This window comes from Borostomias antarcticus, assembly GCF_949987555.1.
Source record: "Borostomias antarcticus genome assembly, chromosome: 25".
NCBI lineage: Eukaryota > Metazoa > Chordata > Actinopteri > Stomiiformes > Stomiidae > Borostomias > Borostomias antarcticus.
The window spans coordinates 9732646-9803901 of record NC_140258.1 but is presented as its reverse complement, the minus strand read 5'-3'; the positions used below and the strand labels follow the sequence as shown (position 1 = coordinate 9803901).

General features: G+C 46.3%; 4 protein-coding genes across 8 annotated transcripts in view; all 4 read left to right on the top strand.

Annotated features, from left to right (window-relative positions):
• Positions 1 to 5207, top strand: part of fbxw4 (F-box and WD repeat domain containing 4) — a 22651-nt gene extending 17444 nt beyond the window's left edge. The window contains exons 7-9 of the mRNA XM_084458667.1: positions 3129 to 3269; positions 4730 to 4871; positions 5070 to 5207. Coding sequence (XP_084314793.1) covers positions 3129 to 3269; positions 4730 to 4871; positions 5070 to 5201 — 415 coding nt within the window. The 3' untranslated portion in view covers positions 5202 to 5207. The remainder of the gene's footprint in view (positions 1 to 3128; positions 3270 to 4729; positions 4872 to 5069) is intronic.
• A 16077-nt stretch (positions 5208 to 21284) lies between these two features.
• chchd1 (coiled-coil-helix-coiled-coil-helix domain containing 1) lies at positions 21285 to 23289 on the top strand. The gene is made up of 3 exons (XM_084458552.1): positions 21285 to 21568; positions 21810 to 21928; positions 22709 to 23289. Exons 1-3 carry the CDS (start codon positions 21430 to 21432, stop codon positions 22820 to 22822), a joined length of 372 nt encoding a protein of 123 aa, XP_084314678.1. The 5' UTR covers positions 21285 to 21429; the 3' UTR covers positions 22823 to 23289.
• A 2584-nt stretch (positions 23290 to 25873) lies between these two features.
• Positions 25874 to 39898, top strand: LOC311325974 (neurotrypsin; the record flags this gene model as incomplete). Its single annotated transcript, XM_084458790.1, has 14 exons — positions 25874 to 25939; positions 27485 to 27524; positions 31402 to 31644; positions 33114 to 33249; positions 33488 to 33666; positions 35075 to 35222; positions 35987 to 36165; positions 36244 to 36385; positions 36650 to 36864; positions 37327 to 37468; positions 37677 to 37955; positions 38500 to 38622; positions 38888 to 39168; positions 39579 to 39898. 14 exons carry the CDS (start codon positions 25874 to 25876, stop codon positions 39896 to 39898), a joined length of 2493 nt encoding a protein of 830 aa, XP_084314916.1.
• Positions 39899 to 44580: 4682 nt separating this feature from the next.
• Positions 44581 to 71256, top strand: part of zswim8 (zinc finger, SWIM-type containing 8) — a 37418-nt gene continuing 10742 nt past the window's right edge. For all 5 annotated transcript variants that reach the window (XM_084458580.1, XM_084458578.1, XM_084458579.1 and 2 more), the window contains exons 1-19: positions 44581 to 46196; positions 54825 to 54978; positions 56287 to 56381; positions 58874 to 59046; positions 62184 to 62291; positions 63015 to 63096; positions 63539 to 63659; positions 63882 to 64083; positions 64159 to 64334; positions 65006 to 66320; positions 66522 to 66653; positions 66779 to 66958; positions 67286 to 67469; positions 68258 to 68356; positions 68657 to 68781; positions 69011 to 69314; positions 69659 to 69811; positions 70066 to 70288; positions 70500 to 70789. In XM_084458580.1, coding sequence (XP_084314706.1) covers positions 46019 to 46196; positions 54825 to 54978; positions 56287 to 56381; positions 58874 to 59046; positions 62184 to 62291; positions 63015 to 63096; positions 63539 to 63659; positions 63882 to 64083; positions 64159 to 64334; positions 65006 to 66320; positions 66522 to 66653; positions 66779 to 66958; positions 67286 to 67469; positions 68258 to 68356; positions 68657 to 68781; positions 69011 to 69314; positions 69659 to 69811; positions 70066 to 70288; positions 70500 to 70789 — 4294 coding nt within the window. In that variant the 5' untranslated portion in view covers positions 44581 to 46018. The remainder of the gene's footprint in view (positions 46197 to 54824; positions 54979 to 56286; positions 56382 to 58873; positions 59047 to 62183; positions 62292 to 63014; positions 63097 to 63538; positions 63660 to 63881; positions 64084 to 64158; positions 64335 to 65005; positions 66321 to 66521; positions 66654 to 66778; positions 66959 to 67285; positions 67470 to 68257; positions 68357 to 68656; positions 68782 to 69010; positions 69315 to 69658; positions 69812 to 70065; positions 70289 to 70499; positions 70790 to 71256) is intronic.

Sequence of the window (71256 nt, the reverse complement as noted above, 5' to 3'; positions counted from 1 at the left end):
TACAAATTGCCGCCGTATTGTTTTGTCTTATCGAGAGAACGCGTGTGACATTTAAAGGTGGGCATTGTTGGGGACACCCCTCACATTCCATGGCCGCAGTCCTGCGCCCCTGCGGATAGATCTTGGGGCTTCGGGGGCTAAATTGGGTGGACGTGCAGCGGGGTTGCAGCGTGGCTCCCTTCTGTTTGTTTTAGCGGCTGAAAACCCCAGCAGGGTTCTTTCTCTACCTGTCTGACTGCCTTTCACAGGAGAGCTGGTTTCCCAGTGCCTGGTTTAGACTTCAGACTTAACCTTACAAGAGCTACACCCCCCCCCCACCCCCCCCCCGCCTGCTTTTCTATAGCCCCCCCCCCCCCCCCCCCCCCTCCGACACCAAGGAAGAAAATGCCCTCGGCTTCTTTTTTTGAGGAGCCCGTCAATTCATTAATGGTCCCTTTTCACAGAGTGTGTGTGTGTGTGTGTGTGTGTGTGTGCGTGTGTGTGTGTGTGTGTGTGTGTGTGTGTGTGTGTGTGCACGTGCACGTGTGCGTGCGCGTCTGTGTGTGAGCGTGCATGTGTGTGTGTGTGTGTGTGTGTGTGTGTGTGTGGCCTTAAAGCCAACCTCACTCCTGCAGTGAGACCAGACAGGCTTAAATCAGGACTTACACCCTGTGTGTCACACAGTCAGCAGCGTCTCATAACAATCAGTAAGTCTCTCCCCCCTAGGGCAGACTGTCTGCCCTCCCTCCCAAACAGCAGAGCTTGGGTCCCTGTCAACTCAGCACTGACAATTCCTAAGCTGGGAAGTTCTGATTATTTTTAATTTTTTTTATCCATTAGTCTTGCATTTAATTGATTTCCAATTCCTTGCCATGATAGAAGAATAAGTACAGTAAGTCACACATTTTGACTGAACTGGACTCATTTGTGTGAGAACAGTGTCTCTGAAGGGGCCAGGAAAAGGCCCTCTCTTGTCCCTGACTCCTCTGTTTCTTCTCCTGGCTATACTGCCCGTGTGATGTCTTTTGCAGATTGACCACGTCCCAAGTGTCCCTTTCTTGTCTTTCACTGACCTTCGAACTCCGATGTGTGTAAATGTTAGACAAACAGAGAGATCACCCTCAACGGCATGCCGTGACAGTAAAGCCGCCCCAGAAATGCATTAGCTAACCTGTAATAGGCCGTATCTGTTTTATGACTCTTGGAATCTATGAACCGATTTCAATGACTTACTTCCCTCAGATTTCAATATCTGCTTCTCCGCAACTGTGTTTTTTCTGGTCATATCAGTAGTCCTAGAATCATAGAGGTTTGAAAACAAGATATTCTTAAAATTGCATTCTTCCTGTAAATAACTGATATTCGCCAGTTCTCTTCAATTTGTAAGAAGTGTATCATATATTCCAGGCATCTTTGACGAGTACACTCTGGATTGTAACAGGAATGACTCGTCCCTGCAATCTCACACACCCAACTCCATGAAGGTTGACACTCAGGCATTATGAGGACATGTTTGGTACTCAGGTATGTGACAACGGTGTGGACCCAGACACGCGTTGGTTAGATCACACTGCAGCAGTGCGCTCACAAGCACATACAGTCATTCTGACAGATTACACGCTCTATGCTTCCATCCTGTAATCTTGTGCGGCCTCATAAAAGGTGGTGACCTAACAATTTAAGAATCCCTGCTGTCTTTTGCCACTCGCCGTCCCATGGCTACAGTGCTATTACTGGCTTTAAGATCCCCGCACAGATGTCGAGAGCGCTTTTATGGATTTGGCTTTTGCTCGTCTCTCACTGGTGCTTTTGGACGTTTTCTGAGGGCCAGTGAAAGACTTCACAGTCATCTTTTTTTACTGCTTTGTTTGTGAGACGAGAGAGTTTGCGGCAGAGTTATGAATTGATTGTGTCCTTTAGGTGTTGCGCCAAGGAGCTGTGATCTCGACAAGACATCCCTATTGAGTACTGAATGAGTCGGCCATGTCCTTTCGGGTCGACCGAGGCTCTCTTTGTCTGGCGTGCATTAAGCTTTTGGTTTTAGCCGTGAGCAAAAAATGAGAGGCTGCTACCCCACACAGACACGCAGACCTGGACAGAGAGCTTCATCATGGACTCCCCATTGGCCAAGGCTTAGTCATGAGACCCTGGCGCTGAGAAAGCTCTCATCCAATAAGACGCCCCGTGGGGAAAGCCCTCGTCCAATAAGATTGCCCCCTGGGGTTAGGCTGTGGGGATTACTAGTCCAGCCCTGTTTTTTTTTCGATTGGGGGGGGGGGGGGCACGAGTCGAAAGGGGTGGGGTGTTTGGTTGCCAAGGCCGGTGGCCTCCTTTAAATGGTTGCTAAGGGGCAGGTATCAAAGGTCTGCAAGTTGCACACAGTCATGGTCATGGAGGGTATTAAACCGCAACAAAGAGACAGTTATTCTGCAATAATCCGCCCTGCTGAGTGCAGGTTATTCTCCAATAATCAGAGCCCAGGGAACGGAGCTCTGTGATCACAAGAGCATGGTGCTGCTCACTCACACACACTCAAGAACACACACACACACACACACCTTCCCACATCCATAAGCACACACATTTTCACATGCCATCTTGCAGTAGCACACACGTTTTCACCGAGACGCGCACACGCTTCCATACCTAATGGTGTTGTACCACGGGGGTCTCTGTAATCTGTCTCGGAGCCTACTCTCAGATACAGAGCCGTTTACTTTGATCTGCTCTAGGTGGTCCGAGGAAGCCAGTACCACATGGGAAAAGAGAGATTGATAGAGACCCTATGGGTATCAATAGACTCACAATGACACAGACACTCTCTCATACACTCACGCACCTTAGATGTGAAAAGGAGGGGATCGACTCTCACAAAGATCTTTGAAACAGGTGAAGATATTGCTTTAGATGTGAAAGACACACCGTACATCAATGAGTGTATAGGCTCATTGATTATGGATGGTTGCTGAAGGGTGTAAATGAACACTTCACATCCTCGTCTGCAGCACTAAGGACTTCCTGTATTGGATAGGTTAGTAGCCGGGGGGGGGTGAGTGGTAGTTAAAAAACAGAATGTACATGCTCCTTTTCCAAGGTTATGGGCTTCCCCTCCCTTTAACTATCTATCTCTCTCTCTCTCCATCTCTCAGGTGTGAGTGTGTGTGCTGTTTGGGCTCTGATTTCCGGCGGGGTGCAGGTGTGTTGGACATGGTGTACGAATCACCTTTCCAGCTTCTCACCTGTGGCTATGACACATACATCCGCTCCTGGGACCTCCGCCTCAGCCCCAGGTATGCCAGCCAGACGTCTGTCTGTCTGTCTGTCTGTCTGTCTGTCTGTCTGTCTGTCTGTCTGTCTGTCTGAATATATATGGTCATCTGTCGGTCCATCTGTATGGTTGTCAGTCTGTCACTGCAAGTCTGTCTGTCTGTATGATTGTCTGTACGGCTGTCTGTCAGTCTGCTTCAGGTATCCACTGTAGTCATCCTAGCATTCCTTAAAAAGCAGACAGGATCATGGTCTCTCTCACACACACACACACACACACACACACACACACATATGACATACACTTTCTCATCTTCCTGAGAGAGTACTGGTGGGACATTGACACAGACCCACCCAAATCTCTGCAACAGCTAGACATGGTCCAGAGAGGAGAGAGGGGTAAGGGGGCTTCCATTTAGTTTGTGCTGGGGTGGGGTAGGGGATTATATTTGGTGTGGTCGGAGCAGGGGGGGGTCACTCAAGTAACACAAATAAGATCTGATTGGCAGATAGCTCTGGGGAGTTAGCAGAGGATGGGGGTGGGATGGGGGTCCCTCTTTAGACATCAATAATTTACACAGTTGGTGCACCCAGAAGGCTCCCCGGGACCGTGAGGAAGGACCGGTCATCTGGAAGTTGGGCTTCCGCTGACAGACAAACAAAAAAATCAGTTGAGGCCACTTGGGTGTTACTGGCCGGTGTAAATAAATGAGAAAAAGGGTGAACATAATATTTATATCTAAATGTCTTTCAACTATTTTTAACGTGTTTCACGTGGTTTCATAAAACAAGTGGGGTTTAGCCATTTTCAACACCAACGGTGGCATCCATTTGAGTGTGGTATTATCTGAGCTATATGTAGTTACATCTGGTGTTTTCCTATACTTGAGGACAAAGTGACAGTGAGTGACCTTGCCCGTATTAGATTTCTAAAATTAGGAGAACAGTGTGTGTGTGTGTGTGTGTGTGTGTGTGTGTGTGTGTGTGTGTGTGTGTGTGTGTGTGTGTGTGTGCGTGTGCGTGTGTGTGTTACTCCACTCCAGACATCTCTGCTGCCCTGCTGTCTGCTCCCATTCCCCCTCCATCACTTATTGATGAGTCCTCTAATGGAGGATCGATCTCTATTGGCAGAATCCCGAAAATACTTCCCCTCAACCACCACCTCCTACTCACCACAACTCTACCCTACCCCTTCATATGAACAACAGATGAAGTTTCAACATGCTTATGAAACAAATACACACACACTTCCTCCAAGCACACACATAATTAAAATTCACCTCAAACACACACACACATATGCATGCCAGACCTTGGTCAAAAAAAAATATTTGAAATACACGCACACACACACATCCTGTCTTAAGCAAAAGGCCATTTAGTCAGTGCTGTCACTACAGAATCATTCAGCAGTGGAGGTATGATGAGTAAAATAAAACTACAGAATATACTTGATCCGATGTAATTTCCTTATCACCAACAGGAAGTGTGTCATGGAGTGGGAGGAGCCTCACGACAGTGCACTCTACTGCATCCAGACTGACGGGAATCACATGATCGCCAGTGGCTCCTCCTACTACGGTGTCATCCGGCTCTGGGACAAACGGCAGACCCACTGCTTACAGGTGTGTGAGTGCGCGCGCATGTGTGTGTTCAGTGTATGTGTGTATTCAGTGTATGTGTGTATTCGCTCATAGTGTACAACGTGTGTTTTCTCCTACATTCTGCGCGTGTGCATTGTACCTCTGTGTGTGCAGCCGCGTGCCTGCGTGCGTGTGTATTAATGCAAACAAATGAACTATGACCTCTTTCCCCTGATCCAGACATTCCAGCTGACTTCAGCTGTGAGCAGCCCAGTGTACTGCCTGCGGTTCAGCACCTCTCACCTGTACGCGGCCCTCGCCACGGCCCTCCACGCTCTGGACTTCAGACAGGGGCCCCAGCCCTGCAGATGACACAGCTCCCATTAACCACAATAAAGCAATTTGTGTATTGATAAGCAATTTCTTCCTTTATTGAAATCTGAGTTCAGTTCAAAACATAATATAGGCTAGTTTTAGAATTAGTGTCATTGTAACTTTAACCTTTTGTTTTTTGTTGCATATTATCTTACGTTGTGTATATTTTTTGTCCTTTGTTAGGGCACTCTCGAAAACAAGATGGTACATCTCAAGGGTTTTATTCTGACAAAAAAATACATTTTTCACACAAAAAATTCACTTGTTCAGCACACACTTAAATATATCATTTGTAGTTTGAATGATATATCAAATACGGGGTTCTCAAGTATAGATAAAATAGTACTAGATTAAAACTGGGTTTATCTGGAGTGCTACGATGGTACTTCTACTGATTAGAGATTGAATTCTCAAACACGGTCAGAAGGGGTGGGAGATGTTCGTATACAAACACTATCCCTCCCAGTTTCCAGTTTGACCTACCCCCTGCAAAACACTGTGAAGTTACCCATAACCCCATACTTACCCTTATATGTGTCTTTGCTGGGGCAACACAGCTCATGGACTTGGGAGCATGCTTCAACCTGCTGTTAAAGGACTTATCCATTGGCCTTGAGGCTAACACACACACTCTTAAACACACACTCATATACTATCTCTCTCACACACACACACACACACACACATACATAGGGCCTAAAGCCATGGATGACTACTGAGGAACACACAGGACGCAGGTTCCACCTCACACTCTGAGTGGCTGAGGATCTGCTCTGATGCTTTGAAGGGATCAAGCCACATTAGCCCGTTTGACAATAACCTCAACATCTCTGTGGAAACGTCATGTTTGGGTTTACATCCATCTGACCCCTCCACCTGAGATCAGACAGATCCAGGGATTGAAGTGTGTGACCTGCAAATCCATCTTTTACAATGTAAGGATCCGTTTGACGGACATAGATAAAATATATACACGCACATCTGGCATATCAAAGTTATTGAACTATATACAAACCCCTGATACCGTACACCTGGTACTCTCTCTGTTGTAGCCGAGAGGAGAGATGTCATGTTATTAGTGCAGGCAGGTGTTTGTGTGCGTGTGTGTGTGTTTGCTTGTGCGTGTGTGTGTGTGTGTGTTTGTGTGTGTGTGTTTTGCGCTTGCAGGGGGATTCTCCACTCTGAACTCTGCGAGAGACCCTCCTTGTTGGCCATTAATGGTATATATTAGATCATAATGCAACATGGGGCCGTCCATTAGCTAATATAAGTCAAGGGGAGATAATAGGAATAGCCAGGCTGCATACAGACATTGCACAATCATGCAGGAGATGTGGCCCCTAGGGACCCTAGATGGCTGAATTAATCATAGGGGTTCAGGGAGGGGAACCAGTCAAGCTCAGATGCATGCCAGTCCAGTGTTTTGTTGTGGGCTGGGTGTGGATCTATGAGCTGTGGTACTGTAGGGTTAAGTGGTTGACATTGATGGTAGTTGATGATGATTATAGTGAGAAGCAAGCCTTGTGGATACTGTGGAACAAGGTGTGAATTGAGTGGTTGGAACCGACAGTTGATGATAAGAATGACGGCAACGAGGATGTCGCAGACCTAAAGTGTCTCCAAACCACAGAACTCTGTACCCAAGATGCAGTGCTGCCATCTGAGGCACGGTCACAAGGTCGGTCACAGTCATCCCTCGCCTTTCTGCAACCACACACACACACCTACCCCCTTCTCGGGAAAAGGTTGAAATGAAGACCTCCTGGTGGGACAGGGGTGGTGTGGAGGAGGGGGGGTTGGGAGGCGGGGGGTTGGGAGGCGGGGTCGCAGGAAGGGTATTTGTGGTACACCTCATCACACCTAAAGAATCCACACACATCGCACACACCCAGGCAGGAAGGGAATTTCTGGTATCCTTCTTTTACACCTGAGAGAGTATTTAAGTACATACACTACACAAACACCACTCTCATTCTCTCACACACACACAGACACAGTAGTTTGATCATTTATTCTCTGGCTGTTGTGACTCCAGGTGAGTGATGTTCTACTTGCCTGTACGTGCCCTTCGCCCTCTGTAGTGTCGGTTTGGGCTTTAGGAGGGAATCAGAGGGAAATTGGGGCCGGTAGTGTGCATGTGTGTGTGCGCGCGCATGCATGTGTGTTTGTGAGGGCACCTGTACAAACCTACCCTAGTCATACAGGTGATGGGAGCTTAGCTGAGAGACAAAAGATTGCACCGCACCCTCATCCTCACTGTCATTGTTTTGAATGTCTTTGTGACATCATCCATGCATACCAAACTACCTAGAAGTCATCATCATACAAGCATACACAAATAGGGGAAAACTTATCAATATCAAAATCAATGACGTGACAGCACCAACTTTGCCTAGTCCACTAAATTTGATCTTGAGATCCTCCATTGTAAGTTTGTAGACCCAGTCTTTGAGGACATATGGATTGAGCCCTATGAGGCAGTCCAACAAGAAGGAATGTGATGGTTGAAAGCCCAATAATAGAACTGAAATTCTGTTATAGCACAACATCACTTGATTGACTGCAGCCAGTGCAGAGAGGTTTATTGTGAGGGGCCAGCATCACCTTTTCAGTTAGCTTTGAAACCTGATTATTGTCTTGGCTCCATATTCCTGTGAGCTTCTGTCGAGTGTTGGGGCAAGAGGGACAGTATTCACACTGAACACAAACTGACGTTGGTTGGAGTTGGACATTGCTGGCACTTGTGCTGTTTGTTGCTTTGCTTTCCAAATGAAGTCTCCAGGCTAAGTGTGAGGAGAGCCCAACTGATATACATCCAGATGGAACACACAGTGTATATTTACAGTAGGAGAGCAAAACTTACGAAGAGCATTGTGGTGCGTCTGTGGGTTAGTGGCAGACCGCTCTTTAGACATAAATCACTCTCTTTCACTGCTCAAACTGAACTAGACCAGATAAACAGGCAGTGTAGCTACTCGGCACCTGTCTCACGTGGAAATAATCTGCCATTCTGTGACTTTGTTCTCACATCCACAATGGCTAACCTGTAATTTACCCACAGCACTTAGCAGGACTAGCACAGTAACATGAGAACATGTGAAGAATCACACAGTGTTTTCTCTGGCCAAGTTCATTGGGTTTGAATGGAATAGAGGCCTTCCCTTTTCACTGGAGGTGAGCCTTGATTCCTTGAGCATGGAGGGATGGGGCTTGGGGTTGTGGGTATAACTCTGTGGTGAGTATCGGATATCAGAGCAGCAATGTTTGGCATCAATGCACCTTACAACGTGGAGTTAAATTGGTTTCACAGTTGGAAGGATTGTGTGGAAAATGTGTGAGTTCTTTTGGGGGCAACTACCTTTTTTACTTAGCTGCTACATGGCTCCAGAAATGTGTCAAAAGATGTAGCAGCTCCTGTATCCAGTTTTGACACCTTTCTGACCCTGACCGAGAATTGTATTCCAATGGTGCCATCTAGAGGCGAGGAGGAGAATTGCAAACACCCTAGCGCTACAGAGCCGGGGAGAGCAATGCGTCCGCTCTAATGTTCTTATAATGGACAAAGATGTTCATGATGGTGGACAACGGTATGAAGATCAAAACCTCAGAATAACAGTTCAGGCAGAGTTATGAGTGCTTCTTTATGTGTATCAACTTGTGGTGTGTCTAGAAGTAGACCAACTTTAAGCTCTAGTCAAAACAATAGATAGAGAAGTTGGACCACCTATTTCACAGACAAAAGATACATAGACAATGTTACATTAATTGAGTTACTGGTTCATCTAAACACAACATAGCATTATCTTGACATCAAGACTATGTATATATCAGCCATTTTCGAATGTGATTTTCAGACGGGGATAATTTACTGTTTTATCTACTCCTAGAGGCCTTGTGTCCAAGCCATCTCACCTGTGTTGTGAGCTTGTAGACGCCAGCTAGATAGATAGGTATGAATAACACTCATATATCTCATTGACTCTGCTCATTTGACCTAGCTTAGAGTACCATATTTGGCCCTTCCTTCCTAGCTGAGAGGGTAGCTAATCAGTATTACCTTGTTATGATAAACATGTATAAGAATGTATGCTCTGAATGTTTGTGACTCCTTGCTGTATCTCTGCTTGAGTGCACATAGTCGCCAGTGTTTGCAAATATCCTATTACATGTCTTAGCTAAAGACGGACAGTTCATTGTGGGTTCAAACTTTATTGATTAATCTCACTCTAGGATACATGATTACAAAATGTAGATGTGTGCAGTGGTAAATTCCACAACAGTCTTGGCGATGAGACATTATGGAATGTTAAACTTGATTTTTCTGATTCCAGTTTCACCCTCTGGTCAAATCTGCAGAAGCGTAGGCAGCCTACCGCTGGAGCCTGATGGACCTGCAGTCCGGGTACTGTCATCAGAGTCGGCAGTTGAGGTGACAGGCGCCCTAATGGAAACTGAGTCAGACTTTTTGACATAGCATTCAAAGTAGTACCCACAGAACAAGGCGAGAGCACAATTAACTGGCTTGATTGTTTGGGCCACACATGGGTCACGCGAATCCAGCAGTGTCATCTCCAGCCTTACTTTAGAGCACTTGAACTCTTCTGAGAGACTGGAGATGGGCAGTTCCAGCAAGCCTCTTCCATAGAGCGCTATACTACTGAGGCATCTGGGGACCCCCAGCCACTTTCTGGCAATTGTGCTGATAATTCTCTCCAGCTTCTCGACCTTTGAGACTGGTGCCTCATAGATGGTCATAGGCCACATCAGCCGGGGTAGGAGGCCAAACTGGAGGCACCAGAGCTTCAACCTACCAGGGAGCAAGGACTTGTCAATTGTCTCCAGACCACTGATGGTATCCTGCCTGAGCTGGTCCACTTGGTCTGTGTCCTTGAGGGTTGAAATTCCTAAATTCTATATGCAGGCAAAGTAGTTTAGACCTGTCTGTACTGTATTTATTTGTTGTCTCCTCATAAGTAGGACACTGGGCAGATACTCCAGTAAAGGAGGCCTGTCTGGCCTGTCTACATCCCTGTGAAAGACATGGCAGTGAAATATGGTACAGACGCAGCACAGCAAAGCTCTAACTATGGTAGAACTAAGTGTTCCTGAGAAAGGAAATTTTAGTGAGGTCAATTTAAAAAGTTGAAGGTGTGACTAGGTCTCGGTTGCCCCCTCCCCGTTCTACCAGGCCTACAAACCCCACCAGGTGGTGCTGCTGCTGTTACCAGCAGAACCCCACCACTCCTGCTAGCCTACCCCCCCCCCTGCCTGCACTGTGGGGCAGCTGGACTTTGGGTGAGGCGCTGCTCCTGCCCACTCCCAGCTGACACCTGCTACAGCTGTGGCGAGATTGGACATTGGTCACGGAGCTGCCCCAACCAACCCCAACCTGCAGCTGGTGGAGGCCAATGCGGGAATGAGTGGGGCGGAGCTCCAGAACACAAGTGACTGTTGCTCAGTACCCAAGAGGGCACGGCGGGACGCTAGGCCAAGACTGACAGGACGCAGGGGCAATTGACAACCCAGCTGACAACAAGACTACAGTACTAAGGACTTGGACCACCTATTTCCCAGACAAAACATATATACTCTATTGTAGACAATGTTAAATGAATTGAGTTGGTGCAACTTAATACAACATAGCATTATCTTGACATCAAGGCCATGTATATTTCAGCCTCAAGTGTGTGTGTGTGTGTGTGTGTGTGTGTGTGTGTGTGTGTGTGTGTGTGTGTGTGTGTGTGTGTGTGTGTGTGTGTGCCTGTCTGTGTGCGCATGCGCACTCCTCAGTCAGTCACTGCCCCCCCATTTCACACACACACACACACACACACACACACACACACACACACACACACACACACACACACACAATCCCCGGACTCCGCCTGCACCTGTCACTCAACTCAGGTCCCTGGTGTTCAGAGAGCACAGACCTGTCACAACTGAGGAGGGGGGGGGTGGGGGGGTTGGGACCCTTAATCCTATTGTTTCCTCTACAGGATTACTCTCTGTGGTCCCTCTCACCCTGTGGCTGCGCGCTGGAGAAAGGCCAGATTAAAGGGATTAGCGTGTATCCTCCTGACTTGTCAAGCCGGGATGTAAGGAACCATTGACTTCTGGGTCCTGAATAAGAGAGAGAGAGAGAAAGAGGGAGAGAGAGGCAGAGTGCCTAAAGAAGAGGTCATGAAAGGCAGTGAACAAGAAAAATTCCTGAAAGAACAATATGATTTGTTTGCCTTTGTTTCCCCTTTAACTGGGCTGAAAGGTTCAAAGGGCTGCGCCTGAGGAGAGGACACCGCCAAGAGCAGGGAGAGAAGGTGGGAGGGAGGGAGGTAGAGCAGGGAGAGAAGGTGGGAGGGAGGGAGGTAGAGCAAGAGAAGGTGGGAGGGAGGGAGGGAGGGAGGGAGGGAGGGAGAGCAAGAGAAGGTGGGAGGGAGGGAGGGAGGGAGGGAGAGAGGGAGGGAGGGAGGTAGAGCAAGAGAAGGTGGGAGGGAAGGAGGTACAGCAAGAGAAGGTGGGAGGGAGGGAGGTAGAGCAAGAGAAGGTGGGAGGGAGGGAGGTAGAGCAAGAGAAGGTGGAAGAGAACAGGAGTGATGGAGAGAGAGAGAGATTTTGGTGATTGTTTATGGCTAATTACTGCATTGTTGTTCTATATATGCTTTGGCAATGTAAGATGCACCTACCTGTATCAGGCCAATAAAGCACTTTGAATTGAACTGAGAGAGAGAGAGAGAGAGAGAGAGAGAGAGAGAGAGAGAGAGAGAGAGAGAGAAAGATGGAAATGTGTGTGGGTGGGCAACTACATTAAAGTGTTCTAAACTGAAATCTGGTGCATTGTAAGTGTCGCTATGGAGAAACAGACTGGGAGGGATGTGAACTACATTAACCGTTAGAATGGGACATGTGACAATATGTCATTGCGTGTGGACATTTAGCATATTTGGACTATGGACATGGCGTGCAGACCTATATATTTTAGACAATTAATATTGATTATATGGACATATGGGCATTTTCATTCTATGTGGGGATATGACTGCAATGGTGGGGTTATATGGACTGCCTGCACTAGACACACCTTCAAACCAAGCTGCAGTTCCTGCTGCACTATTAACCTAACCTAAGTTGTATTGGGGATGCCGGCCAAACCAGAATTCCATGAGTGAACCCATACACTAACTAGTGGGTGACCATATTAGTCTGTGTTCCTGTGTCTCCACCAGTCTCCCTATGGAACCAGTCTCCCTGGCAAGCCACGTAGCCCTCGTTCTCTACCAAACTCGCCGCGCACCAGTATGCAGCACAAAGAACGTGCCCATAGTGCCCCCACAAAGGGGACGTCGACGCATGCGCTGGAGTCAGACCGGAGCCTGTGATCCGAGTGTGAGTGTGCAGAGTCTGAACGGACAATTGGGTGAGATCCCACCAGACAATTGAGTAGGCACATTGCTTTTTTTTTGTGCGTGGCTGGCCAGCCGCGCAGCTAGTATAGCATTTTTCAGGTTATCACTCCCTCCCTCCCAGGTTATCACTCCCTCCCTCCCAGGTTATGACTTCCTCCCTCCCAGGTTATCACTCCCTCCCTCCCAGGTTATGACTTCCTCCCTCCCAGGTTATCACTCCCTCCCTCCCAGGTTATGACTTCCTCCCTCCCAGGTTATCACTCCCTCCCTCCCAGGTTATCACTCCCTCCCTCCCAGGTTATGACTCCCTCCCTCCCTACTCCAGACAGTGTTGGCCTGCATCTATCTCTCTGTTGGCACCACAAGAGGCAGTAGTTCCAGCACACCAAAATCAAGGACACCAAAATCAACCTGCCAATCTCCACTGCACAAGTAGAGTAGTGGTCAGAGCATTGGACTCCTGGGAGACCAGGGTTCAAGACCCGGTGGGGATGACTTTATGAGACTATACCACAAACCTCCACATGTTCATCCTTTCACTCCAACCTTTACCCCTTGCCTTATAGGTCAGATCCTATCCCAACCCCAACCCTTATTCTAACCCCAACCCTTATTCTCACCCCAACCCACACTAGGGACTGGAAGAAGGACACCAAAACCAACCCACTGATCTCCACTGCACAAGTAGAGTAGTGGTCAGAGCATTGGACCCCCACCTGGGAGACCGGGGTTCAATACCCGGTGAGGATGACTTTATGGGACTGTACCCCAAACCTCCACATGTTCATCCTTTCACTCCAACCTTTTTATCCCTTACTGTACCTAAATTCCACAAGTAGAGCAGTGGTCAGAACATTGGACTCCCACGCGGGACATTCTCAGAGATTACTGTCTATGCTGAGAGAAACGTTTTATAGTACCAGTCCCACCCCCAGGCCCAGTATAGTTTCTCACCCAAATTTGGTTTAGATACCCCCCCCCCCTCCCCCATTCGTATTGATTTGGTAATTGTTTATTTCCATTCTTTTATTGGTTTGTAAAGCAAGACATCATCTTCAGACGCCACAAAGAATTGTGTATTGTTTCTAGACATGCTTTTCGTTCTCTTGTGAACTCCAATTAAAATAGTCAGAGTGATGTCTGTATTCAACAATTGCCTACAAGAAGATAACAAGTAGGCTAGCCAGCAGTTTATTTGAGTGACTAATACTTCAGACATCATAGATTGCATTTACATTGCTTTGATGAGACAGTTTGATGGACTCAATGAGCTATTTCTGTCAATGATTTCAGGTATGTGAGGCAGGATATACAGTAGGTTGTTTTGTATTTGCCATTTTTATTAGTGTGCTGCATTGTTATTTCTGTTCATGTTAGATCTCTATCTCTCCTTTATGTATTCTTTATAGGCTACTTTCTGTTGTAAGTCAGTCATGCCTGATCTGATGAGAGGTTGCATTGACATTGCTTTGATGAGACAGTTTGTGACATGGACTCAAGGAGCCATTTCTGTCAATGATTTCAGATCAAGAATTCGATAATAAAAGTAAGTACATCTCAGTAGGCCCTACTGGCACCTTGAAGGCCATGATGACGTTGATCCCAAGATGGACCCAGACCTGAACTGTATTAACAACATCCACCACCAGATGGCACCACAGACCTCCATAGTAAAATAGAATATCCATACATAGTAATACCCTGCTGTATAGTTATATCATACTAGAAAATAACATTTCAATTTGGCATGCTATGGAGTGTAACAATATTCCGTAAACTATGACACATTTTATTTCAGTTCCATTTGTTAGTATCATATTATGTAAAACATCTAAAAGGTAGTTTGTGTTCTTCTGTTCTGTTATCGGACTCAGAGTTGACCTGTGAAGCAGAATGACAGAGAAGTGCACTGTGACTACTCATTTTAGATAGACATGTTATAATTGGGACAATGTAACTGCTCTAACACACACATACACACACCGTGCCATATCAGTGTCTGTATGCATTATGCATGAAGGGAATGCAAAAGTTACAATACATTGAAAATAAAGGGTAACACTTTATATTAAGGTCCTTGTAATCAGCATTAGCAAATCAAAAACAAACATGGCGACTTTTCAAGTAATTTATTACGAATCATACAGCTTTTTGACAGCATATGTACAGTACAATGGTCGGAGACACAGAACACACACACACACACACACACACATGCTGAAGTTGTCGCCGATTAAATTTGTCCTCTGCATTTTTCCCATCCAAGTTGTCCTCTAGGGGCAGTCAGGAGCATTGGGCAGCCTCATCAGTGGCGCCCGGGGACCACAATTCTTGGTCAGGGACAGGACTGAAAGCATCTGTTCTTCGGTATGTTTTTCATATTGGGTTCTTGGGAGGAACCCTTGCGAACACGGGGAGAACATGCAAACTCCGCACAGAAGTGCCCATTTTATAATCTATTATTTATTTATTTAAAATCTAGCATTACGATAATGTTATTTATAATGTTATTATTAACACTTATACATGTCTTATTAACACATATTAATTCATTTATTTTTTTACACTCCATTATAGTGCTAATATAGGGCCCTAATATAGTGTTACCAAATAAAAAATAGTATAAATATACTGTATGTATATTCTGTTTTATTCCTAACCAGAGCGCATACTAAGGCAAGATGTAAAGCAAAGAAGAGGAGGGATTTCTCATCATGTGAAGAATCTCCTCATCCGCTTCTCTGGCCTCCCCAAAGAGGTCTCATACCTATATCACATCGATGATTTATGCATTTGGTTGCTATGGCTTAAAGCCAAGTGGCCACACAGCAGTTAGATGACCTGATAAGCAATGTAACACAAACTTTCTGAGCTCTGAGGAGAGGGTACTTTAAGTGCCGGTAGCCCCTGAGACAACCAGTAACTCAATTACAGAGCAGACAATCTAATTGTAGTCACATTTTTAGATAACTCCATTTCACAAATGGAGCCGGTTCAGATCGGTCTTTGTGGTATGGTATTGGAGGGTAGCCTACGGCTCCAAAGCACTCTCAAGTTTATCAGCTCGTATGACATGGTAGCTGATTGGTATTCCAGCAGTTACCTCGTGCCACAGACTATAATTGGGACATTATTCACACTAATGCACCAGAGCATAAGAATAACTTAGCAATTCAGCTTAAATGACGTCAAGCTAAGCAAGGAAAAATCCCCTTATCGGATGCCAGTCTGAAAACTGTGAGACGCATTCCGGCTAGGCTGGCATTCCTTCTGGCCATGTCGACCTGGTTCTTCTTAAATGGGTCAAGGGAGAGGGGGGGAAAAAACCTGTTCATACATGTGAATGATAGTGAATGTATTCCCCAGCTATACTTCTGGTGTTGGTGAGTGATGGTGCAATGCTGTCATTCAACACTCAGCTTCACTCCCATTGAAAGCAGCCCTGAGATGGAGTCTCTGAGGAGAAAGGTAATTTCTGTGTGCAGTGTTGTTGTCTTCCCCAGACAGCCCTCATTAGCTAATGGCCGTGTCCAGAGCTAATCAATTCAGTCTGCCAGACATCCCTCTCACAACCTAGACAGCCTGCACAGTCACTGTCAACTCTTTCTTTCTCCTCTACCCCCCCTTTATTTTTCCTTCCTTTCTTCATTTATCTCATCTCTGTTCATTTCATTTCATGCACACACAGTCGGTTTTATTTCGTCTGCCTTCTACCCTCAGTAGTGTCATTGTGGATGTGTTCATGTGTTTCCCTTTAGATGACCCCTCTTGGGGCTTTAACGTCATGACAAAATTTGATTTACAGTCCTACGTAAATAAAGAAAATATATGTTATGTGAAAATAACCATCCATGGAATATTGTGAAGGACACTGCCAGAGGAGCTGCACAGAGACACAGAATCACACAAAGGATTTCTAGAAGCTTCTCTCTGTTATTTCAAAATCCTTTAAAAAAAAAAAAAAAAACCTTTCAAGTTTCATTAACTATGGGCTCTGTTGTCTTTGGGTGGGGTTCTTCCTGGTTCTCTCTCTCTCTAACCCCCACCCCCCCTCTCGCTGGCAGCTGGGGGCTGTGAACCAGCACCCCACCCCCCTCCCTCGCCAGCTGAGATCACCCCCGGACCCTGTGCTCTCATTAAGTATTCAATAGCACCAAAACACAGGAAGCCCTCCTCACCCCCAGGAGGGTGATGGAGATTATTAAAATTATAGAGACCTGCATAATATTATTTTATTTAAGTCTCTTAACCAGAGGGTCTGAGCGAACAAAAGGAGACATCATCATAATGAGAGACAGGTGGGCAGTTGGATTTGGACACACTTATACATACATACTGAACACACACATACACACACACTTTTTCATTGTTGTACAGAGAACAGTTTTTGACATACAGATAAAAGATCTCTCTTCCCCATCTCATTCTAATACCACAACTGTTTTATGCCCTGCCAGACCCAGTTTAACTGATCACTCAAAGATCTGACATTCATTGATGATTGAAGCCTACTTCCTCAGAGCAATGCTGTTCCATTCATTTCCCAGTCACTGAGCCAAACACCTCAAAGCCTACGACATCTGAACACACTACACTCTCAGATTCCAACACTGATATGGCTGACCACAACAAATTTCACCCAGATAGCTACTGTACCTTTCCTTCTGAAAGAACACTGCTGTATACATCTTCACATCTACAGTAGTTGCTTATGTTGGAGGTCCTGGATTGCTTAGGTTGCTTATGGAGAGGTTGATGGAGAGGTTGGAAAAATAGTTTTGAGATAAATTCAACATTGGATTTGCTTTAACCTGTCTGTGGCCTTCACTAATGATAACTAAATCCCTGAAACTACATGGCCTCTGCTGTTGCGTGCTTAAACTCCACTCCTCAAAGCCCCCAAACATAGCTTGAAATCATTTCATCTTGGAAGCCTTCATCTAACTACCATGATCAGCTTTATCCTCTTTCCAACCTCTTTGCTTTGATCCTATTGCCACCATCACCACTTTAATTTTCTGTTATGAGAGTAGGACACACACACACACACACACACACATGCTTTTGCATGTAAGATCAAGTAGTAGGCACATTTCTTATAGTAATCTTTTCACCTTCTACATGTGCTGGTCTAACACATCACAGTGCAAATACATGTTCAAATGAGAACACTGTTGGATACACTCTCTGGACGGACACATGAGGGCAATTTGGACGCACAAAGAAAACAACAATTAACTGCAGCTATATTTAAACATCAACAGCTCTGTTTCTTCAGCCCCAGACTATATCTGCTGGGTGTAGATAAAGAGCTGGGATCATCAGATTAGTGGTCAACATGCCACTGGGTTCAGTCAAGCGCATAGGGAGGCTGCCTCACTTTCCTGAGGCCTCACTGTGTCTGACTGACACGCGCACACACACACACACACACACACACAAAATCACTTTTTTGATTGGTTACTTTCTCTCTCTCTCTCTCTCTCTCTCTCTCTCTCTCACTCCCCCACACACACACAACATTATCAAGTATTTAAGCATGTACAATCATTTGTATTGCCTTTGCATTGTAACTACAGTATAGCTCTAACTCTTCTGTAGGTTTAATGTCATCTGTGGAATAACTAACCTGGAATAACTATTTAATCTCTGCTGTGATTTGAAGTATCGTGTTGATACCTCTGTTGCTGTGTATCATGGACATCAGAATCTTTAGTCAGGGGGCACTTTTTTTTTTTTTTTTAATCTGTAGTTAAGGTGTAAACTAGGAAAGCCATTTCACATTCTTTGAACTCTTAGAGTTTGTTCTATGATGGGTAGTCAGACAGTTAAATCCTCTGTATTTCGTTAGGCCTTTGTCCAACGGGCGCTCAACGCATCACTCTGACGCACTGAGGAGGTGAGGGGCAGGGCTGACCCCGGCAGCACACCCAGTCATGCCTCTTCCCTGAGAGGACAGCGGTAAATATACCGAGCCACCGAGTGTTTTACTGTGATTCAGGCACTGCTGAGCGCAAAGCCAAACAAGATGAGTGAGGTCAAAGGTCAGGCTACAGCTGTAGAGGCAGAAACGCAAACACAGGGGCTAACCCCAGGACAGAGAGGGCATTCCTGAAACTCACTGCTTAGTTGACCCTCCACAAAACGTTTCCCAACGGTAAACATAGGCCAAAGATAGCAAAACACAGATATTTTCCCTATTTTCACATCTTGTGATGATTTTGACCCACAAGTTCAGTGTTTAATGCGATAGTGCAAGTGGACAGAAGGTGAAGACTATGGGGTTTCCAGTTGACCAATTTACCGGTCACCAGTGTTGACGTATGTTCTATGAGTGAGCATGTTTCCATGCTGACAGTGTGTTAATTGACAGTTCTGATCTGTTCTGCCTCAGTTGCGCAGCAGAGGGGGTCAGGGTTGTGGTTAGTGGACATTGACAACATGGTGAAAGGCAGTCTCTTTCAGAGCCTGACAGCAATGATGGAAGCTTAAAGGGGTACTTCACCTATTAACATTAAGCCTTGTATCATTCCCAAATGTGCAGTATTTTACAATAAATGTGGTTTTCCTTCCCTCAGTGTTTCCTGAGGCTATTTTTCTCACTTTCAAAACAACAAAAAACTCTATGTTCATCAACATCTTGATTTTATCATGTTTTCTGTTCTTGTGTTTTTTGTGTATATTTTTCAGGTTCCTATTCCGTGTTGAGATACAACAAAATATTATATTTTGGTGTCCAAATCTTTCCTTTTTCTTTTTCTGTGGTAGAGACAGTTTGCTGGAACTGGCAGACTCTCAATGTGAGCTTTTTATATGACACCAGACACATGAAACAATATCCTCAGGTTATCTATCAATGTATACTTTTAATTAAAAAATAAGCTTAGCAAATGGCAACAGTGCAATTAAGCGTGTTTGTGAACAGACAAAAGATAGAAGGGTAAACTGCTTCATCAATAACTCTTAAAGAATGCTCAAACAGAATGTGTCAAGAGTGATTTATGATTGCAATCCTCACAAAAAGACCTCACAAAAGTTTTTGAATGTCTTTCTTGTGTGTGTGTGTGTGTGTGTGTGTGTGTGTGTGTGTGTGTGTGTGTGTGTGTGTGTGTGTGCGTGCATGTGTGTGCATGCGTGTGTGTGTGTGTGCGCCATTTTGCACCACTCAGTCAAGCAGGAAGGTTCAGGGTTCAGCCAGGGCCACTAGCCCCCATGGTATTGTCCATGGCAACTGTTTTTTGCTGACTCATTAATAATCAATATTCTCTGTATTCTCTGGCAAATCACAAAGACTTTTTTACCTTTGTTGAATGTACTTCTAAGTATAGAGCTACCATAGGGCGGGATGATGCTCTACTACCTTTGTATACAAAACATAAAAAGTATCTCAAGGTTAATTGAAGGTTTATTGGGTACTACCACCACATCTTTTAAATGTGTAAGTTTCTGAAAAGCTGCTGATCAACTGTTGCTAACAGTGTACTAAGCTGTTTCACCAGCTGGTGTAAGAGAACTCTTCTGCACATTTCCTCCAAGTATAAACGTGCAGAGACAGAGAGAATGCCAGACAGATATGTTTCAAGACAAGGCAGTGATTCAGTGGAATGTGCCAGTATGTTTAGCTCCGAGCCCATCGGCTGAAATATTACCCACTGAAACTCGAGAAGTAGGAAGGAAAGAAAGTGTTACTAAACACGCAAATTAGGTAGTATATTATTCAAATAAGTGAGTACTTATAGAGCCTGGACATGTTTGGGGTTGTTCCCTAAGGGTCCAGCATGCCACTCCAAGCAACCTCAATGGGAGGAAGGCATGCAATACACATTACACATCATTTTGTATTTGGCCTTTGCTTCCTGCACTACTATATATATATTATATTTTTTTTTTTTTTTGCACTGTCTCTACATTGTAATTTGCACTATCCTGACTTTGTCCTGTCTTATCCTTGCATCCTGTCTATTGTTGTCTATTCATTAGTGCCATGCACCAACAGTCCAGAACAAATTCATAGTATGTGTAAAAACCTACCTGGAAAAAAATACATCTGATTCTGATTGCATACACACACGCACGCACACACACACACACACACGCACACACACACAGGTTGGTAGAGAGCAGGTAGAGGTAGGGGAGATACAGTGTGAGAGAAGGACAGTATACCTTAATCACTGCTACATTTGAGTATGGGACAGAGTAAAGACAAAACATTGATACATTGATATTTGTATCATTATATTAATGCCATTAGAACAGCCCATCACTATAACCAAACTCTTTAGTATAGGCTACAGTGCAATATTATGTCCCTCAAGTTAACCCCACATATATCAACACTGGCATTGCAATCCTGACACAACGTGCTGGAGAGGTCGGCCAATGTTCAGACTTGCCCTAAATGCTAACAAAATATCGTGCTGTCATGAAGAGTGGGCTTATGTTACGCCATTTTTTCCACTGGAAACTCCATCTGATCTTGAACAAAATGTACAAATATTTTGTCATATTTTTTTCCGATCAAAATAAGGACCCTACAGTAATTTCAGAATCCAATCTTTAGGATAGACTACAGTTAAAGATGAAAACTACATACTATTTACGTTAGGTGTCGCAAATATATAGACGTAGTGACAGCTCCGTGGTTTTACGGTTAAACATGGCGCTCCACGTTTGCCGCTGATGAGTGAATGCTGTAACCGTTTATATCATGTTTACTAGTTTATGCGTATTCTCTTTGTCTTGCTTTTGTTCAGATTGGAAATAGCTGTGGTTCATCACACTTTCGCTGATCATTCGTGGATATCTAGGGCGTATAAATGGCTATGCAAGGTGGAACAGCGTTTCAGCAGAAGGTCAGTCGCATGTTGAGCAGGCAGCATCAGAAGCCCGTGCTGAAACCCAACAAGCCGCTTGTCCTGAAAGATGAGGTCGGTAATCGGAAAATAAAAAAAGGAGGTAAGTCAAGTGAATAAGTTAACACACTTAACTCTTTCTGCGTAGGCTTAACCTAGAGCGTGCATGGGTTGACACTAAATATATATAAATATATATATATATAACTAAATATAGTCTAATAGCATAACACACCGACACCACAGTAACGTTAGACCTACTTCAGTGCCAGTCCCAGAATCATAATCACAATCACTTTTATGATAAGAGAAATTAACTCTGATTTACCATCGTTCTCCCACAGAGGCCTCCTGCCTCACTGAGATGTCCGTGATGGTGGCCTGCTGGAAACAGAACAACTTTGTCGACGCCCTCTGCTCAAATGAAATGCAATCTTTCTACAAGTGTGTGGAGAAAGCCAAGGTATGGTCCCGTAACATCGTCCCTCAGGCTTATTCCTTATTCCTAGACCTCTGTTTGTATCTTGTTCAGCACTGTTATGTCCTTAATTAAACATGTTTTGGGAGGAGACAAGGAAAAGGTAATGACACAGCCTGTGTAACATCATTTTCCTGTCCTTTACTGGCTAGTCATAACACAAACCCGTCCTTAGCATGTCAGTTTCCTGTCAGAGTCTTCCCTCCTGTTATGCTTTGCTTTTCCGCATTTCCACTGTTTTGGCTACTGCATCCGTTGAGGTCATAGCAATTTTGAACTAGTTTTTTTTAATTCACAGCTTGAATTGCCCTAGCTACCTACACTCTGAATGCAAAGCATGCTGGAACCCTTTCTAACAGTAGAAGAACCCTCTGAAAAAAGGTTCCAAATAGAAGCGTTTACAGCTCTATAAGGTGCTATCTGGAACCCTAAATAGTTCTTTCTGAAGTGAAAATGGTTGTATTGAACCTTATAGACCTGGAAAGGGTTCTACATTATATGGAACCTTTTTTCAAAGGACCCTTCATCCTTTTGTTTTTAGACTGTATAATGTGCTAACACGATATTGGATTTCATGAATCATCCATCTTTTTCTGTATGGTTCAGCAGAAGGCTACCAGGTTACCAGGAACATTGTGTCTTTACACGTGACAGTAAATAGGCAGTACCGTTTGTTAATTTTCTCTAAAATCTTAATGAATGGTCATAGAATGTATTTTTACTAACTCTTACTAACTGTTTCTTTCAAAATGTTTCCCCTCATAGGTTGCAAGGAAAGCAACGTCTGAACAACAGGCCATTGGCCAGGGAGGACGCCTTCACCCCAAACAAGCCACAACCCTGCTGAAGAGACACCCCAACTTAAACACAGAAATCTAAGACCAGCCCGAACACATAGACTTGAGGGACAGAGACTGTGTAAGAGACAGCGGGCAGGGTGCTATTGGTACATGGCTCCCTTGGGGTCAACCAAGGTCTGGGTCTTAAGCCTGTGATATACTTGTTGTTTTAGCAACGCGTCCACATAGTGACGCGCGTATTTTGCTGCTCGTTAATTTCTGCACAGTCAACCACAAACGACACTCCAAAGGAATGCAGAAAACGTGCGGTAGACGCGTACGCGTGGTTAAAAGCAGGTATACCGTGGGCTTTACAGTGAAGCAAGGCCTCGTAGATCCACATGCAATCACTCAGAGAAACATTGGCGATGCCAACCAAGATTCATCAAGTGGGCAAATTAAGTGGATGTACTGGGCTGCAGATGCACTTCCTGTAATTGCTTCTTTTAATTGAGTAGCCTACTTTTTAGGTCATCAAATAAAACAGTACCTATAAAAGGAAGTTAGTCCCAGTCACAGGGGGGGGGGGGGGCAACCCAAATGTTGCTTCTCTGTCTACAGTAGCTTCATTATTTGAAAAGCCATTTTTATTACATTCTCTAGGGTTATTGTATTATGGCCATTCATGGCATTCTGTCCTATGTTCTCTAAAACTTTGAGAAGTCTTGTTTTCATAACTTGTTTGTTATGGTTTGAAATATAGTGAGAACTCATCCTTGTGTCCTGAATTGACTCCCCTAACATTATCTGATGTGGTCACTAATGGCATCAACATACAGTATCCGGTTTAATAACGTAATTGAATTGGGTTTCTTTTATTTCATGCAGTCTTTCTGGGAGGTATGAGTGGAAGATTACCTTTCGGTGTTTTCATTGTACTGCATAGATAGTTTTGGAAACAGATATGATAACTGCTCCACACTCTTAGTCAATAGAGATAGGATTAGGCCAACATGTCAGGAAGTATGGTCATTAAGGTCTTGGAAATTAGATGACTGATGTACTAATATAATAGCCTACCCTAATGGGAGGAGCCCAACTTTTACTGGGATGTCATCCCCTGTCTGTGTGGTATGTGTCAGTTTAGAGTCAGCTGGTGGTATGAAATCATGAGGATGTTAAGAGTTGATGCACTACTTTTGTTTGGTCTACTGCTGAGGAAACTATGTGGTATTTTAGAGCCTAGTAGTATGCTGCCTGCCCCACTTTAGCACAGAGACAAACATGCCACCCTGCCCTCTCAGCCCACCATTTCCGCACCCTTATCATCACTTCCTCTGAAACGTCTGGACTGGAAAAGAAAACGCTGTTCCTAGAGCCTACATTAAGACTACATTTTGACCTATAAATCTCCACGAAAAATAATTAGCCTACTTGTAAGTTATTAAACTGGGTGGGTTGAAATTTAATTTAATTGTTTACCTAAATATGGAATATAATAATATATGATCATGCAATGGAAAGAGAAATAGGCTTCCAGAGATCATTCTATACCGGGTACATTACTGCACAATGCTCTGGTGTGAAAGTATGCCCACACACAGTAGGTCACAGTAGGTCACGACAGCTGACCCCTCACCCGCTCTTAAACCCAGTGTTGCCTGGTCACGTCAAGTAAGCCTTCTCTAAATGCATACAAATGTAACTTTATTTACGCAAGTCGGACACCCCCAAAATAATTACCACCCCAAGACGAATTGCAACTCAATTGGTCTTTTGAAGATTATAGCAGGGTTACACCTAAAGTTCCTTCCGCTTTTACTGAGACCCTTTGATGCCTTGTTAAGACGAGTATAGAACTTAAGAAAATAGGCTACTCAGCTGTTTTAATAGGATGGCCTATGTGAAGAAATGTTGCTATCTCATCTTGCCAGCCAACGGAGCGTCACCAACTCTTCCAAGTGGTAAATACTCCCAAGAATTAAAACCTTTGAGGACACATGATTTTGATCAAACTTCGGTTGTGTTTGTGTAGTTGCCAAAGAAAACAATTGGTGCCCCCGTTAAGCGGAGTTTGTCGGGTATTGTTATTGTTCAGTGGGAACGAGTTCACTATCGCTTTTCAGGGAGAGTCCTATCTCTGCTCTTTAGCCTTTCATGATAATGGGATAATAAGTTGCAGTTCAAACTCGGTGGGCCTGTAGGAGCCTATTCGGCTTATCTGGCGTTTTACCAAGCAAGTGCTTTTGACTTTATCTGCAGGTGTAGCTAACGTGCCTATCAAATTGTGACCACTCTTGACAGCTGTTATAACTGATTTCGTTCAGTGATGAGAGACCTATACCATTTGAAACTCTTTGCCACAGACCAACGTAGTTAATAACCTTGCTGCCAACATGTGGCGTCATTTGGCTTCAAACACCCATAAAGTTTCCCCCCTGCTTTATAGGTTGCAGCCGGGAAACCTGAAACACATGTTTATGGCTTCGCCTTGCGTCTTTGCCATGTAATGATCCACCTTCTAGCAATAGACTGCGTTTGATATAGACGTGCGCAATGCATCATATTGTGACTGACTTAAATGATCCATACATGTAGGCTACTGCCTGGTCAATTTTACTGGTGTTTAGTCCTGGTGCAGAGCAGCCTATAGACTATAGATAGCCTATAGAATCGGTCAAATGAAATTATGTATCTCCGCAAAAACCACCCCATCCCGTGCGCTTTAACTACGCCCCTCTACGCCAGCGCAACAGCAGCTCACTGCGTGCGTGCATGTTTATCAGGCTATACATGCTCTGCGTAAAGACCGGGCGAGGCGGTGGTGTTTCTCTCACCGGTATCTCCTTTCAGGCGCTATGTCTTCCTCACGAGGGGTTTCTCATTATTAGACCAGATTGCGCATAGAGCCTCTATTGCCACACAGTATTTTTGCCACAGTATTCTTTGTGATTTTTTCCTAACACGGACAGAAGGATAGCCAATATCGACATTGTCTCCCGAAGCGCGTAAACTTTGGATGGACGGAGCGGTCTGAGCTGGTATTCTCAGTCGCGGTCCTTTGCTCGGAGGCTGTTTTTTGGGGGCCAATCGGAAGCAATAATGAGCGAAGCAGCTACCTCAAAGAGCGTACAATGACACATTTTCCAGGATGGACAAGACAGCTTTGAAGGGTCTCTTGCTTGCATGGTGTTTTCTAACATTCGTTTCTGGAGAGGTATGTGGCCGTTTACATTACTCTGTCATCATAGGCTAAGCTACTTACACACACACTAGTTTCTCTTTACGGTGGCTCTATTATTATTGAGTCGTGACATCAGATGATGTCATGGCCACGAGGACTTCACCAAAGCGCAATGTAGTGAACACCTTTAGGCTACGTTTAGTACGTCCCCCTCCCAAGGTGCTATCAACACGAGGTGCATAATGGAAAACTGGGTCACACGGACTCATTGGAATGGATTATGCCACTTTAGGCCTAAATCAGACACTTAAAGGCCCAAGTAAGACTCGGTGAACCAGGATTAATCCCTCAAATGATTTTAAGTGGCCTTTATATGCGTATGGCTAGATTATAAGAACTCCAAAGGTTGAGAAAGCCTCATCTGTGTATTGCCAGTGAAGAAATGTATTTGATTATGCCATCCTTTTAAACGCACTGTCTCATGTGTGTGAAAGGTGTGCACCTATGGTCAAATGTAGCCTAAGTATGAATGGGGTAATAAATAAGCAGGAACATGTATAGCCTATTAGGCAGCCCAGTGGTCAGACCATCTGACCAGCCACCGAAAAGTCGTTGTCGTCTAGACCGGGCCATGCCATTAACGATTGCCTAACGTTGTGCCCTTGAGCAATAACCCCACATGAACGCAAAACATTGCAAGTCCCTTTGGATAAAAGTGTCTGCGTGATAAGTGACCAAATTGTAGCCTAAATTATTGGTCATGGAGGGTTTGCATAGGCAAATGCAAAGCATATTTCTTATTTGCCTAGTAATGTCTGTTATTTCAGTAGCGAGATTTAATTGATGCCCCATTACGTGCGCAGACTGTGAGTCAAAGCATTTTGGCCATCTCACCTCACAAAATGAGTCTGTGGACTGGGCTACTCAATCAACATTTGCCCAAAGGAACTCGCGTCCCAATCCAGCCATTCAAAAAATGTCGAAGATTCTATTGGAGAGCTGTTATGATTCTCATTGCTGGTAGGCTATTTTAGCCTAGATGTTTATGGATATGGTTATTTTTTCTCCTGCGTTAAATTGCAGCACGCTTCAGGCATGCAGCGCCAACTCCATCTGCTCCGCTGATTGACAGACGCATTCGACCTCAAGCGGCTATCTTTGAAAGTACTCATAGACATAATGTTATCGCATCGCCACTTGCCCTATCTCCATGTGTGACAATATTGATTTCATTTCACTCGCCAGGCCTGGGGTAAGGGCCAAGTAGCCTAGCACTACATTAACCCCTTGATAATTCTATTGATTTCTCCAGACAAACAGTGCCAAGTCTGCACAATAATTGAAAGCATGAAGGAATAAAGTAAACTATCTAGAGCCAAACATGTTTTTGTACTTAGAATATGGTAGACTGTACACTGTCCAATCTTAACTTCCATCATACTTCATACCTTCCCAAACTTTTTGGGCAAACAGCAAAATTAAACTAGCCAAAGTTTTGTTCAGATCAATCAATGAATCAATCAACCAATCAATCAATGAATCAATCTAATTATACTGACAATGTCATTTTTCTCTCAGGTCTCTCAAGATGGCTATGTGAATACTCTTCAGAGTGCAGGTAGCTTACAAATATTTTATCTTCCCTTTCTCTCATTTCATTCCGTATTTTGTCATCCAAAATTTGTTTCTGTCTTCCAAGGACAAAAAGGCAGAGCGTTGATTTTCCCCCTGTGGAATGGTCCATTTGACATACTGTGTGTTATTTCAGCAAGATATTCTTTCTGCATCAAACGAAAATACATATTAAGACCTATCATATCTAACAGCCGCCTCCTCAGAATTAAGCAGTTATGAGCAACTACTTTCAGATGTTGATTATCAGATGCTAGTTCTCTCGTTCTCTCTCCTCTCTCTCTCTCTCTCTCTCTCTCTCTCTCTCTCTCTCTCATTGTCTCTCTTTATTTTTGTTCTCTTTTCTCCATCTTTCTCTATCACTCAGTGCTCCCTCCCCTATATGTTCCTCTTTTCCTTGCTCACTCTCTCTCCGCTCACTGTGGAGGGCATTTGGGAGTGTCACTCTTTTCCATCAATCCAAAAACATCTCATCCACGGCCAAAAGCCACATCATCGGGGGCTGGCATGAGAGAGGCCGACAGCTTTGAACAAGCTTCTTCTCTCTGCTTTTCTGTTCTGCGATTCATCCGGATTTGACAGACAGAGAAAGTCAGCAGCAGATCACACAACCCCCAGCACACTAACACAGATAAAGGAGGTATTTCATCGAGCCCCTTAGCTTGTAATGTGATACCAACATAAGCACCTACATCATGGAAATAGATACTTATTTAACAGCCGTGTGTGTGTGTGTGTGTGTGTGTGTGTGTGTGTGTGTGTGTGTGTAAGTACACATTTGTCTCATATCCCATTTTTGTCTTTTGAATGATCACCCCTCTTTGCCCAGACAGGTCTAGGTCTTTGGTCTCCCTTGGGCAGGATGCTAACATTAAGCCGGGCGGCACTGTGGGTCCCTCCACCCTTGCAGCTCACCAATCCTACACAAGCCTCGCAGTGATAGTTCATGCTCAGACAGCATTAGATTCCTTCCAGATTGCTTCATGTTGGGGCTTTCACTTATGGAAATTAGACGGGTCTTGATTTAAACAATGCTCTGCTTTGACGGGCCCCAGGTGACATAACTGTACAAGACTTGGTAGTCTATCACTCCCAACATGCACTGAACTGTACTGTGTCTGGTCTTTGTCCACAATGAAATTTAATATAGTGACATTTGTTATTGTAGTGTAGATTGCAGTGGGAGTTTCACACTGATGGATTCTTGATCATAAGTCAAAATCTAAAACCAGAAATAGATAGAATGTGAGCTACTGTAAAGGAAATACCCTTCAACTCATCCTCTGCTTTGGAATCAAACACTGTCTGTGTGTGGATGTGTGCGTACGTGCGTGCGTGTGTGCGTGCGTGCGTGAGAGAGAAAATGGAGACAGAGGGAGCTTAGAACACTTCTTATAACTTTAGAGCACCTCCTATAACCTTTCTGCATTTGGCACCATCTTGCTGTGTGAACTCTATCAAATATTTATCACCAGTGAGAGTGCCAGGGGTAGTGGAAATGGATGAGGTGTGTGAGGTTTAGGTGTGTGAGCTGAAGAGAAAACAAACAGCGATGACTCAGAAAGCTTCAGCTCCAGTTTGGTACAGAAAGACATCTTTACCTATCTCACCATGTCCCTGAGACACGTTTCTGATACTCATTGTCCCCAGGGTGTAGCAAATGCAATACGAGTGACTTCCTCTTAGTTGAAGAGGAAAATGGAAGCACATTTTTCTGAGAGGACAGAGTGCTTTGGCTGTTGATGATGAGTCATGTCGGCTGGGAGGCAAAAACCTGCCACTCAAAAGCCATGATTCCTGTGGCGATGTAGAGCAAAGATGAGGACTGGTTGTACCTGACAGGCCGTAGTGGAGTGTTGTTCCACCTCCAATTAGGGGTGTAAGAAAATATCGATACAATTAAATATTGTGATATTTCCTGGCGCAATATTGTATCGATTCTCTGAAGCGCTGTATTGATTTTTATATTTCAATGTGGTGACATGTTTTGGTGTATTTAAGCCTCCTGCCGCATTTAGCCATTAGACTTTCCCTTTCATTTCTTGTAGGAAGTGTAATATATATATATAAAATAAACAGTATTTGTTTATGCATCACATTGTGTGTTCTTTATGCTATGGATTGTTTTGGGGGGAAAAATCGCAATATATTGCCTTGCTTATAGTATCACAATATATTGCAATATATTGTATCATCACCCCTGTATTGGGATACGTATCATATCGTCAGATTCTTGCCAATACACAGCCCTACCTCCAAGGTGTCTTCTTCTCTCAGGCGTCTGTCTCAGACATGGCCACTCCAAGCTCTAAGCCTTTTTGAAAGCAGACAGGCAGTCCCACAAGCAAACACAGATGGAGGGTCATGGCGCGAGTGGGAAGGGGGTGGATTTGCTGTGGTTGCTCGCAGGTGTGAATGTTTACCTACTGCCGCGTCGCCTCAGAGGACTTGAGGCTCCTTAATCCACCAGTTTAGAGGGGACTGGTGGCGTGTGTGCGTGTGTGTGTGCGTGTGTGTGTGAGAGAGAGAGAGAGGGGGTGCCTCTCCTGGCTGGACCCCAGAGCTAATATCCCCTTGCCTCCACTTTCCCCGGGGTTTAACACCTGGCTCTCGGAGATGTAAGAGCGATGTTAGCACGTCTCACTCACTGTCTCTCCACCTTCGTCTCACACAGCACACACTCGTACGGTCATACGGTATCAGTTACTTAGAGAGAGAGAGAGCCACTACTAAACATGGTGGTCGTTTGATTGATAGGTTTGTGTACTGTGAGTACACCGAACATGATAACAAACTCAGAACCTAATAATTAGTCACTTGCACATTAGACTCTGTGACAATGTTTTGGAATCCTAATATGTAGTATTGTCATGGAGGCGTTTCCCAATTTTATGTGTTGGGCTGCCGTCATTTATCCCCTGGTAATAGATGTGTTTTATGGGCAGGGTTTAGTGTTAACTCTGCTTCTGGTAGCAATTAAGTCTTGCCTCTACGTTAAAACCTCAGACCCTCCTCATTAAAACCCAATCTGCGGACCGGAATGTGCGCCCATGTTTAATATCCACAGGGGTTATCTGTAAATGTTCCCAGGGGGATCTTTACCTGGTGTAAGGGTTTTTCAAAAAGCACAGACTTCCGCTCCCATTCCCAGGTTACGACGTCACTGAGGCACTTATGTTAGTGTGGCGCATGTGAAGCCAGTTAAAAGCATCTGAAATTAAAATCTTGATTACTCTGAGCACTGCAGTTTGCTAGTCCCAGATAGTTCAGTGAGCACCATGAGTTTGTTGACTCATAAGATATGGTTATCAACACTGATCAGACGTGCACTTATGACAGCATGTAGTAGATGATCCAAGGTATTTAATATTTAATTTCACTTTAGAACAAGATATGATGTAAAATGAATTTAGTGTTTGTTCCAAGTATGACTACCGTGTGCTATAAAATATGAAAAGACTAGGATCTCAATAGATACAGTATGCACACAGACAACTCTCTCTCTCTCTCTCTCTCTCTCTCTCTCTCTCTCTCATATGTTCAGATGTATGAGGCTAGCACTGCACAATATGTGACTCAGCAAAGCAGCCCAACACAAACACTTCCTCACTGGACTCTGCACTGCAGCACAGTGCTGTCAGTCTGACCAGCCAGGTGGCACAACACTGCACCTCTATACTAATGGGGAAGGAGGGAGGGAGAGAGGGAGGGAGAAAATAATGAAAGCCATATTTCTTTCTAGTGACACTTACTATAAGCTGTACGAGCATGCATTTACAGGACTGAACTGACAGTTAGCTATAACACGTAACAGTAGAATAGTCACACAATAAAAAATCCTTGTGGTGTGTTTATCTGTTTAGCCCCTCTGTCCTGTTCAGAGGGCTTCACTGAGCTGGGCTACTACAACGGCTCTGTATCCAAGACCGACTCGGGCTCGCTTTGCCTCAAGTGGACAGAGTTCCCCGACTATATCCTCCAGTACCCGGGCCGAGGGCTGGGGGACCACAGCTACTGCAGGAACCCGGACCGAGAGTCCAATCCCTGGTGCTTCTTCAGACAGAGCTCTGGAGCTATCGGCTGGGCCTACTGTGACTGCCACCAGGGTGAGCAGAGAATCCGGAGGTCACTTTTTTTATTTTAAAGTGTCATTTCGTTTTTATTTTATTTCCAGGGTTTGAAATCTTTCATTTCAGTCGATTCTAAAAGAGAGTTTAAAATCAAATCAAAAGATTTGAAACGTTTACCTCAGGGTTACATCCAAAAGTTGTTGCTATGTGCACATGGTTGCTATGTGATTACAATAGCCATAGAGTGTGTATTTCATTGAATCCTACAGACCAAAACACTTATCTTAGGCATTTTTCTCAAGTAATTCTACCTGGTAAATCACAATCATTAAAATTAAATGCTAAACTTAATATGCTTTGAGTCGCACCACACTGAAGTATTGCCACGTGTGTCTGTTCCTGTCAGGATATCAATGTCTCTGTGTTAGATGCTCTATAAATATGCCTATCTATGCAGCTGGTCTGTCTATGTCTGTCTGTGTGCTCCTTTGGCTGGTTGTTATGTCTTTCAATCTGTCTGCGTCTATAACAGCTTTATGGCTGTCAGTCACACTCTCCGCTCCTCCTCCTGTGTTTTCCACCAATCCATCAGGCTGCTGACACTGTTGCTTCTGTCTCCTCAGTAACAATGTAACTGTCTGTCCATAAGCCAACTGCCATGGCTTTGTAGTGACCTGTCAGCACTAGCACTGTGTGTGTATGCGTGTGTGTGTGTGTGTGTGTGTCTTGAGGTGTTGAAATGTGTTTAGCTGCATCTGTGTTTGCCTGTTATTGTCTGTCTGCCACTGCCCAATCTTTCTCTTTCAGATCTGTGTGTGTGTGTGCGTGTGTGTGTGCGTGTGTGTGTGTGTGCGCGTGCGTGTGCGCGTGCGTGTGTGCGTGCATGTGCGCGTGCGCGTTGTGTGTGTGTGTGTGTGGTGCGGTAGGTTTGTCTGTTGAACCCACCAAACCCACAAACCAAGGCCAATCTATGCAATTAGCCAGGATAATCATAGCCTAATCTAGCTTGGTAGGCTGCTGATTTATACTTTATGGGTGAGCTCTCAGTCTCCTGTCTGTTCCTGGTGGCTGTGAGGGAGAAGCTCTCACCTGTCTGGACAAATGACAAATGATTTAACAGTCCCGGGACTGTACATAATTCCTCTCTTCTCTTCTCTTCTCTTTTCTCTCCTTCCCTCTCCTCTTCTCTTCCCTCCCCTCCTCTCTGCTCTTTCCTATCCTCTCCTTTCCTCTTTCCTCCCCTCTCTTCCCTTCCTCTCTCTCCTCTTCTCACCTCCCTTCTGTCTTCCCTTCCTCTCTCTTCTCTCGCATCTTTCGCATCTCTCCTCCCCTCTCTCCTTCTCCCCCCTCCTCTTCTCTCCTCCCCTCCCCCCCTCCTCTCTCCTATTCTCTCCTCTCCTCCCCTCTCTCCTCCTCTCCTCTTCCTTCGTCTCTTCTCCACTCCTCTCCCATCTTCTCTCTCCTCTTCTCTCCCCTCCTCTCCTGTCCTCCCCTCTCCTCTCCAGGTGCAGCCAGGTTAATTGGTGGCTCTGGTAAGAGTGGGCGTCTGGAGGTCTATCTGAATGGCCAGTGGGGAGCGGTGTGTGACACACACTGGACTGACCGTGATGCCAGTGTCATATGCAGACAGCTTGGACATGGGTGAGTGTTGCTGCCTCTATCTGAATCTCACTGTTGTGTGTGTGTGTGTGTGTGTGTGTGTGTGTGTGTGTGTGTGTGTGTGCGTGCACGCATTTGTGTGTGAACCAATACAGTTTACAGCTGTAGAAATTGTACACATATGTCAACATTCCCTCTGTTCATTTCTCTCTCTCTCTCTCTCTCTCTCTCTCTCTCTCTCTCTCTCTCTCTCTCTCTCTCTCCGTCCGCCTATGCACAGGGAGATCGGCACGGCGCTCCAGCACTCCTACTTCGGACCCGGCTCCGGGCTCTTCCACTACGAGCGCCTGGGCTGCCGTGGCAACGAGAACTTCCTGCTGGAGTGCAGGAGCCGGAAGTTTGTCACCAGCGACTGTAACCACGGCAACGAGGCGGGGGTGGTGTGCGCTGTGCCTGAGGGTGAGGGAGTGTGTGGATGTAGAACAGCCGTGGGCGGTGTACAGAGTTGATGAAGATGTGGTACTTAATACAATAATACTTAATACAATATTGCACTAAATCTAGATGTAGTAAGTGCTATTATACATGTACAGGGAGGTGAGATGTGAAATGTTTATCTTCAGTAAAAGCTTCAACAAAGAGAGGGAGAGAGAACGAAAGAGAGAGAGATAGATAGAATAGTCTTCCTTCTCTCTCCAAACTCATCCTGCTATCTCCCCCAGTATGCTAGTCAGGAGTGTGTTGACCAAAGGGATGAGATTCCCAGCTAGCTCTCCGCTGGCCAGTCTTCATCTCCATAACGCTCTCACACACACACACACACACACACACACACACACACACACACACACACACACACACACAAACACACTCACGCATGCGCACACATACTCTCTTTCTCTCACACACATACACACTCACACACACACACACACAAACACACGAACACACGCACGCATGCATGCGCACACACACTCTCTCTCTCTCTCACACACATACACACACACACACACACACACACACAAACACACGCACGCATGCGCACACACACACTCTCTCTCTCTCACACACATACACACTCACACACACACACACACATGCACTAGCACTCTCCACTGAACTGATCAGAACAAGTAACGGGGAGATGACGGAGCCTGGTCTAGCTGCCTAGTCGCCCCTGCAGCTTTCAGAGAGCTGCTCTGAGCACTGCTGCTAGCGCTCTCACCACCACTTCATATCAGGCCGTCCCCGAGGGCAGCGGGAAGCACATCGGATTGTGTGTTAGCGATTTTTGCCGTATGTGTCAGTTGTGTGCATGTGTGCGTGTGTGTAAGTGTGTGTTTGAGGGTAGATAGAGGGGAGGAGCAGGCCTGGAGGAACAGGACTAGGGTAGGTATATTTAGCGTAGCTGCAGTGAATAATTCAGTCTGGAACATTAGGAGAGAGAGAGCTATCTGAGAGCCCTGAGGCCCTGCCAGGGGGCGAGGATGGGTCCTGGAGGTCGTACACACACACACGCTCACACGCATACACACCCATATGCACCCATACATACCCCGATGTGTCACCCACAACCTATTTGCCAGGGCTCCTTACACACTGATCCCTCACCCTCTCCCTGCATCTCTCGAATAGCTGTGGTAGTTTCAAATGACACGGCACAGTATTGAACCAACCAGCCAGGTCACTGTAGTTGTGCTCAGTGGCTGACATTGTATCTCTTTATGAATCATAGTACTATGCTGTCGGTTATCTAAAATTGCATTCATAATGTTTCATAGTGGTAGCTGAGAAGAACCTGTGATATTAGGTGTTTACGCTGACACTGGTTTCTGCCCCATGACTGTGTGTCTGCTGTCTTTCTCAGGCAATGGCGCCCCCCTGAGGCTGGTGGGGGGACTGGAGGAGTTTGAGGGCCGTGTGGAGGTGTACCGCGATGGGAGGTGGGGGACCATCTGCGACGACCAGTGGGATGACATCGACGCAGAGGTGGTCTGTCGTCAGCTGGGGCTGGGGTGAGCTCTGAAGGGACAGTGCTGTCACCACCACTCTCATTCCTTCCTCTCCGTTCACCTGTATGTAGAACTCTGGAAAAGGTCCAGGAGATTTTCCTGACGACCAAACCCGGAAGTTCTCCAGGCCTTAGATATCATTTATCCCGGTCATGTGGTCAGGATAATCTAATCATTTGATTTGGACCCGTGTCCAAATTGTGATGCTGGTAAAATAACGCTATGGGTTGCTGGCATTGTGCACTGAATCCTCTTAATGAGCTACTCTCCAATGTAGGATTCACTCTGGCTGGAATAGGATTTATTTAAGTACTTTCACACTGTGAGTGAACTTTATGAATATAGATGAAGGGAAGATATGCATATTTGATGGGCGCCCCAGTGTTTGGGGTGGTCACTCCGGGAGGGTAGAAGAGGCAGCTGACTCCAATTATTCTGATGTCATCACAAAATGGTAGTAGGCCTCCTAGCTCATGAGGAGGATAGGTCAGTAACCCAAAGGGAAATTCTATCAGCTCAGAGACACAGACAAACACACACACACACACACACACACAAACACTAATGTTTGCCAATTCCATAGTGTACGCTTCTTTTGTTTTGAACCATTTTCATCTGAGATCACAACATCATTCTGGGATCAGATAGAACACAGGACAAGCTTACTACATCAAATCGAGATTAAATACCGTGCATAGGGTTGTGTAGCTTTGCAGTGTGCATTCTGTATGGGTTTTTGTCATCATTGATGTATGTCCTGTGTTCAGGGGTGTACCTAAGGCGTGGACGTGGGCCCACTTTGGCCAGGGCTCTGGGACGATCTTCCTGGATGGGGTGCAGTGTACCGGCAACGAGCTGTCCCTGGAGGAGTGTTCTCACAACGACTGGGAACAGCACAACTGTGATCACATGGAGGACGCTGGCGTGTCCTGTAACCCTTACACAGGTAAGGAGGGCAGATAGCCTGCACACACACACACACACACACACACACACACAGTCATCAATATACATTGTATTGTAGATGGTGTAGTTCGTCTGGTGGGGGCAGACAGTCCATGGGAGGGTCGTTTGGAGGTGTACTACTCCGGGGACTGGGGTACGGTGTGTGACGACAACTGGACTGAACTCAACGCCCAGGTGGTGTGTCGACAGCTAGGCTTCAGGTGGGTCAGATCAAGACTGCCAGTTCACTACACCGTAGTAATACTGCAGTAATTCTACACTAATGCTAAGTGTAGTAACGTCCTGTAATAATACAGCAGAGATACCACAACAATACTGTTGTAAAGCTGCGGTACCATTAGTAAAACTATAGCAATACTGATGTGAAACTGAATTAATATTATAAGTAACTCAGTAATATTGTAAAAAGTTAGCGCTAGTGTACATGTAGTTATCCTGTAGTAACGTCATGTTTTGTCCAGCAGAGGGCGTGCGGAGGTGGCGCCAGACGGTGTGTACGGTGAGGGCAGCGGGATGATCCTCCTGGACGAGGTGCAGTGCAAGGGCACGGAGGGCACTCTGCTGGCCTGCCGCCACGCTGAATGGGGGCGCCACGACTGCTCCCACAGCGAGGACGTTGGGGTGCGCTGCGAGAGGGGAGGGGAGACCAATGACATCCCAGGTCTGCCGCCGCTCACCGGTGGGTACAAGCCTACTCCTCTCACCCCACGGGTGGGTACAAGCCTACTCCTCTCACCCCATGGGTGGGTACAAGCCTACTCCTCTCACCTCACGGGTGGGTACAAGCCTACTCCTCTCACCCCACGGGTGGGTACAACCCTACTCCTCTCACCCCACTCAAGCCTTGCGATCAGAGTAACGTGTGGAAACATTGCAGCCCGGGAACGTCAATTTATATATGATTATAATAACACAATTTTCAGTTTGTCAATTAAGGTCAACTTGGTTCAAAGATCAGTGCAGCATGGTCAGGATTTTATAGCTAGAAAAATGAACACTGAAATGTACAGACCAGTGATTTAGCTTAAATATCATTAGGGGTGGTATATTGATTTCCCATTGACTCTGACCTGCTCTGTACTGTATCTGTGTGTATCTGTGTGTATCTGTGTGTATCCGTGTGTATCCGTGCTCCTGCCAGGCCCTCTGGTGCGTCTGGTAGCAGGCGAGAGCAGGAAGGAGGGCAGAGTGGAGGTGTTCCTTAATGGCCAGTGGGGGAGTGTCTGCGACGACGGCTGGAATGACATCAACGCTGCCGTGGTCTGCCGACAGCTGGGATTCATGTGAATATCTCCCTCTCTCTTTCTCTCTCTCTCTCTTTCCCCCGTCCCCCCTCACACACACACACACACACTCGTAAATGAGAATACCTCATATCATAGCCACGTCTCTATGCGATCACACTTCAAGGGTTCCCCGGTCTTTGAGGGATCAAGCGTTGTGTGACGTACGTAAGCCGCTCAATGGTCCCGTCTATGTCCTCCTCCTCAGTGGTGTTTCCAAGGCGCGCTCCGTGGCCTATTTTGGCGAGGGCCAAGGTCCTATCCACCTGGACAACGTGAGGTGCTCGGGGACAGAGACGTCCCTCGGCGAGTGTCCTGCGGAGGGACAGGACGCCCACGACTGCAGGCACAGTGAGGACGCGGGGGTCATCTGCGACTATGTCCCGGAGACAGTGGGTGACGGTGCCATCGTAACACAGAGCTGCGGCCTGAGGCCCAACACACAACGGCGCCGGAGGAGGATTATAGGAGGGGACAAGTCCCTCAGGTAGCACACACTGGAACACACACACACACACAGATGAGAGGGCAATAAGAGAGGAAAGCGTAGGCCATACAGGTGCATCTCAGAAAATTAGAATATTGATGAAAGTTAATTATTTTCCGTAGTTTAATTCAAAACGTTCATATATTATAGATTCATTACACATGAAGTGAAATATTTCAATGCTAATTGCCTCCATGCCACGCTCCACGTTGATGCAGTAATTTGTGCAAAAAAGAGCCCCGACCAAGTATTGAGTGTATAAATGAACATATTGTACTATCATAAAGATTAAAACAAAAAAGGAAAATAAATATTTCACTTTGTGTAATGTATTTAGAATACATGAAAGTTTCACTTTTTGAATTCAATTACGGAAAATAATTAACCTTTTCACAATATAATTTTTTTGGGGATGCACCTGTACATGCACGCACCAACACACACACACACACACACAGCTACAGTGTCTTCATTATCTGAGTTGACATAATATGGTGCATAATTGCTAGACCTGCTCATTCTTCCTTTGTGTGTGCTCTGTTAGGGGGGACTGGCCATGGCAGGTGTCTCTGTGGCTCAAGTCCCAGTCTAAAGGAAACCATCCACTGTGTGGCGCCACCCTCATCAACTCCTGCTGGGTTGTGACTGCTGCTCATTGCTTCAAGAGGTGGGATAGTGAGCCATCTAGTGCCCAGTAATGGAACTGCACTTAATGTAATGGAACTGGTCTTAAGAAGTATTTTGTAGAGAATAATATTTCACTTGTCATGACTTTTCATGAAATTTTGCTTATGCTTATTTTTTTTTAACATTTGAACTGAAATGATGTTGGTTGGAAACAATTAGTCCTCTCTTCAGCTTGACTTGAGGTAATTCAGACCTTAATTTCTTTTTTCTATTTCTCTCTTTCCCCTCCATCTCCTCCCCCTTAGGTTTGGCAGGGACCCCTCGCGCTACGTGTTGCGCCTGGGCGATTACCACACACAGGAGAGGGACGACTTTGAACGCAGCCTGTCCCCGGAGCGCATCGTCATCCACAGGAAGTACCACAGCCAGGGCTGGGAGTATGACATAGCCCTGCTCCGCCTGAGGGGCGCTGAGGGCAACTGTGTTGCATTTAACCCCCACACTAACTCTGCTTGTTTACCCACCCCGGGCAACAAGTGGGGCAAGAGGCCAGCTGCCTGCGTTATCACTGGGTGGGGCATCACAGGTACCAGCCATCCTATTGTAATCATTTCACAGTCATGGATTAACAAAATAACCCTAGTTCATTTGTGAATTTAATTAGATTCATATGGCAGGAAATGTTCACATTGAATGACTTGGAGGAAAATGTTCAGAGTGTACACCTGTTTTAAATAGTACTTTTCTCTCTCTCTCACCTCTTTTCTTACTCTCTCTCTATTCCTATCTCTTTCTTTGTTGCTTGCTTTCTCCCTCTCTCTCTCTCTCTCTCTCTCTCTCTCTCTCTCCCTCTCTCTCCCTCCCTCCCTCTCTCTCTCTCTCTCCCTCTCTCTCCCTCTCTCTCTCTCTCTCTCTCTCTCTCTCCCTCTCTCTCCCTCTCTCTCTCTCTCTCTCTCTGTCTCTCTCTCTCTCCCTCTCTCTCTCTCTCTCTCTCAGACTCGGAGTACTCGCGCACTCTGCTGCAGGCCTGGGTCCCTCTGCTGCCGTCCTGGAAGTGTAAGAAGCGTTATGGCGAGCGCTACACCGGCCGCATGCTGTGTGCTGGCAGCCTGTCAGACCACCGGCGTGTGGACAGTTGCCAGGGTGACAGCGGGGGTCCGCTGGTCTGCCAGGGGGATGGGGGCCGCTGGGTGCTAACCGGGGTCATCTCCTGGGGTCACGGCTGTGGCGACCCCTCTTTCCCGGGCGTGTACACGAGGGTCAGCAGGTTTGCACGCTGGATAGACCAGGTCACCAACAGCCCCCCCAAGAACTGATGCTGCCATTTAATAATAAGGTTGTCTGGTGACTATGGAGTCAAGGGGGAGGGGTTTCGGGGGTGGAGCGGGACCTTACCCTGGTATCTGTTCCTGGACTAAGCCAAAAGCCAACTGAGCGCTCTTGTTCAATTGTTCGTTTTATTTGCCCTTACTTGGAAAAGCTTGTATATGGCGTTGCACAGTCTCAATGGTGTGAATTTGCTGCAGACATTTGCTGCACCGAACAGAATGTGTATGTAAATGACATTGCACTAGAATGCATGCCATATGATTACAGTTGAACACGGCTGTGCTGTGAGTAATACAGTATGTTCGTGCAGTACAAACCCAATGAATGGAGCCAGTGGGAGACAATAGTGAGGTGATGTCTTGAAGAGTCAAGTGGAGTGTGTTGGGTACAAGATTCAGATTGTACATAGACAGTGTATACAAACATGTTGCTTTAAATTATATTGTTTCAGGAGCATTCCAGGTGTGCATGCGTCATTGGCCTTCACAAGTGTCAGACTCTCTTGCATTGAAAACCAATCATTCTTGACACAAAGCCCCTAGCTTGGATGTTAAGAGCAGCTGAGCAGGCTATGTACACAGGTAAAGTGTCTCACAATGCTGTAGATGTTGGGTCTGTTTATATGTCTGTCTGCTTACTTGTCTACCAGTTTCTCATGGAAGCTGCGCTTATAAACCCACCCTATCAGTATTATGTGAAGCCGTGTGATGCGTTTGTGTGTGTGTGTGTGTATACTGTATGTCTGTGTCAAGTTCTTTATTATTACAACATCGCCTTATACTGAAATGATGTGACTTTGTTACAGTTTGCAACGCGTTTGCCAATGGTCAATGCAATCTTCATATGATTCTTGTTCATTGATCCTACAGATTTACATCCTCCTACACTGATATAGAAACATTTGTTTTCAATTTCACTTGCTCACATTCCACTAGAGGATTTGAAACTCAAACATGTTAAGACCCAGACCTGAATCTGTAGGAACCTGGCAGGCTCATTCAAAGACCCTCGTCATCAGGCTGCTTAAATGACAAACATAAAGATACAATCTAAAATCTTAAAATCTGAGTTTTGACCACACATCCAGGTTGGATCTCACCATTACTGGTATCACCTCTTCAATTTATGAAATGTTTCCTTTATATGAATATGTTCAAACTTAATTGTTTAGCAGACTGTGCTTTTCTTTTGTATGGAGTTGTATCACTGACTGAATATTTGATTCAATGTGTTTTTTTGTTACACTTTTAAATTACATTTGTTTCATGGAATATGGATGAGAAATGTGATCTCCAGATTGCACTACAGATTTGTAATTATGTTGCACCAATAAAGATGTATTGCATTTCATGTTGTTCATTTGTATGTCAGGCCCAGTTGTTCTTCTTGTTGAAAACTACATTTTGGATTATAAATGTGTTGTTTTCTAATGTGCCATATCTCAACTACTGGTAAGAAAAGCAGTCAATAATTATATGATTATCACTCTTATTTTTCAAGTGAAGAGTTGAATACATTTTCTGAATGCTAGTTGAACATGTATCTCTTCAAACATGCAGTATTGTACCCTGTATTGTAAGTATAATGTACATAACCTAAATGTTTTTGAGAGTGGTGTCATAAACCTTTACTCTGGGTTCATGTCTCTGTCTTTTACATTGTGTGGCAGAGGCATTTACTCTAAAATGATATCCTTTTCCTGCTTAGGACATCGGTATCTATGAGAACTGCTCATGTACAAAAAGTTATTTTCCTATAGTACTCTCTCCTCAGTTCTCATAGACTTTGGTGTTTCAGGGTGGCAGACAGACTTGGGTGGCAGACTACTGGGGGGTTCACACATGTAAAACAAGTGCACAGTGAACCTGTCGTCCCCCACCCACACTGTCATCATGTACAGTTGTTGAATGAAATTGGTCATCTTCTCATCAATCTAGCGGTCAGTAAAATAGGCCAAATATCAAGAGGTGGACATCATTGGATTCCTCTCGGCCTACATAATCTAGCTAGCCTTGTTTTGAGTAGTGTGGAGTGGAGTCAATTAGTGTCTGTATTAGCACAGAGAATAACATCACAATGACTGCCATTCAGTTGGGACTTATATCCATACAGTATATGACAGAAAGAAAGATGAAAGCCTTTTCTCCAAATGTCGTGAAGTCAGGTTAGTGGACATCATAATAGCTGAGTGGATATGCTGTATAATTATGAGATCATTTGAGCCATGCAGCTATGAATGCTCTTTAAATGAAATGGTCCAAAACGTCCACAGTACCTTGTCAACTGCTTTAGATACTGTTGCTCCACGAAAGGTAAAAAGAGGTCAGCTGACAGAATCTCCCCATGGTTGAATAATAGCAGTGTTAATGAAATTAAGAGGCAATGTCGAGCAGCTGAAAGAAAATGGAGGAAAACTACAATATACAAAGAAACCATGACTGCCTACAACAAAGCAACACGTCTTGCAAGAAAGAATCACTTTTCCAAGATTATTACAGAGAATGCTGGAAACTAGTATTGTCCACTATAGACCGGTAATGCAACACTGCCCCCCTCCTCCGCAGCTCTCAGCACCAAAATGGGAAGAACTCGCACTGTTCTTTGATAACAAAATATAAATTAGAGCCAGTGACATAAACCTAGACGACCTCAGCAAACCCTGTAAAAAAAGATGTAACCATGGGGAAATTCACACGTATTACAGAGCTTGAGTGTAACTCCTCTGCCTCATGTCTTGACCCTGTACCTACAGAATTCTTTAAGCGGGTGTTCGACAGTGTTTCAAGTCATGTCCTGAAGGTCATAACATTCACCTTCAAAACAGCTGTTGTAAAACCGCTACTAAAGAAACCCAACGTAGATGTTAATGCACTGAACAGCTACAGGCCGATATCCAACCTCCCATTCGTTCGTAAGATACATGAAAAGATAGTTTCAGTACAAATAAACTCCTTTCTCAAAGAAAATAACACCCTGGAGGAACTTCAATCAGGCTTTAGGACACACCACAGCACTGAAACTGCTCTTACTAAAATAATCAGCGACCTCAGAGTAAACTATGATGCAAATAAGGTCTCAATTCTTGTCCTATTAGACCTAAGTGCAGCGTTTGATATGATCGACCTTGACATCCTAATCAATCGCCTTGAAAGGCTGGTCTCTTTGACTGTGTTAAACTGGTTCAGAACATACATCAAAGGGAGAAAGTTTTACGTCAGGCTTGGAGATCATGTGTCTGAAAAACATGACATCTGCTTTGGGGTTGCACAAGGGAGCTGCCTAGGTCCATTAATATTCTCACAAAAAACATGCTGCCACTCTGGGATATCATTAGAGAGCACAATGTTTTCATAGTTATGCGGATGACACACAACTGTGCATCTCTGCTGAACCAAATTATGCTGCAGCTATACACTCCATTACTACCTGTCTTCTAACAATAAATAAATGGATGAGCAATAATTCCTTAAAGCTAAATGAGGACAAAACTGAAATCCTACTGATTGGCCCTAAAACAAAAAGAGAACAACAAGTCTTGGTGTTATCCTAGATTCAGATCTAAGCTTCAAGTCGCTTATTAACATGGTGACGAGAAAATTCCCGGTGCTCCCGATGGCCAGTCCGCCTCTGGTGGGAGGCCAATGCTTTCACCACTACTCTACTTGTGAAATGGAGATCGGCAGATTGATTTTGGTGTCCTTTATTTTGGTGTGTTGGGACTACTGCCTCTTGTGATGCCAACAGAGAAATGCAGGTCAACATTGATCAGAGGGAGGGAGGGAGGGAGTGATAACCGGACAAACGCTATCCTAAGTGCGCTGGCTTACATCCACGCACAAAAAGGGGAAAGGAGAGAGGGAGAGGGATGGAAAGGCCGAAAGTAAACGTAGGAATACACCCACAGGCTAGCAGAGGGTGTGGGTATTGTTTCCCCAAATCTTCCCCACCGGGGCCTAGAACCCCTAATCTCCCGCATGGGAGTCGCACACTTTATCCACTACACTACCAAGGAACTTGGAAGTGATGGATGTCATAGTGTATTTATTTTGGTGTGCTGGGACTACTGCCTCTTGTGGTGACAACATAAAAATGCAGGTCAACAACAGGACGGAGGGAGGGCGTAATAACCTGACAAAGGCTGTCTATGGTGCGCTGGCTTACAGCCACGCACAAAAATAAAGGGGCAGTGTCAGGGCCAAAAATGTGGTTTGTTACCTGAGGGCAACAGTATGCCATAGTGGGCTAAACTGCATTTTGTTGTCCCAGTAAGCTACTTGTAGGCTACTCTGTACAATGACAGAAGTTGAATCTAATCTTATAGGCCTAGTCGAGATAGAGAGACCCTCTCCTATCTCGACTAGGCCTACAACACATAGCATTTTCAGACAAATATTCATAGTGTGAAGAAATACAATAAATCAGCTGTTCCCCTTGATCAGTAAAATATGACAAATACATAAGCACACAACTGTGTGACCATGGATTCCACAACCACCACCAGCACTGTGAGCTCCATGAGATATGACGTGAGGCGGAAGTTGCAATCAGCTGATAGAGGAGGCGACGAGCTGAAGCCTTCGAGAGTAGAAGAGCCATCTTCCCGACCAGAGAGTGTGGAGGATAGGGGGATTACTCAGATCATTTGGGGGGGGACCCCGGTGTCGTTGGAAGGCGGAAAGACGTTGTTTTAGGACGGTAGGACAACCGGTGTCTCTGTCGGGGAAAACAAAAAAGGACTTTTGACTGCTTTCGGGGCGAGGACTGCTCGGTTTCAGAGGGGGAGGGCTTTTAGGGAAATACAAAGGAAAGAAATTCGTGTGGATTATTATTATTAGCGCAGGTTTACAATCGGAACAATACAAATCAAACAGTGACTTATTGCTGAAGACCCCTCCGATAAAGTAGCATGTAGTTAGGTCGTCAAGTATGAAGGGTGGGTAAATCTTCAAAGCTGTCAATGGGTAAACAACAACAAAACCCTTAGGATTAGGAGGACCAAGGGTATCCAAACACGGCTACTATTCTCTCTATAGACAATAACTCATATTTCTATAACCTTCCCGTACACTAGATAATCATTTCGTAATATTTGTGACTGATGACAATCGAAATAATTCTATTTCTAAGCTGTTGGTGGTCTTAGAAACACCACTGGTTGTCAGTGTGAGATTAGCTTGCTTGTTGGCTAGTTAGCATTAGCCAGTTAGCAGCTAGCTAATACATGTAGCCGAGAAGTAAATGTGGAACAAAGAAAGGGAGATGACCAGCAGGTAGGACATACGCGTGACTTTGATGTTTTTCGACCCCCTGGTGTGGTCTCCTCGGTGAAGGGGAAATAGAGATATAAAAGCAGATAGGTTGGGGCTCCAGGCTTTGGGAACACACTGTACGGACTGCCTCCAGACAGGCAGGGTGCTCCACAGCTGAGTGGTCAAGTGGAGGGGGGGTAGGAATGGAAGATAACAAGTTAATGTCATTTAGTAGATTTGCTCTTAAAAGTAGCTAGATTTCATTCTTTAGTATTTTTTATTTTCCCATAGATAGACATTGAAAACCACGCATAGGTGGATCGAGTGAAGAGACCCTTCAGCATTTCTCGACAGCAGCAATGGTCACTTTCTTGTAATGGGGGTTGTCTCTGGATCACTAGAATAAACTCTTCTCAGTCCAACCCACGTAGTTATAAAGGGTCAGACACGCATCAACTCTGACAGACGGCATGGATAACCTACCTTGTCTCAGATAACTAAGTTTTGTACCCTATGGCAACGCGTTAAAATAACAAAAAGTCATAAATGTCCATCAGTCATGTTTTATTGTCAGCAATAGTGAATATAAGTAGGCCGCTATTGAAAGATTCGGCGCTGGGATTTTTCGTACATTTTATTTCCTCTGTCAAACGGATATTATGAGTTCAGAGTAGCTTGCCTGCACGACTACAGTGTTTTGGTTGCGGTCACCCCTCCCCCAACATTGAAAAGAGACTAGAAGTAGTGTTTAGCCTATGCTCACTGGCAGGTCAGGACAAAACTCGCCGTTTTCCTCCATCCGAGGGGAGTCCTTGACCATTGAAGCTCGTCAACCCTGAGTTGTGAACAGTGAGTGTAATGGAACTGATGTTTGCCGAGTGGGAAGACGGGGAGAGGTTCTCCTTCGAGGACTCTGACCGGTTCGAGGAGGATTCACTCTGCTCCTTCATATCCGAGGCCGAGAGCCTGTGTCAGAACTGGAGGGGGTGGAGGAAACAGTCTGCTGGACCCAATTCACCTACAGTAAAGATTAAAGGTACACAGTGAACACACACACACACACATACACCTCTTGCTCTACTTGCTGTCCTATTATTGGCTATTGACCACTTGATGCTTGTTGCGAAATCACAATGTAATGTTCTTTTATTGCCTGTTTTTTGGGGGTTTATATGTATATTATGACAATTTATATAAATGTGTACGTTAGTCCATATTGGAGGTTATGTAGTAGTGTATAGGCTATAAAGTGAGTATCAGAGCTAAGTGGGTTATTAAGTTGACATGTCCAAGCTTCCTTAGGGCACCATGGTTTTCGCAGCATGCCGCCTGTTCTTCAGAGGAAACCTGTTTATTGACAGTACACAACAGGTCATGTTCTTCTGCAGCCCATTCTCTGTAGAGGCCTCTTGGTCTCCTGGAATCACTATCAGAGACCAGCATACCAAGGAGAGGGCAGTTGCTGCCAATTGTTACAGATTTTCCATTTGATTTGTTGGCAGTGATGTCACTGATGTGATACCCATTTGTGGGCAAAGAAAGAAATCTCCCAAAACTGACACTTGTAGCGTCATTCTTACTCCCGCTAAAAACTCCAACATTCCTATTGTGGTCCCTCATTTGCCTCACTCATTGATTCTGCACTTTGCCAAATAGAACGAGTGATTTTGAACTGGCCTCAAACATAACATTATTTGTCAGTCCAGGTTAACTATGTGGTTAGAGTTGCAAGCCTTTTGGATTTGTGTTTTGTGTAAATGGGGTGCAGGCAAAAGTTTCTCTTTCAGCTTGGTCCTGTTGGATGACAGCTTGTGTGTGGGGTGGGGGAGTATTATTAGGTCCAACCTGGTAGGCTTGACTGGGGAGTTATTGGGAACTGAGCTAGCTAGGAACCCGGGGGGGTTAATTATGAGCTAGGAGGGGGGATCTTGGGGCGGGGTCTGTGGGAGAGAGAGTAGTGTTTAGGTTGAAGAAGTGGGGGTAGGGCGAAGCAGTCAGCTGTGGGCTGTATAGAGGGCTTTGTCTTTTGCAGGTCACCAGTAAGGCCTAGTTACTTCAGGGCTGTGGATTGTGGTTTAGCAATATAAACCCCCCATTTTATGAATTTGCATGTTGCTGCTGATCTTGCAGATAAGACTTGCCAAGCACCCAAATCCCCCATATTTAGAGTGGAATTTGTGAAGAAAACACACTATATTTTACCACCATATGATTACTCTGGTCTGTAGCCCAAAACTACGTCGCATGAAAGCATGTTGGCGATAGGTTATTCTTAATGTCTGTAGATTTTGTTGATCGTCCAAAGATTGTGGAGAAGGAACAAACAGGCACACGGCTTCTACTGGGCATGTGCATGCGTGAGTGAGCGAGCAATCCTTCACCTTTTCACCGATCTGGCTACAATGAAACAGCTGTTTGAGCGTGTGTCCCCCATGCTCTCATCTGATTGGTCAGTCAGAAGTTAAGCCACCGTGCAACGGGCAGTGACTGGCTGGCAACATGAACTCTGTGGGACCCTGTTACTATCCGCCCTCCTCACTCTCCCTCTCTCTTTCTCTCCCTTCCGGTCCCCCTCTCCTTTGCTCCGTCTGTTTGTCTTTCTCCCCCTATTCCCAGCTTCATCGGGGGGGCAGGGGGGCAGCAGGGGGGCAGGTGGAGACCGGGGAGCAGGTGTTTGTGTAAATGTAAATCACCTGGTTCAGATCACTCCACAGGGGTTCTTACGCACTGTTTGCTCAGTGAAAGGATCCAGCACATAGTAATGCTGTGGAACTCAATAACAGCCACTGCCTAGTGCCAATTGAAATCTAAGCTAAACATGTTTTGTGTTCCTTCATTTCCACACTAGCACAGTGAATGAAAATTCTGTGGAAAGCATAATTCTCCTAATTGGTAAATACTAGCCTACTTGGCAAGAATGGTAATTACACAATTCTAGTTCCAATAATCCTATACTCTTAGAATTAATTGCAATAAACCATACACGATTACCAACTGTAAACACCAGATTACTTTTAATTAGGTTATTTTAATCTATTGTGCTTCATAGGCCCAATATTGAGTAATTTGACCTATTGAAGATGTGCCACGAAATGCTGCCAAGCGTCTTCATGATGTCCAGCTACTCTACATAGCCTTTCACAGGACTGAGCTGTACTGTCATTCAAGGCACAGGGTGAAAAGGACAGCTATTTAGGAGGGGAGATGTGAGCATGGGTGGGATGGCTGCTGCAATACAAATACAATACACACTATTGAGCTGTGGCCTTGGCCCTCAATGACCTTTCTCAGTTAGGGTTGTGACAGACTATTTTAATAGGCCTAAAACTTGTAAACAAGTTCAGATGCAATTTCACATCAGGATACAGTGCATCCGGAAAGTGCTCATACCTCTTCACTTTTTCCACGTTTTGTCATGTTACAGCCTTATTCCAAAATTGATTAAATTAGTTTTTTCTCCATACAATACCACATAAACACAAAGGGAAAAAAAGTTTTTTATTTATTTTAAATGTTTGCAAAAAATAAATCACGTACATACGTTTTCAGACCCTTTACTCTAGTTTGTTGAGTCACCTTTGGCAGCGATTACAGCCTCAAGTCTTCTTGGGTATGACGCTACAAGCTTGGCACACCTGTATTTGGAGCGTTTCTCCCATTATTTTCTGCAGATCGTCTCAAGCTCTGTCAGGTTAGATGGGAGCGTTGCTGCACAGCTATTTTCAGGTCTTTCCAGAGATGTTCTATCAGCTTCAAGTCTGGGCTCTGGCTGGGCCATTCAAGGACATTCTCACACTTGTCCTGAAGCCACTCATTTGTTGTCTTGCCTGTGTGCTTGGGGTTGTTGTCCTGTTGGAACCTTTGCCCCCGTCTGAGGTCCTAAGCGCTCTGGAGGAGGTTTTCGTCAAAGATCTCTGTACTTTGCTTCATTCATCTTTCCCTCTATCCTGACTTGGGTTGCGAAATTCTGTGAATATTCAAAGTTGGAAACTTTCCATGGGAATCAACAGGAATAAACTGGGAATTTTGGGGTTATTTATACCAACTATATTTACCTTGTCATAAACAGACATAAATCTAAACATTTTGTTTTGTCATGGGCAGACATGCAGGCAAACATTTCTAATACACATTTTTAAAATGACATTTTTTGCTTAATCTATTTGTAAGTAGAACTTTAATGGATTCTACAGCCCTCTTAATGTGCAGGATACTAGGAATTAGCTGTGCATGTGCTTAGGGATGCACGATATATCGGCAATCATATCGGTATCGGCTGATGTTAGTCATTTTTTAATATATCGGTATTGGTCAGATGTGAAAACGGGGCCGATGTGAACAGCCGATAATTATTTCTGTCTAGCTGCTGTTATGTGTGTTGTTTTTGAGAGGAATCAATGTGGTAAATCTATGATTTATCGGCTTTTCCAAATGTTTTGGAGATAGAGACAGTGTTTACATGTGTTTTTCAGTATGATTATCATAGAAATGTTTCGTTCATTTAGTTTTTATACAGATCCTATCGACATCGGTAAACATCGGTTATCGTCCACGACAGCAATGTTAATATGTTATCGGTATCGACCCAAATTTTCATATCGGTGCATCCCTACATGTGATGGAAGAATGCACTGCACATGTGAAGGATGAATGCACAGTACAATGCATTGTGTTCCAGTGCAGCTGCCCACCGGGAACCGGTGGTCTCGCCAGATCCGAGTATGGCCGGATCACAGAGGGAGTGGCCTATTGGGCCGCCGCTCTCCAAGGGTGGTTAGTTTAATCTCGGCTTGAGAGTTCGTCACGCAACCGCAAACCTGTCTGGTGTTGAAATTACAGTTGCGAGCTGAGATAGTCAAGGAGTTGTCTCCCTTTCGCATTGCCGACCGGCCGGGTTGACGAATCCCCAACAGTTAGTAGGGGGTAATTGGACACAAGGTCAGAGACATTTTCTGCCCCTTTGCAACCCTAATCCTGACTAGTCTCCTAGTTCCTGTCACTACACTGGGGAAGCTATTAGCCAGGTGATAAGCGGTGCCTGGTTTCCTCCAGACGTGACGCTTGGCATTCAGGCCAAATAGTTAAATCTTGGCTTCATCAGACCAGAGAATCTTGTTTCTCATGGTCTGAGAGTCCTTTAGGTGCCTTTGGGCAAACTCCAAGTAGGGATGTTGGTGTGGATTTTCCCCACTGACTAATAAACCCATGACAACACCGGTATTACCGGTAACACCATCTAGCCTACAATAAGAGAGCGCTTACTTTAATATTTAACGGTAGACCTTTGCCTTACGTTGAACGTTGATCCTTACGTTGAACAGCGCTGTTGAACACACATCTAAGTAATTTAGATGATGACGTTCAGAGTCAGGCGGGTGGTAGTTGGTCTGAAAAAATACTGATTTGTAAGTTTTATTTTTAGTTCAAGGTGAATACACCTAAAACAAAACTGTCATTTCCTCGTTCAAAGTAGTACATATAAAAGAAAATTAATGTTAATAAACCTGTTTGTACTATTTTTTGCCCAATGAGAATCGATAAGGAATTGGATCGATAAGCAGAATCGAAAATGGAATCGGAATCGCTAAAATCTTATCAATTCCCATCCCAAATCTACTTTCTAAAACAAGAGACTAAGATCATAATCTAGTGCTGAAGGCAAAGTGCAAGAATAGCAAACAAAAAATACACAATAGGTGCTTAAGAGGGAGGATCGTGGTAGTACTTCTTTAAAAGGTGAGTTTTGAGCCTGCGGCGAAAGATGGGCAGCGACTCTGCTGTCCTGACGTCAGTGGGCAGTTCATTCCACCACTGCGGGGCCAGGACAGAGAAGAGCTGTGACTAGGGATGTAACGGTATGAAAATGTCATACCACGATTATAGTGACCACAATTCCCACAGTTATCGGTATTATTATTACAGTATTTTTTAAATATGCTGAAAATGTTCAATAAGTACTAATACTTTCAAATCTTAAAAAAAAAAAAAAAAAAAATTAAAACACAAATAACATGGGGAAAGCCAGGCCTCTCAACGGTTTGAAAAGGCATCATGTCCTTTGCTATGTAATATGGAAGGGCTGCAGGGAGGTATTTGGCATTTTTGGATGTGGGTGCGTAAGCGTATCATTTCCTCTGAAGTCGAAACTGGGAATGACGTCGGACTATATGTCTATGGTAACCTATTTACCGTGGCTATTCAAAGCACGGTAACCGAACGCGGTTTTAATGATAATTTATTTTGAAACGGTAATACTAATAGTCGGAAATTTTCACCGTAGTCTACCGTGAAACCGGTAACCGTTTCATCCCCAGCTGTGACCGTGTCAATCGACCGCAGCGGCCTCGGAGTGATGGGGCAACCAGTCACCCCAATGTAGCAGGGTGTAGTGGTCGGGAGGGGGTGTAGGGTTTGACCATGGCGAGGAGGTAGGAGGAAGCTGTTCCTTTGATTGCTCCTGTAGGATAGTACCAGCGTTTTAAGATGAGCTGCTACAGAGAGCCAGTGGTTTCTGCTCTGACATGCACTGTCAACTGTGGGACTTTATATAGACAAGTGTGTGTCTTTCCAAATCATGTCCAATCAATTGAATTTACCACAGGTGGTCTCCAATCAAGTTGTAGAAACATCTCAAGGATAATGAGTGGAAACACGATGCACCTGAGCTAAATTTTGAGTCATAGCAAAGGAAGCTAATTCATATACATGTGATATTACATGTATTTTTATTTTTAATACATTTGCAAAAATGTCAACAAAAAAAAGATTTTTGACTTTGTCATTATGGGGCATTGTGTGTAGATTTTTGCAGGGAAAAAAATAATTTAAACAATTTTGGAATAAGGCTGTAACATAACATAAAATGTGGAAAAAGTGAAGGGGTATGAGTACTTTCCGGATCTACTGTAAACTGAACAATTGAGCTCTCTGTCTAGTGTCTACTACAACCCAGTTTAGACATATCCATTTTCAACAACTCTTTTGACAAAAGCAGCTCCTGGCTTCCTCAGCACTTGATTTGAGCAAATTTCTCTGCCCTGACGTCAACATAATTTTGGGTTACTGCCTGCTGAAAATAATTTCCTCCCAGTGACATAGCGTTTCTGGATTGTCAACATAGTGTGTTTACGTCAGAGCAATGATTGAAAACCAACTTGACATTTTCTGTTACATTTGTCATATTATCTCTAGGGCTGTCCCCGACACTGAATTTTGTGAGTCGAATCAGATTCGCCTATTCGAACCAGAGATTCGACGATTCGTTGCTCCTTTTTCCGCCATATGTCTAACGTTAGGCTGAGGGGAGACCGCGGGAGTCGGGACAGCTGTCAAACTAACTCAAACTTGCAGGCAGCACAATAAAAGACGCCTGTTTTTCTTGCTTAACATGAATCATCTAGCCCACATTGTCCATCTACTTCAGATGCCCCCATGTTTTTATGCCGTGTTTCCCATAGCCTACATTAGGGTTGGGCGGTTTGACGATAGTCTCCTCAACTGCGCATTTGAAAGTGTGCACAAATAGGCTCATACATTGGGCAGCACTTAACAAGGAAAGGTTTTGTCTGTCACTGAAGAATTTTCTTGGATGTTAGAGCTCAATCTGTCTATGGGAAGAAAAAAAAATTCCAGCGATATTTTGGTGATTGATCTAGTAAGAACAAACTTTTTGCACATCTGTACGGGCAGGTGCGTTGGAGAAACCATACAGGCTGACTGAAATAAAGAAAAGACTCCCGCGCACTGTCCTCTTCACTTGCAGACAAACATTTCATCAACAACGTTTCAACATTCTCAACCTGACAATGGTCTAGAACCGAAACATTGTTGATTTAATAATTCGCCTGCAAGTGAAGAGGACAGTGTGCGGGAGTCTTTTGTTTATTTGGTGATTGATCTAGGAAAGCAGTTTTATGTTGTGATTTTCTGTTTGGGTAAATGCATGTGATTGCTGGTGCACAGTAGGCTAGGCGCACTGCGGAAGGGAGGAGGATTCCCTGCCTCCTTCCCTCCGCTATATCAGTCTTAAGTCTCCTTTTACTGCACAGCAAATAGCTTCAGTAATAGCCAGGGTCTAAAAGCAATGATCCTGTCCTATATAAATCACAAGGCAGGTGAGTTGTCTTAGCCCACCAGTGCATCTTGACAGTTGAGCAAAAAAACGTCTGCTCGACTTCAAGAATCTGAGTCGACTTAAGAGTCTCCGACTGATGATTCGACATGTCGACTTTAAGGGGGCAGCCCTAATAATCTCTAAACTTGATTTATGATATTGTGCACACCTAGCATCATTACAAACTCCCTTCTTTTAAGCCTTCTTCATGCATTCCTAAAAATGGGCAGATGAATTGAAAATGGATTGAATGTGATGGTTATTCATGCAGCTCCTATTCTTGAACTAATAGGTCAACATCAATTATCCAATGACTTATCTACCTGTGGCAAATACTGAGGTGCTCAAATCATCTCAACTTTCTAATGCCAGTTGAAAATCCTGAAATATGGATTATTTGTTCCGGCCCACTGCTGGGAGGATTACACTACCTCTGCCTCATTCATAACTATTAGCATACGTGTCCTTGTGTCAAACAGACCTGGAAATGATTTGAGAAGATTTGTTTGTCTGTTTTTCCAGAGTTCTTTTCAAACAATCCGGTAGCATTGCCTGGTTTTACATGATGAGGCACCATGTTATTCATATTTATATGATGATGTTTTAGGGGATATATATTCAGAAATCAATTCACCTCCTCTCTATACGCTGGTTAGTAGGGAGCTGGTGTTAAACCTAGATCCGTGCGTGCGGGTGTGCCTGCCGGCGTGTTCGCCGTGCGCGTGCGTGTCTCCGGGGTTCAGGACCCCTCAGGAAACCCAAGCCCTTCCTGGGCTCTATGGTTTTCTTGTTTGGCAGCTGTCCTACTTTCATATTAGTGGTGAGAGAACTGAGCTTCAAGTCATCAACAACCCCCCCCCCCCCCGTTCCTCTGGACCTGAATGAGTTTAAAGACACAGTCAGACAGATATCTTGTGGTTCCCAAAAATCGAAAAGGGCTATACCAAGCTTACTCTTTCAGGCGTATTTTGTCCCTTAAAAATATTTGTCTACACATTTGCCTACATTTCAGTTAGTTGCCAACCGAATCCTTGATGTTACACACTGTGCAGAGTCTTGCACAATAGGATTTTATCAGCACACAAACAGCGGACTGCCCTCACCCCATCCTTAATGGATTCACCATGGCTCCTAACCATCTGAACCTCAGCCATCCCAGTCCATTAAGGTATTATTTAGACTGCCTGCTTTCAGCCATATATGGGCAATGGCAGAAGAACTGAAGTCTTAGAAAGGGTTGGCTGTTGAGAGAGAGACCTATATACTGTGTTGTATTCGCAGCAGACCAAAGTGTTCTCAATAAGCGATCAGTGGATATGGAGCTTTGTATTTCTAGACAGGCTTGACCTTTTTTTGTCTCCCATCTCTGGCTTTACCAATTAGAATTTTCACATGATCACAAACACACACACGCACACACAGACACACACACACACACATTCCCACAGACACACCCCACAGGCCTCCGTCGCTTTCTCATGACCTCTGCCATGACCACACACTCTTCCCGTCGGTTTCAACGCATCCTGTTCCTTTTGTCTGTGTTCTCAGATGGGCAGGTGATTCCTCTGGTGGAGCTGTCTGCCAAGCAGGTGGCGTTCCACATCCCCTTCGAGGTGGTGGAGAAGGTCTACCCGCCGGTCCCAGAGCAGCTGCAGCTGCGCATCGCCTACTGGAGCTTTCCCGAGAACGAGGAGGACATCAGGTGAGAGTTCGGACACCCAAACACGTACGCGCACCCTTACACACAGATACACGCACAACCAACACCCATACACGCAGATACACACACAACCAACACCCATACATGCAGACACACACACAACCAACACCCATACACACAGACACACGCACAACCATCACCCATACATGCAGACACACACACAACCAACACCCATACACACAGACACACGCACAACCAACACCCATACATGCAGACACACGCACAACCAACACCCATACATGCAGACACACGCGCAACCAACACCCATACATACAGACACACGCACAACCAACACCCATACATGCAGACACACACACACAACCATCACCCATACATACAGACACACGCACAACCAACACCCATACATGCAGACACACACACACAACCATCACCCATACATGCAGACACACACACACACAACCATCACCCATACATGCACACACACGCACAACCATCACCCATACATGCAGACACACACACAACCAACACCCATACAAGCAGACACACGCACAACCATCACCCATACATGCAGACACACGCACAGCCAACACCCATACATGCAGACACACACACAACCAACACCCATACATGCAGACACACGCACAACCAACACCCATACATGCAGACACACACACAACCAACACCCATACATGCAGACACACGCACAACCAACACCCATACATGCAGACACACACGCACAACCAACACCCATACATGCAGACACACACACACACAACCATCACCCATACATGCACACACACGCACAACCGACACCCATACATGCAGACACACACACACACAACCATCACCCATACACACAGACACACGCACAACCATCACCCATACATGCAGACACACGCACAACCAACACCCATACATGCAGACACACACACACACACAACCATCACCCATACATGCAGACACACGCACAACCAACACCCATACATGCAGACACACACACACACAACCAACACCCATACACACAGACACACGCACAACCAACACCCATACACAAAGACAGACAGACACACATACAGACACACACCCATGCACAGACACACACCCACAGCCATACACACAGACACACACACACACACACACACACACACACACACACACACACACACACACACACACCTATACACGTGCACACAGACAAACTACAACCGGCATCAGCAAATAAAACATATCTCTCCCATCTCTCTCTCTCTCTCTCTCTCTCTCTCTCTCTCTCTCTCTCTCTCTCTCTCTCTCTCTCTCTCTCTCTCTCTCTCATTCCCCTCTCTGCAGGTTGTACTCTTGCTTGGCCAACGGCAGTCCTGATGAGTTCCAGCGCGGGGAGCAGCTGTACAGGATCAGGGCTGTAAAAGACCCCCTCCAGATAGGTGAGGAGTAGCCTTCCACCAGAAAACACACACACACATGCACGCATCTACACATCTCACACACACACACACACACACACACACGCACACACACACACAAACACTCATCTACACACACATGCATAGCGCTTACACACACACCTACACATATCAACATACATTAACACACATACACTCATCTACCCACACATGCACACACACACACACACACACAGACCTTTTAGTGTGTTTTGAGCATCCAGTCCAGATGAGTATTCTCTAGTCTCAGTTCTTTACTATACAAGTTTCCATGTTCAGCTGTAAACTCTAGCAGGGCATTTCTCCAGATAATCCCATATCAGTCGGTGTGTTAGTGCATCTCAGCCATGCAGGATCTGCAGCTTCATTTCATCTGCCCATCATCCCAGATGACTGGATTATAGTCGCTGGGCCTGGTTGTGGCCTAGGGATTACTGCTGCTCTAATAGTCCTAAATGGACATAAATGAGCCTCGCTCACCAGCTGCAACACACACGATGCGTTTGAGTACTAGCAATGCAACCTTGTTTGAATACTAGCAATGCAACCTTGTTTGAAGACTAGTAATGAAACCTTGATTGAATACTAGTAATGCAACCTTGTTTGAATACTAGCAATGCACCCTTGTTTGAAGACTAGTAATGCAACCTGTCTTGAATACTAGTAATGCAACCTTGTTTGAATACTAGCAATGCAACCTTGTTTGAAGACTAGTAATGCAATCTTGTTTGAAGACTAGTAATGCAATCTTGTTTGAAGACTAGTAATGCAACCTGTCTTGAAGACTAGTAATGCAACCCTCCCTCCCTTTGAGAGAACCCTAGTCCAGTGTGACTAGATTAGATTAGTAACAGGTCTGTAGACGAGCAGGTCAGACCAGAGATCAGCTCCAAGACAGGAGAGAAGGCAGGGTGTATTTTTAGTGTATTCAAATGTGGCCGGCTCGTATTTAGATGAGCACAGAGAAACCCTGTTTGTGTGGGCATATAGAGACTCAAATGGAGAACTTTATAGTAGCCTGATAGTGCAGGGATGCTGCTCTAGTACTCCACTCTGGGTCGTTGAATGAATGAAGCCACAGGTCCGCAGACATAAGTGACTTAAAGCAAGTGCTTTATTATACGTTGGGCATTTCTGCGGGCACCTAGGGTCAGACACAGACAAAGCAGGGCACCCTCCCCCTCTACACGCAGTCCACTGGGCATGGCTAACGATTGGGTCACTAATCCACAGTGCTCAAATGCCAACTGTTTTGGATCGCTGTTTTGGAGTCTTGCCAACCCTGTATTTTCTTTTTTCAGAACAATGGCGAAGGACTCAGTCTGGGAATATTGAATGCAGATAGCTCACCGGTTTAGCCATTTCTATATTAAAAACGATGAAGGGCTCTAGATCAGCTTTTTCAAAGACTGTCCGTCTCTGCTTGAGGTTCTGTCTAGCTTAGTTGTCAGTGTAGTCACTGTCTGAGTAATCCCTGTTTGTGTTGAGGGTGTCTCGTTGTTTTGCTTTGCACAGGGCAAGTCTGAGATGTTAGGTTCCATGAATTAGAGTCCATTGTGAGGTAATGGAAAACCCTCTTTCTCCCAGTGGATGTGGGGGGGGAAGGGAAGTAGGTTAAAGGTGTGTGTGCATGCATGTGTGTGTGCGTGCGTGTGTAGGGCAGAGTCAGAGTGTGCGTGGGAGTGCGTGTTTGCATGTGTGTGTGAGTACCAGGTACAAAGAGCTGAGACTGGAGCAGAAACAGGGCTCAGGTCTCTAAAGGGGTCCAGTTGAACTTGGAACAGTCAACCAAAGTTGTCCGCCTGCTCGCCCCATTTTTCCCCCCCTCCTCCTCTCGCTCTCCTCCCCCTTTCCTTCTCCTTTCCCTCTCCTCCCTCCCCTCCCCTCCTGCTGTCTGTCGACTCTCCAGGAGAACTCTGGCTGTCATCCAGTGGGTAAAAGCTTTTTGGCCTCTCTCTCTCTCTCTCTCTCTCTCTCTCTCTCTCTCTCTCTCTCCTACACTGCTTTCTCTCTCTCTCTCTCTCTCTCTCTCTCTCTCTCTCTCTCTAATTCTTTCATAACCTTCAGCCCTCTCTCCTTCCCATCTATCTCTTTCTCGCACTCCCCCCCAATGTCTCTCTCCTTTCTCACTCCTCCTTTCTCTTATCCTCCACTCTCTCCCTCTGTTTGTATCTCCTACCTAGTGTTCTCTCTGCGTATGGAAATAAAACTGCCTTTCATTTCCTGTCTGGCAGGGCAGGCTCAGGCAGTATTACAACCCTGGCCTGGTCTGTGCCGTTCAGCTGCTGGCTCCCCATCACAAAGTTAGCGTGCTACGCTAGCTGTTTCCTGCCCCACTTTCTCATCAGAAACTATTTCTCATTCCTCTACAATAGCTTAGTCTGAGTTTGTCAGCTAGGCAGATGCAACTTTTAATACATGACATTTTGCTCCTCTGTCTTTCTTTCATTCACTCTCTCCATCTCTCTTCCCAGGTTTCCACCTCAGTGCCACCGTTGTGTCGCCCCAGGCTGGCCAATCAAAAGGGGCCTACAATGTGGCGGTCATGTTCGACCGCTGCCGAATCACTTCCTGCAGCTGCACCTGTGGTGCTGGGGCTAAGTGGTGTGCCCACGTTGTGGCCCTCTGCCTCTTCAGGATCCACAACGTGAGTGTGGCTGTGTGTGAGACCTCGTGCACGAGAGACACTGTGTGTGTGTGTCTGTGTGTGTCTGTGTGTGTCTGTCTGTGTCTGTGTCTGTGTCTGTGTCTGTGTGTGTGTGTGTGTGTGTGTCTGTGTGTGTGTGTGTGTTGAGCATAAATAAACCAGGGATCAAGATAACAAAATTTCAGTCTGTCAAGAATGGAATTATGTAATTTGTCTGTTATTGAGCTGTTTCTTGGTGAGACAGGAGAACGTAGTTAACCTTTTCTGTTAAAGGCTCTGCTTCTGTGGGTGAGCGTGTGCTTGTGTGTGTAGCTCTGATTAGTCTGTCTTTGGGTGTGGGACTGGGTCTGCTTTCTCCTGATATTAGTGTACATGGGCCTTGCAGCAAGTTGTGTTTTTTCTAGGTAGGAGCATTCTCTCCTTCAGCAAAACAAAATGACGTCTGCATTTAAAATACAATTTGTTCAACCAAATATAAAAACGTGACAATATGCATCGTCAGATGAAAAACTGTCTCGTGGTAACCACACCCACACACACACACAAATGTAGGCCTATATCAAGCAACTTTGGGTACCCAGAAAAGCGCTAGTACTGTAAACATCACAAAATGGAACTATAGGGCAAATAACAGCATTGTTTTGCATTTTGTGTTTAAAACCCCCCACTATTTTTCTAGTCATATTCACCATTCAAGTTTTGTTAAAAATATTGTTATACAGTAATATCGTATCGATGTCGTGAACCCAATATCGTGTATCATATCGTAAGATTAGAGTATCGTCACACCCCTATGACACACACACACACACACACACACACACCCCCTCACATACACACACCCCACGGGTTCACCCACAGGCCTCCATAGCTTTCTCATGACCTTTTACGAGACGCATGCGGAGGCTCATTAGGGCCTGGTGGTATTGAATGAGGAGGATTAGTCAGTAGTCATTACCAGCTCCCAGGTCCAGATGGAGAGCCAGGCCTCCTGTCACCTGCCCCATGTTAGTCACCCTTCTATTGGAAAAAGGATATGGAGACCTGTCACCTTAATCCTTGAGCCGCCTCAGTAGCCCTCCATTCAGATTGTGTGACGTGTGAACAGGCTACACAGGCTGACATTTTGCTGTGGTATAAAATAAGTGCCACAAGCAGTTGGAAGGCAACAGGTCAGTGGTGTTACAAATTATGCACACAGAATTCGATTTTTAACCAGACTGTTGGATATTAAATAATGATAATAGCTACTTACTATGCAGCCACAAGGGAGTCAGTTGTAATTTTTCTGGTAATTAAACTGGGCTCCTAAATCAGGGGTCCCCAACCTTTTTTGCACAGAGGACCGGTTTCATATAGCCAAATTTTCCGAGGCCCGGGGGGTAGCCTATCACATTGTTTTTTTTCTGAGCCTATAATGTTGTAGTGTAGTCGTTTTTTCACATTCTTTTTGAGCATTCTTAGTGCATATTATTCTGGTGTCACCACAGATGATGATTATTATTATTATTATTATTACAGGCCTAATAATAATACAAAAAGCTAGCTAAGAGCGCCAAGGCAGGCAACACACAGACACAGTTCACGTGGCTAGCTCAAGATCAGCTCGGGAGTGCTCCTTTATTTGGAACTTCCGGGTCGGAAGTTCAAAATATGTAAATTGTTGTGGGCTTCACAGATGGTGGTTACTTGGGAAAAAAATGACCAACAGACTGAACGCAGTTCAATGTAGTAAATGTATTACCCCACCACCCCCCCACACAAAAAAAAAAAAATTTTAGGCTATACTTTCCGAGGCCCGGTACCGGTCCACGGCCCGGTGGTTGCGGACCAATGTCCTAAATGTTGAATTGAATCCTAACTGGATTTGAAATAATTTGCAATGAATAGTAAGTCAGTTTCACTTGGTAAGAGTCTCCTTAAGGTATTGAGAGTAGGAGAGCGCATGCATCCAGTGCGTCAGAATATAGCAATGCCCTTTGAAAGGCTCTGTGTGGTTTTACCACAGGAAGCTTTCAGTGAGTGTTTCTTCACACCAAGCCCATTCTTCCCGCCTCTGCAATGCCACTAGGGTCTGTTACAGAGGAGTTGGACACGCATTTATACACACGCACACACCACAGCCTGCAATTTCAACCTTTAACTTGTGTTTCTGGCACTGCCCAAGAGAACTGTCACCGCTTAAAAAAAAAACACAAAAATCAAAGATTAATGTGTCAGAGATTGTGTGTGTACGTATGTGTGAATGGGCATATGTATCAGCGGATGATGTAATCCTATTGAATAGTATGAAATCTTTTTAAGCAAGGTATTAGAGCTCAGACATGCAAGCCTCCCTATCCTGGCTCTGTCCCCACTAACCCTCCAGACTATTCATTCATCCTCAATTCCCTATCATCCTCCTCTCCTCCATTCTCCATCTCCATTCACTGGTTTCATTCCTGTTCTAGGAATCTCAAGTGTTTCTGTTAGACTGCTGCTGTTAAACCTGTTCTCCTTTTTGCTCTCACCTCATCTACCTTGTCTCACTCTCCCTGCATCCACCCTTTTTATTCATCTTTCTCTCTCACGCCATTCTGTCCATTCTGTCCCTTTCTGTCTCATTTCAAAGTCAGGAATCTAACTTTGCAGACTTACCTATGTGCCACATGTCGTACGACCCCCAGGGGGGATATTCCATATTCCCTTTAACGACCTTCTGAAGCTCAAAACAGGGTATTAGCCTTCATGATCAAACCTTGGCCCACTCCGGGTCATGTTTTATGCATGGGCCAGACTCCACCAATTTGCAAATGAGTGGGTTTCTCCTTCACAGTGGAGTTAGGCCTAGAGGGGTATGGCAGGTAGCGTTACCATAGGCACACACACTCTCTATCACACACACTCACACACACACAAACACACACACTATTCTTTTAATAGTCTAGTTTGCACCATAGCGTAGGTGTCAGGATCAGGGTTTTTCAGTGTGACTGGTGTGTGGGAGCAGAATTGTGGCGTGTTTTTGTAGGTGTGTTTTGGCTGCTATGGGTCATGAACAACAGACACGTTGTCACATGATACCATCTACCTAAATGTCAGTTTCAGTTTGAGCTGAGATGCTAACCGCTAACTGATGCTAACATCTCCACCTCCAGGCGTCTGCGGTGTGCCTGCGCGCCCCCGTGTCCGAGTCCCTGTCTCGGCTGCAGAGGGACCAGCTGCAGAAGTTCGCCCAGTACCTCATCAGTGAGCTCCCACAGCAGGTACGGCCTTGACTGATGGTGGGAGACCATTATGGAGAAACTGAGGTCAGGTGTAGTTTGTGTGCCTGGTGTTGGATCTGTGTCGCTCAGGCCGCTGATGGAACCCTGTCTGCTTATGATTCAAGGATCTTTATTTGTCATCCACACAAGATACTGGTACTTAAAATGAGCAGGGGGTGCAACAATGTCTTAGCGGCTCTCAGAACCTGCATGCTTTCTGTCAAAATCCATAGATTTAGAAAATATTGATGCTTTTAAGCAAGACATTTAAGGGCAAGACATAGTATGTTTGTTTATCCCAGGTTAGCACCTCAGTATCCACCAATAAACAAGGGACCCCAGAACAATACTATGTGTTTTTCTTCTCAGTAGCTAGCCAGCTACTAGTTTTACAGCTGTACGGTAGCTCTTCTGAGCCTTTTAACTGGCCCTGCCTCAATACTCGCCTTTGTCTAGACCCTGTTCTACAGAGATAAAGACCTCACAGTAGCGCCATTGTCTGCCCATGGGTTACAGTCACTGGCACGCTGCTGGTCAGTCTAATGTTACTCAGCTCTAAGGGCAACAGTGTGTCTTAGCTGTAATCAGAGCCCTGGTGTTCAAGCTGAGCCTTTCCAACCAGGAGACGGTGTACTGGCAGGGGGACTGGTTTTGCGGGGCAGTGGTTTGACTGGTATATCTCGGGTGTAGTGGTAATCAGTTGCGGTTCTGTGGTCGTTCCAGATCTTGCCCACAGCCCAGCGTTTACTGGACGAGCTCCTGTCCTCCCAGTCAACGGCCATCAACACCGTGTGTGGCGCTCCAGGTAGGGGTGGACGGCTGTTTCCTTATTTGTCCAGCAGGGGGCAGTCTGTACTCAGGTTTCACAATTTTATTTTAATTTATTTATGGACAACCTGTCTTCTACCGTAACTTAATGAGGGTGTTGTTTAATGAGGTGTAGTTTAATGAGGGTGTAGTTTAATGAGGGTGTAGTTGAACGAGAGGGGCGTTTAACAAGGGTACCGTTTAACGAAGGTGCCGTGTAACGAGGGTACCGTTTAATGAGGTTGCCGTTTAATGAGGTTGCCGTTTAATGAGGGTGCCGTTTAATGAGGGTGCCGTTTAATGAGCGATAGTGATATCCGTTTCAGGATTGTTCTTGTATAGACAGATGTTCATTAGACTACGATTAAACAGTGTAAAATGTTCCGCTTGAAAACCCCCTCCGCCCTCTTATTCCCCACCCTCCCCCCCCCTCTATCCAGACCCCACCGCCGGTCCCTCTGCCTCCGACCAGAGCACCTGGTACCTGGACGAGTCCACCCTCAGCGACAACATCAAGAAGACACTGCACAAGTTCTGTGGCCCCTCGCCCGTGGTCTTCAGGTGAGAAACTACAACACACGATTGAGACTACTGGAGGTGGTCAGTAATGCCAGAGACGACCATCTCCAGAGGCTGGCTGCTCAGTATGCCTACCTGTCCTGTCTGTGTGTGAGGTACTGAGGTTGACCACAAACGTTTCACTACTTTGATCTCTGATGCTCTCTCTCTTTCTCTTTCTCTCTCTCTCTCTCTCTCTCTCTCTCTCTCTCTCTCCTGTGTCAGTGATGTCAACTCCATGTACCTGTCGTCCACGGAGCCCCCCGCGGCAGCGGAGTGGGCGTGTCTGCTGCGGCCCCTGAGAGGCCGGGAGCCCGAGGGCATCTGGAACCTCCTGTCCATCGTCAGGGAGATGTTCAAGAGGAGGGACAGCAACGCGGCGCCCCTGCTGGAGATCCTCACGGAGCAGTGTCTCACCTACGAACAGGTGACGCGCAGGAACACACACACACACACACGCACACGCAGTGTTTTGTATGCTGACATTCTCCCCTATCCTCAGATCATCGGCTGGTGGTACAGCGTGCGTACATCCGCCTCCCACAGCAGTGCCAGCGGCCACACGGGGCGCAGTAACGGGCAGTCTGAGGTGGCGGCGCATGCCTGTGCCAGCATGTGTGACGAGATGGTGGTCCTGTGGAGGCTGGCGGTGCTGGACCCCACCATGAGCCCTCAGAGGTCCGATCCCATTTCCCTCTCTCTGTCAAGCTCTTTTCCCTAACAGGCCCTGTTCCAATCCAACCCCATGGGCACTATGTCTTAAGAACTCTATTTCTCTACACAATCTGTTTGCCATTTCCTTTCACACCATCCCACGTCTAAGTGTGTTTTTATTGGGAGTGAATGGGACCTTTTGGGCTCAGTGCCTAATATGGTTAGCCTAGCCCTAGAGCAGTGAGCACAGAGTTTATCAAGGCCGGAGGATCTGATTCAGTGTGATATGTCTAATTCCCATGGCACACAGAGCTGATAACTTCACTAGGCTAAATGAACACTTTGCACTTAGTTGAAGTCGGTTTGTGAATGGTTTCCTTACAGAGAGCTCTTGGTGTGTGTGTGTGTGTGTGTGTGTGTACATGCGTGCGTGCAAGGTTGTTTTTGTGTTCTTGTCTTATCTGCCCATATTCCACTTGGTTGAGGGAGTGTCTGTGTTTCAAGTGCATGTGTTTCTAGTTTGGAGTTGCACAAGGGAGCTGCCTTGGTCCATTACTATTCTCACTATACATGCTGCCACTCGGGGATATCATTAGAGAGCACAATTTATGTTTTCATAGTTATGCGGAGGATACACAACTGTACATCTCTGCTGAAGAAAATTAACTAGCTGTTGTTCTCTCTCCCCCATGTAGGCGACTGGAGCTAGCTGCTCAGCTCAAGCTGTGGCACCTGAAGGTGATCGAGATCGTCAAGCGGGGCCAGCACCGCAAGTCCCTGGACAAGTTGTTCCAGGGGTTCAAGCCAGCTGTGGAGTCTTGCTATTTCAACTGGGAGGTGGCTTACCCACTGCCTGGCATCACCTACTGCAGCGCAGACAGGAAGAGCGCCTCGTTCTGCTGGGCCAGGGCCGTCCAGCAGCAGAGAGGCGCCAAGGCCGGCCTGGCCGGAGAGCCCCCCGAACCAGGGGGAGGCGGCGGCGGGCGGCCCGGGTGCTCTGAAGATTACAAAGGCAGAGGAAGTGGCTACTCGCCCCAACAGGAAGTGGCAGTCCGGCCCAAAGAGACAATCGTGAGCAAGAGGAAAGGATTGTCGGCCGGAGGCGGGACAGGGGTGCTGGTGCGCCTGGCGGGCAGCGTTTCTCTGTCTTTAGAGGAGGGCAGTAAGGGCTTGTACAAGGCCGGGAGTTCCTCCTCCGCCGGGGGCAAGGCCAAGCTCGCCCAGGGGGGTAAGGGGGCTTCCGGAGGAGGGGGGTCCGGACCGGGAGGCGGGGCCGGAGGAAAGCACCCCGCCGCCAAGCGGCGTACCAGCAGCGAGGACAGCTCGCTGGAGCCCGACATGGCCGAGCTCAGCCTGGATGACGGGTCAAGCCTGGCGCTGGGTGCCGAAGCCAGTAACACCTTTGAGTTCATGCCGCCGCCACCAGAGATGCTGCCCGCGCCCAGCCCGCTGCTCCGAGAGCCGCGGAAGTACAGCGGTGGAGGAGGAGGGGTGGGGTTGGGGAGCACCGCCAAGGAACGCCCGCTCGAAGGGAAACGGGTCAACCACGCCCCCGCCACCTTACTGGCCACCGAGCCCCCACCCTGCTTCCCTGCCAAAGAGACCGTGGTGGTCATTTCCGTGGACGGGGCCGGCGGCGCAGAAAAGCCGGCGAAGCTGGAGCAGGGCGGAGACGAGCAGACGGCCCCGCCCGGAGAAGTCCGGCCCCCCTCCTCCTCTACGGCCGCCGCTGCTGCCAATCCGGTGCCAAACGCTGCGAAGCCCCCAAATGGGCGAAGAGAGGGCGCGGCAGGGGAAGGGGCCGCTCAGGCCGGCCAGGCCCCAGAGGGCGCGGCAGGTGTGGCCGCAGGGGCCGAGGGAGACCCCGTAGGAGAGGATGACTACCAGGCCTACTACCTGAGTGCAGCGTCAGAGGAGGGGGCAGACAGAGGGGTGCCAGAGAACAACCAGGAGGAGGAGCCAGACATCTTCGCTGGGATCAAACCGCTGGAGCAGGAGGGCCGCATGGAGGTGAGGAGATCACAAGCCTAGTCATAAAAAAATCAATTTGTGATGTAGGGTAGCCAACTATTTACTTAAAAGTGTATAGCACAATATTGCACAATAGCACAGGTGTAATATAGAACAGCCGTGTTCTCAAACCTGGATGAAGGTGTCACCAGTTTAAAGACCCTCACACTTCAGGTAATGAGCCTGTGTATGATGTCCCAGGTGCTGTTTGCCTGTGCCGAAGCCCTACACGCCCACGGCTACAGCAACGAGGCCTGCCGATTGGCAGTAGAGCTGGCTGGAGACCTGCTGGCCAATCCTCCAGACCTGAAGGTGGAGCAGCCTCAGACCAAGGTAACCTTTAACCTTTACTCCTCAACTGCCTCGTTATAGTAAGCGTTTTGGCATTCTGCCTCTCTTTTTGTGCTGGTCAATAATCCTCCTGTGTTTTTATCCTCTCTCCCTCGACCTCCATCCAGGGGAAGAAGAGCAAGGTGTCTACCAGCCGGCAGACCCAGGTGGCCACCAACACGCTGTCCAAGGCAGCCTTCCTGCTGACGGTGCTGAGCGAACGGCTGGAGCTCCACAACCTGGCCTTCTGCACCGGCATGTTCTCCCTGGAGCTGCAGAGGCCCCCCGCCTCCACCAAGGCCCTGGAGGTCAGTGGGACTGACCCGAGGCCTGAAGAATCGTACCTCCCAGTTTTAGAGGATAGATGAGTGGATAGATGCGTGTCTGGGTGTGCGATGTGCTCTATACATGACGGCCCACCTTCTCTTCAGTTCAAATGCAATTCAAACAACTTAAGTCCCACTAGGGGCAATTAGTATAGAGCAGCACGGTTCATACTGGAAACATAAATATAAAAACATCTCACTACAAGTAGACCAGGAGCTCAAAACAAAACTGAAAACATACAATTATTTGATTGCCTTGAGAACCTTGAAAAGCGCTATATAATACCATTCATCTTCTGTATACCTCAGGTGAAGCTGGCGTACCAGGAATCAGAGATGGTGTCTCTGCTGAAGAAGATCCCCCTGGGCCTGGTGGAGATGACCTCCATACGGGAGAGGGCCGAGCAGCTCCGCGACGGCAACTTCTGTGACTACAGGCCTGTCCTGCCCCTCATGCTGGCCAGCTTTATATTCGACGTGCTCTGCACCCCAGGTGAGCCTCAGAGACGTGCTCGCCGGTCGCCTGAAAATACTGCACCTTTTTTCCAAACCGACAAAGGCAGACACTCCCAACGTGGCAGACCATGGTCAAATGCGTTGATCCATGCTTGAAAGTATTTGAGGAGATAATACCTCAGAATTATCATGTTTGGGACTGCTCCATCTAACCTACACATGAAGCTCAAAGTTATTTTTCTGCGTGGCTGTAAGCCAGCACACCAATGACAGCAAATGTCTGGTTGTCACTCCCTCCCTCCCTCCCTCCCTCCCTGACTTCCTCCGTCCCGTTGTTGACCTGCAGTTCTATGTTGCTACCACAAGAGGCAGTGGTCCCAGAACCTGGAGTTTCAACTGCTCAGGTCTTTATCAGGCAACTTTACCTACCTTACCTACCTGACCTGAGCGGTTTAAACGTTGTGTTTGTAGCCAATAAAAGAGTACTGGGAGCATTAATCCAGTGTGCGGATCTTTTCAACCTTCAAGTTATTCTACATATTGTTCCAGCACCTGGCCTAAAATAGGATCAGAGGTGCGCACATTTACTCTTTTTCATTGACGGGTGCATGTACATTCAAGTGGCATGACCAGCTTCCGTCCTACCAGTCCTGAACAGAAACAAGCCAGCCACGCACATAAGCCAGGCTTGACCTGGCCTGGTTACTGTATACAGACATCGTTAGTTCAAAGTGTGAGCGTTGACTATAAATGCAACGCCGGTCTACTGGGTGAGAATTCCAGTGATTTATGGTGGTTTGTTTTCTCTGTATATTGTTTGTCCAGTCGTGTCCCCCACGGGGTCCCGGCCGCCCAGCCGCAACCACAACAACGAGATGCCGGGGGATGAGGAGCTGGGCTTCGAGGCCGCTGTAGCAGCCCTGGGTGAGAGGCTTCTACTGACTCTTATTACTGTTTTGGTAAATAGCTTTGTTTACTTGTCGGTGGTCTGGTTAGGTGTCCCTAATTAGGGAAAATACCCAGAGACCAGTTGGTTTGTGAAGCATTTATCTGCCACTTAAGTCACTGATTAGGACGTGGCCTTTTCTTCCTCTGCTGTTGTTGCCGTCACTGACCTCTCTCTCTTTCTCTTGCTCTCTCCGTCCCCGTCATCCCTTTGATTTGACCTTCCTCTTTCCCTCCTTCCTTTCATCAATAACACCCCCTCCCCCTCCTCTTCTCCAGGTATGAAGACGACAGTGAGCGAGGCAGAGCACCCTCTTCTGTGTGAGGGCACCAGGAGGGAGAAGGGAGACCTGGCCCTTGCCCTCATGATCACATACAAGGATGACCAGAGCAAGCTGAAGAAGGTAGCTCACCAGTCGTGTAGCCAGACTTCCATTACATTCAGTAGAGCCCAGAGAATGTATTTCACTAGACCAGAGAGGCACACATGTTGATTGTAGGCTCTATAATGTTTATAGGCTGCAATGATATTCATTATGGAATTATGGTTAGTTAATTGTTGACTCTCCTTCACTATCTCCTTCCTTCCCTCTCTCCCTGTCCATCTCTCCATCTCCCCCTCCACCTCCCTAGATTCTGGACAAGCTATTGGACCGGGAGAGCCAGACCCATAAGCCTCAGACCCTGAGCTCCTTCTATTCCAGCAAACCAGCTGCCAGCAGCCAGCGCAGCCCCTCCAAGCACGCTGCCCACGGCGCCGGGGGCGCCACTGGAGGAGGCGTGTCCAAACACGGACCCTCCTCCTCTGCCAACGCCACTGCGGCCAGCTCCTCCTCCTCAGTCCAGGCGGTGGCAGGTGGGGGTGCGGCAGGACACCAGGCAGGGCTGGGGGGCGGAAACGCAGCGGGAGAGGCTGTCAGCGAGCCAAGAGAGCAAGGTGAGTCACTGAAGAGGCGTTACACCACCTTAGTATAATCTAACCACTATGAAAATTAGTTAGCGGCCACCGCTAGGGAAGTGCCAGTGTGAATGCAGTGGCTTGTTCATCCCAGGCTCATCCTAGCCTGGGTACTGTTGCCCAGACTAAGTGTATCCTCCTACCTGTATTGAACACTCCTGAACACATTTGAGTATAATTTGAGTATACTGTTGACATTTGAAGGTAGTTCAATATTATACGATAACATAATACAATACAAATATATATATTTAAGTTATATTGAACTTAATTAATTGAATTGAATCTCTCCCCTCCCTCCCCCTCCCCACCCGCATTGCCAGAGGGCGCCCAGCCAGCATCGTGCGACCAGCAGAGCGAGGCGGCGCCCTTCAAGCCGGAGGGCACGGTGCCCAGCCGCCTGGCCCTGGGGGGGCGGGGGGCGTACAGCGGCCGCTGCTGGGGCTCCCCCGTCCGCCAGAAGAAAAAACACACAGGTAACACGCTCCTCCAGCGAGCCCAGAGTGTGTTCTGGGCCCAGTAGTGTACATGGGAGATGAATAGAAGGGCCTAGGTAGATGCAATAACCACTACGGCTTTTACCTTCCATCACCTTGTCAATATATATGGTATTTGTTAAATTTTTTGCTATTTTACAGTGGACTGTTTAGAGCACCTGTATAAGATTTAAGAGCACCTGTGTGAATGTTAGATGTGAGTTTTAGACTGGTCATCTGCTGTGTGTCCCCAGGCATGGCCAGCATCGACAGCAGCGCCCCGGAGACCACCTCCGACAGCTCGCCAACCCTCAGCCGGCGCCCGCTCCGAGGGGGCTGGGCCGCGGCCTCCTGGGGGAGGGGCCAGGACAGTGACAGCATCAGCAGCTCCTCCTCCGATTCCCTGGGCTCCTCCTCCTCCAGTGGCTCTCGCAGGGCTGGGGGCGGGGCTAGGGCAAAGAGCACAGACACCAGCAGGTGAGTCAAACCACTCCCAATTCCTAAGATGCAACTAAATAATTAAAATATAACTAATTTGGCTGTATAATTCCATGTCTTGCCATCACCTTACAACCCTACACAGTATAGTGGTATTAAGAATGTAAAAAGAGCAAATCATTTTGGTGAAATGTTTGGATTGGTCAAGTACAATTCCAGTGATTGACACCATGCATCCCACCCCATATAGGTATAAAGGCCGTCGCCCTGAGTGCCATGCGCCACACGTGCCCAACCAGCCGTCAGAAGCAGCGGCACACTTCTACTTTGAACTGGCCAAGACGGTGCTGATCAAAGCCGGGGGGAACAGCTCCACCTCCATCTTCACCCAGCCCTCAGCCAGCGGGGGCCACCAGGGGCCCCACCGCAACCTGCACCTGTGTGCCTTCGAGATTGGCCTGTACGCCCTGGGCCTGCACAACTTCGTCTCGCCCAATTGGCTCTCGCGCACCTACTCCTCACACGTCTCCTGGATCACCGGTGAGGATGGTGGGAGTGGGGAGAGGGTGGGAGGAGATGTGAGAGGGGGAGGGGGAGTGGGGAGAGGGTGGGAGGGGGAGTGGGGAGGAGTGGGAGGAGATGTGTGAGGGGGAGTGGGGAGAGGGTGGGAGGAGTTGTGTGAGGGGGAGGGGGAGTGGGGAGAGGGTGGGAGGAGATGTGTGAGGGGGAGTGGGAGTGGGGAGAGGGTGGGAGGAGTTGTGTAAGGGGGAGGGGGAGTGGGGAGAGGGTGGGAGGAGATGTGTGAGGGGGAGTGGGAGTGGGGAGAGGGTGGGAGGAGATGTGTGAGGGGGGAGAGGGTGGGAGGAGATGTGTGAGGGGGAGAGGGTGGGAGGAGATGTGTGAGGGGGAGAGGGTGGGAGGAGATGTGTGAGGGGGAGTGGGAGTGGGGAGAGGGTGGGAGGAGATGTGTGAGGGGGAGGGGGAGTGGGGAGAGGGTGGGAGGAGAT

Coding starts and splice junctions, on each gene's coding strand:
- chchd1 (XM_084458552.1), top strand. CDS start 21,430: ATGGCTATGCAAGGTGGAACAGCGTTTCAGCAGAAGGTCAGTCGCATG. Junction 21,569..21,809: donor TCGGAAAATAAAAAAAGGAG/GTAAGTCAAGTG, acceptor GTTCTCCCACAG/AGGCCTCCTGCCTCACTGAG. Junction 21,929..22,708: donor AGTGTGTGGAGAAAGCCAAG/GTATGGTCCCGT, acceptor TTCCCCTCATAG/GTTGCAAGGAAAGCAACGTC.